A 72,089-nucleotide genomic window follows, 5' to 3' on the forward strand; every position below is an offset into this window, starting at 1 on the left:
CACTCTAATATGCACTCAAATTGCAAAAGTGAGTTGGAAATCGCCTAAAAATGACAATATACTAGCCCTAAAGAAGATCTAAGTGATGGAAAGCCAAGGTTTAAGGTTTTTTACATCAAACAAGCTGGAAAAGCAACCCAAGATATGGATTTACTGCCTTCTTCTTAAATCTCCAAGTCTTTCCTTCCTTCTCCAAGCTTCAAATCATAAAATAGCACATAATAGCTCAAGAACACTCAAAAGTTGTTTAGGGTTTCGTGAACAAAGTTTGGAGGTGATGGAGGCTGGAGTGGAGGCCATATAAGGTGTTTAAATAGGGAGAAAACCCTAAAATTTAGGGTCTCATTCAGACAGCTCTCCTCGTCGAGTTGGGGATTCTGACTCGTCGAGTAGGCTCTTCTACCCGCGACCAAGGCCATCCCTACTCGACGAGATTGGGGCCTCCAACTCGTCGAGTCCCAGTATAAAATGCATAATTCTTATTTAAAATACATATTAGGAACCGGGCGTTACATAAAGTTTATTGTCATGGGATAATTAATGCACAATGGTTATTGGGTACTGTTGAAGATAACAGAGTTGCGTCTTGGGCCCTTTTGTTTTACAACCGGATTGGGCTTGTCAATCCGTGTTCAGCTAGATTAGCCTTATTTTTATTAGAAAATTTGTTAGGGTTTTATTATAAATATATGCATGCATGTATGCGTATAGTAACGGTCGTCACTCTCATTGAATATTTGTAAACCCTAAAATCCTCTACAGTTGACGTTCTTTATCGAGCTCTTCTGAGGATTGTTTATTGAATCATTCAACCTTTCTGATTCATTAGCTTGTTCTTGATTGTTTACTTAGTCATTCATTTACCTGTTTCATAGATCTAATCGATCTTTAAATTTGTTTTAATCTCTACAATTGGTATCAGAGCAGGAGGCTGTGTAATTCATACACTTCTTTTCTGTGAAAAAGCTTCGATTAGGGTTATTCCGCATTCATTAATATTTATTGAGCCGTCATCTCTTAATTGACGTATCTCAATATTTATTACCTTTGCCCTAATTCGATATATTACAAGTCTGATCTTTGAACAGGTTATTCGATCAATTATGGACGAGTCTCAATCCAATCCCATCAACATTTCAAACAACATTGGATCAACGACAAATATTCCCATTCTCTACACACATGATTATGAAGTGAGGGCGAATCACTTTGAAGATTATGTCATAGGATCTGAGGATAATGGATACCTCATCTGGGAAGCAATTATCTCTGGACCGTTTTCTCATTCAGCAACTTCAAGGATTATTAAAACTCAAAAGGAGTATAATGATCTCCTGAAAGATGTTAAAGATGTAGCGCAAGATGAAAAGGTTAAATTTCAGTGCAATATCAAAGCGCTAAGATTGATTAGATTTGCTCTTCAATCCGATACCTTCAGGTTGGTAAGTTCATGCACAACTGCTAAAGAGATATGGGACAGGCTACGTGAATTGTACTCTACAGATGAAGACCTTGAACACTCCATTCAAACCTTACTTCTGTCTGAGTTTGGTGAATTCAAGAAAGGAACCGAAGAAACAGTCACTCAAACGTTTGATCGCTTCAATCATCTTCTTATCAAGATGATCAAGCATGACATCGAAAGAAAACTGATTGAACAGAAGGTTACTTTTTTAAATGGACTCAGGTCTGAGTGGAGATCAATTGTGTCCACAGTTAAAGCACACGAGCAATTCAAATCCTATTCTTTGGCGAAACTGGTGGGTATTCTAAAATCTCAGGAAAAGATCGTGCTGCAGGAGAAGACCGTGGTTTCAAGTCTGGGTTCATTAGCACTCCTGTCGAAAAGCAAAGCTGTGATGGAGGACGACGATCTCAACTTGGATGATTATGATCTCACATCTGAAGACTATGCTATGATGGTGTCAAACCCTAAGAGATTCATCAAGAAGAAATTCCCCACCAATAGGAACCGAAACTGGCAAGGAAGCTATAACACTGAAAAGGTCAAAGATGAACCGAAAGCTGAAGAAACAAAGAAGGAACCGAAGGCTGAAGGAGATTCTGGAGTGAGCTGCTATTATTGTGGAGGAAAGAACCACTACGCAAAAGATTGTGTCCTCAAAAAGATGGCAGAAAAGAATGAAGAAAATGATGAAGAAGCTGTGTTGATGAAAAAGCTTGATGAGTTAAGGAAGAAGAAATCTGCTGCTAACCCTTCCATGAATGCTTTAATTGTGCAGGGCTCTGTAGCTGATGATGAGTTCGGTGGCGTGGAGGTTTGGTCAACCGACTCTGAAGATGATGAAGTGAGGAAGCCTTCACATGGAAAGGCCTATGTAGCGAAAGAAGAGAGCAGTGGAGGAAAATGCTTGATGGTGTCTGACGTTTCGCAGATGAGAGGATACAACACAGATGGTGGGAATGATGACAAAGAACAACAGAATCTGTGCTTTACCGCCAAACCACTCAGCGAGCAGTTCAACGAACTTGATGAACTGATCAAGAAGGTACAATCAGTTTTTGTCTCATTTAAAGTCCCACAATGTTCATATGAAAAGGAATTAAAAAGTGTTAATTCAAGAATCTCTCATCTGGATAGTAGCTTAACTCAAACTCGGGTCACCAATTCTAACCTAACTGATCAATTAAGCAGGGTGTCTTCAAAGAGTGAGGAACGGCGGATGTGGATCGAACTGAAGGAGTCAGAGTTAATCAAAATAAAAGATGAAAACATCTATTTGCAGAGAGATAATTTAAAGCTTTTGAAACAGCGAAATGTTTTTTGTCTGATTGCCAAACGTCTTTATACTAATATTACTCAACTTCATTTAAATTGTGAAATAGGTCAAAAGATTCATCGCATGATTTTACCCTTTCTTGAGTTTAAGGAAGATGAAATCGATGCTGATGCATTCAATTGTGAGAGTATTATTTCGTCTGAGGATGTTAATCCAACATATTTATATGGACTGGACAAAATTGAATCTTTCATAAAATCCAAGGACCACAAGAATATGCTCAAAAATCTTTTGGATGAAAATGATAAACTGAAGCTTAGAACCGAAACTATACAAAAATTTGACTCACTGAATGTCAACTTGAGCTCAGAAAATAAAATTGATGTTGAAAATGCATCTGATCTTAATGAGGACAATAACATGAGTGAAATTTCTGTAGAAGACACAGTTGATTGCTCAGAATTTGTCAAAAATGAACCCGAGAACCACAAAAATCTTATCTCAGAAAATTCTGTGGAATTCGCTCGGTTGTCCCAACAAAAGTCCCCGATTCTTGTAGAGAAGGCAGTTCTATACCAAAAAGTTAGGACCACTCCGAATCAAGTATACAAAGTCACTGGTGTAACCGAACATCAGACTGCTGAACTAACAGCTATTGTGAACGAGGACAATGCTGATGGGTGTGATGAGTTCTTCTGGTCGGCTCCCATTGACAATGCTAATGAAACGGTAGGTCTGTCTGAAAGGACTTCATGGAAAAGCAAAGGCAGATACGTTCCAGAACCTTTAAATAAACCTGATTGCTTTAACGTGGCAAGTACCAGTGGAACGAAAGATGTTCCTCAAGAGAAAGAAATTCCTGCAAAAGAAGTCAAATCTCCAAGCAAAGCAACATCGGATCAGAGTGTTTCAACTAATGAACGTAAAGCTAACATCCATCATCGTCCAAAGCAGATGAGAAGTCAAAAACGGGAAAGGAATCAGAGATACAGGAAAAATCTCTCCGAAAGAAAACAGTTTTGGCGATCGCAAAATGCCTATTTCTCACATCAAGACAGGAATTTAAAACCAGCGAAAAATTCTGATGAATCGACGGAGAGCACCAATAACCGAACACAGAGTTTCGGTTCTGAGCAGAACAACAACCGAAAGCAGAGGTTCGGTTCTAAGCAGAACAACAACCAAAAGCAGATGTTCGGCTCAGCGCACAACAACAACCGAACGTATAGATTCGGTTCAGAGAATGATTTCAACCGAAAGCACAGGTTCGGTTCGGGAATTAAAAGAGGTCAAAACTCTAAAGGTGGTCCTTCCGTTAATCAAAAACAAATGAGTTACCCAGTCTCTTCTCGTTCTAACACTTCTAATTCCTCACAATCCTCTGTCTCTTCTCGTCCTCGAGTCTACTCTGCTTCTTCTCAAAAATCTCAGTCTTCAGCTGATCAAAAATGGAAAAGCAAGGTTTCAAATACTGAATCAAAATCCATTCTGAAACCATCAAATCCAAATCAAATCAGAGTTTACACCATCAAAAGAAAAGATAATACAACACTAATTAAAAGAACATATGTTGTTGACATCTCTCTTACTATTCCCGCAAACAACTCACGAGGACCCAAAAAGCTATGGGTTCCTAAATCTGCTTAATTTTTGCAGGTTATTAGTGACGAGCAGTATGACGAAGAATGGTACATTGATAGTGGCTGCTCGCGTCACATGACAGGGAGGAAGGAAGAACTCAGGGAATTCAGATCTCTTTCCAATGGTGGTAATGTCAAATTTGGGAACAATTCCTTCGGAACAATCAAAGGCTACAGGATGATTACAAACAGTGATTTCTCAATTAGGAAAGTAGCATATGTAAAGGGATTACAACACAATCTCATCAGTGTATCACAGCTTGTTGGAGGTACTGGTCTCAAAGTCTCATTCGATGATGAAGGTTCGGAGATTATTGATAAGAATACGAACAAAGTTATTCTCCAATCAGAGCGCAAAGGTGAAATGTTTCCCCTAAATCTCAAACCAATCAAAGGAAACCCAGCCATCTGTCTGTTATCCAAGGCACCATCTGACGAAAGCTGGTTGTGGCACAGAAGACTCTCTCATCTCAACTTCAAAGATATCAACAAACTCGTCACTGGAAGTCATGTGAGGGATCTCCCATTGCTCAAATATGACAAAGATCATCTGTGTGCTGCATGCGAAATGGGAAAGCAGAGTCGTCAAAGTCATCCATCTATAATAAACACCAAAGTCGTTGAACCACTGGAATTACTTCATATTGACTTATGTGGTCCATCTTCTGTAGAAAGCATTGGTGGTAGCAAGTATATTCTTGTTATTGTTGATGACTTTTCACATTTTACATGGGTGTTCTTTCTGAAGCTTAAATCTGAAGCGACTCACAAGCTAAAAGTGTTCATCAAGCAGATTGAAGTACAGCTGAAGAAGATTGTTCGCAACATCAGAAGTGACAATGGGTTGGAGTTCAAAAATAAAGAATTTGAAGAATTCCTGGAAGAAAAAGGGATTAGTCACAACTTCTCAACTCCTTATACACCTCAACAGAACGGAATTGTTGAAAGACGAAACCGATCCTTATGTGAAGCTGCCCGAACAATGCTAAGTTTTGCTTCCTTACCTTTATATTTTTGGGCTGATGCTATTTCTGCTGCTTGTTTTACACAGAACAGGTCGTATCTTAACAAACGCTTCACTCTCACTCCTTATGAGATCATCAACAACAGGAAGCCAAATGCGAAGTTTTTCCATGTGTTCGGTTCCAGGTGCTTCATTTTCAATTCCAAAGAACACCGCAACAAGTTTGATGTCAAAGCTGATGAAGGGATATTTCTGGGATATTGTCTTACTTCCAAAGCATACAGAGTGTTAAACAAGCGTTCCAAGAAGATCGAAGAAACTTACTACGTGACTTTTGATGATAGCTATGTTAAGAAGCTACAGGCCAACGAAGACACAGCTGGAGAAATCTTTCCTCAAACTGGCCAAGTCACAGCCTCGGTCGCCAATCTATTCGAGAAATTCATGGAGCTTTTTGATGAACCAGAGAAGGCCACTCTTTCTTAAGCCAGTGCAGCAGACAACAGGGTAGATAACTTGAAGCAACTTATTGACGATGCTGCAAGAAGACTGAATGAAGAAGAATCGAGTTCACAAGACCCTCCTTAACACAATGCATCAGTAGAGGGGGAGGATCCACCTGCATTCCAGTCAAGTTCACAAGTTGAGGGGGAGCTAAGGTCTTAACCTCCAACCGAGAGTGCTTCACCAACAGAGAGTGCTTCACCAACAGAGAGTGTCTCACCAACCGAAAGCGTCTCACCAAACGACAGAGCCTCTCCAACCGTAGGTTCATTAGCACCCGAAAGATCATCACATCAGGAAACCCCTATAGCTCATGATTCATAAGACATTCCTGCAAGATCACATGTCGAGGGGGAGCATGCTGATATGTCATTCGACTTCGACAGTCTGTCCGAACCAGAAGAAATGATAAATGCTGAATTGGATCCATCCTTTGATCCAAACTTCCCTCCTCTCACCAAATGGACCAGAAATCATCCTATTTCTCAAGTGGTCGGTGATATCTCAGAAACAGTTCTGACCCGATCACAGCTCAAAGCAAAACAAGCATCCTTGTACTCAAAAGTTGAATTTTGCATGTTTAACTCATTCGTTTCCAAAGTTGAACCAAAGACAGTTAAAACTGCTCTTGATCACTCTGATTGGGTTCAAGCAATGCAAGATGAACTGAATGAATTTGAATGGAACAAGGTCTGGCGTCTTATTCCAACTCCTCCTCATGCCTCGGTTGTTGGTCTCAAATGGGTCTTTAGGAACAAACTCGACAAGGAAGGGAATGTTATCAGAAACAAAGCTCGATTGGTCGTCAAAGGATACTGTCAAGAGGAAGGCATTGACTATGAAGAGACTTTCGCTCCGGTAGCTAGGCTGGAATCAGTGAGAATATTTCTTGCTTATGCTGCTCACAAAAACTTTGAGGTCTTCCAAATGGACGTCAAGTGTGCTTTTCTCAATGGAGATCTCGAAGAGACTGTGTATGTGGAGCAACCTCTTGGATTCGTGAATGAAAAGCATCCCAATCACTGTTACATATTGGATAAAGCCGTGTATGGTCTCAAACAAGCACCGAGGGCCTGGTATGAAACGCTGATTAAATTTTTAAAGATGTCCAAATTCAAACAAGGTTCGGTTGACCCAACCTTCTTTCGTAAAAAGGAAGGTAACCACCTTATGATCATCCAAATTTACGTCGATGATATCATCTTCGGCTCCACGAATCCAGGCCTAACAGCTGAATTCAGAAAGCTGATGGAGACTAAATTTGAAATGAGCTCAATGGGTCCCATTAACTTTTTCCTTGGTTTAAATATAAGACAGGGACCTGAAGGCATCTTTATCAACCAGGAAGCTTACACCAAGAATCTCTTAACAAAATTTGGCATGATGGGAGATTCAAAAGTCAAAGTCCCAATGGCATTCGGCACTAAGCTCACTCCTTCCCTGGATAAACCAGTTGTTGATCTTACACTTTATCGTCAAATGATAGGCTCTCTAATGTATCTTACTGCTAGCAGACCTGACATAATGTTTTCCGTTTGCTACTGTGCTCGATTTCAGGCAAATCCAAGGGAACCTCATATGCTTGCAGTGAAAAACATATGCCGATATCTCAAGCGAACTACCTCTTTAGGTCTGTGGTACCCTTCTAATTCAGGCTTCTTCGTTCAAGCCTACTCAGATGCAGACCTTGGTGGTTGTGGTCTCGACAGGAAAAGCACCACTGGCGGATGCCAATTCCTCGATGGGAAGTTGGTTAGCTGGCAGTCAAAGAAACAAACCTGCGTGTCACTGTCTACTGCTGAAGCCGAATACATTGCTGCTGCTTCTTGTACCTCTCAAGTGATTTGGATCCAGAGTCAACTTCGAGATTATGGACTCAATATGAAAAAGATCCCACTATATTGTGACTCTAAAAGTGCAATTAGGATCTGTCATAACCCAGTGCAGCATTCCAAGACCAAGCACATCGCACTGAGGTATCACTTCATCAAAGATCACGTGGAAGACGGAAACGTTGAAGTACACTTTGTTAGAACCACTGATCAATTGGCCGATGTCTTTACCAAAGCTCTTCCTAACCAACTTTCAATAAAATTCTACAAGGCTTGGGTATGATGGTTGGAGAGTCGGTCCCAAATCCTCAAATCTCCATCTAAGGATCAAGAACCGAACGAGACAGACCGCTCGGTTGCTCTCTGCTCTGGAGAAATAAAGGAACCGAAGCAATCAGACCGCTCGGTCTCTCTCTGCTCTGGTGAAATAAAGGAACCGAAGCAACCAGACCGCTCGGTCTCTCTCTGCTCTGGTGAAATAAAGGAACCGAAGCAACTAGACCGCTCGATCTCTCTCTGTCCTGGAAATTTAAAGGAACCAACACAAACAGCCCGCTCGGTCTCTCTATGCTCTAATGATTTACTGAACCGAAGTAGACAGACCGCTCAGTTCCTCTCGGTTCTGAATTTGTCACCGAAATACACAGATCGCTCGGTCTATCTCTGCTTCCTCAATTTTTATGTTGTACAATTTTATCTTTCTGTTTTATTTATTTTTCAGAAAATTCCAAAATTCCAAAAACATTTTATCTTTCTGTTTTTATTTATTTTTCAGAAAATTCCAAAATTACAAAAACATTTTATCTTTCTGGTCGGTGTACGTTTTGCACAGGTGAATACAAGCATCTCCTTCTGTAGTGTTTACTCAGGTATGTTTTATCTTTATCAGACTAGTTAGACGTCCCTAGAAGCATGCTGCTGTATGTTGTCGCAAGCCTCTATGACCTCGAGCAGGCCTTAATGATTCGATCAATACCTATCGTTTCTTCCCAATCAGGCTATTCTCTCAATATCGGTCTAGAGCTACCTTACTCTACTCATCTGAAACATGAGTTGCTCTGCTTTGTCCCTATTCTGTAGCAGAAGGTACGTTCGGTCTCTTAACCATCTCCTCAACTTCTTCATTTACCTTCGATTCCCCAAAGTAACCCTTGATGCTTTCGGTCTTTACCACTGAGGCTTATGGTTGCACAACATCTGTGTTTATGATCTTGGATTCGATTACCACGTTCTAAGTGAAACCCAAAATCCAATACCTGAAATGAATTGACGGTGAGTGATAAACTCAAGCTATTACTTGGAAATCTCATTTTCTTTTTGTGTGATCTTTTATGAAATCGTCTACTCCTAAGACATTTCTTCCCAAAGAGGTCCAGTTTATTTTTCTTTGAGATTTCTGTCTATCCCATTCTTGTCACGCGATAATTCCCACCTACCTGTTCAACAGATCACATCGGTCTCACAGGTATCTCTACCAACACTCAGTTCTATGTTAAGACTTGATGTTCGGTTAGAGGTCAGCCACCCTTCAGCCCATGATCAAAAGATGTCTTTCATTGTTTTTTAACAGACAACTGATCGTATTTCTCGGGAAACCACACAAGCACTTCAAGTCTCTCTTGGCTTTGAAGGAAGCGATTTTTGCCCGGAATCTTCCGCTTTCTGTCTTCTTACTAGACAACACTCACATCCCAAACACCTTAGATTTATCTCTTTATCTTTCACACTCCTATGCACGAAAATTAATTTTTTTTCCAACATTCTGATTACTGTTTGGCATATGGTTTTAAGTTTCAGATGTAACCAAACAAGGGCACAAGAATTTCAAACGGTACAAAAATGATTTGGGCGCGTGCAATTGATTCCTTTCACACCCACGTGTGCTGACGTATTCCTGGGATACACCATAACTTCCAATCGCGCTTTTTCAGGCGACGTTTTGGTTTCTTCATCATCACGGATTTCTCTCTCCTATGAACGGTATAAATAAGGGGTGATCGTGTTCTTTGGCATTTACCTCTCACGAATTCTCTCTGAAAAAGTTTCAACTGTTCATCTTCTTCCACAACTCAACAATGGCGACTTCTTCTTCAGCACAAGATCAAACTGCATCCTCCTCTTTGCTCTTAATCAAACCTAATCAAAATTTGATTATAGAGATGACCCCATTCTTATATGACTCCTACATGCTACATGTGGTGGAATGCCTCAAATATTCCCCATTGTTGTTGGCACTCACGCAGGTGGAGGCCGTTCCCATGTCCCTGCTCTCCCAAGTTTACACAACGGCCAACTACGACAAACACAAAGATCGCATATTCTTCACCATTCACGACAAGAAAACCTCTGTATCCAAAACAAGGTTTTGCTCTCTTCTAGGGCTTGCTGTCGACTCTTCCGTCATCTCACCGTACTTTATCACCACTGCGCAACTCTTTTCAATGATGTACGAAATGGGGTATACGGATGTTCTTACTACCATTGCCAAAGTCAAGAAATCCTGTCTTCCGTCTCAATGGAACGGATTGCTTACCCTTCTTATTAAGGGATTAGCGGAGAGGTGTGGTGGTTCTGACACCACGAGTAAAGGGTTTCTGACCATCCTGTATGGTCTTTACAACGGCATCAATCTAGATTATGGCTCCATAATCTGGTCTCAAGTCGTTCAAAGTCTCAACACAACTACAAGGTACTCCGAGATCTCATGCGGACGGTTCTGGACGCTTATTACAAAAGGGCCATGGATTCCCTTGAAATCCCGGTAATGAAGGATGCTCTTACAGCTTCAATTGCCACTTATCACACCAAGAAGATCATTGTCTCTGATCCAAGTAAGTCTCTCCATTATGGATTGATCCCTGAATCCATGTATCGGTGCGTCACGCCTCACAGCAACATCATGGCTGACTATAGCACCAGAACACCCTTGCCTCCAAGGGTTCTGTCCGATGAACAGCGTGCTGCTCTTGACGCCCTCGATCAACCTGCTAACCGTGGCAAGAGGGCAAGCAAAAAGGAGAAAAAGAAGAAGAAAGAAACTGAACCAAAGAAGGAGAGAAAGAGAAGATCCTCTAAATGCAAATCTGAGGCAGAGGAACCTTCTCAGTCCAAATCCAAAAAGGTCAAGAAGATGGCTAAAAGAGCCAAAGGGTCTCCTTCTTCTAACTCTGCTCCTAATGACCCATCAGACACAGAGGCTGCTGCTCCTCAAACCGAAACAACACTTGCTCAGTCTCCTCAACAACCATCTTCTCCTGCTGGTTCTCATCTAACCTCTCCACCAGCATCTCCCAAAATTCCCAAATCACCCTCTCCACCTACATCTCCCCAAATTTCCAAATCACCCACTTCTCCAAAAATTCCAACTCCACCCCAATCACCAACACAGAAGGTACCACTTTCTGTTCCTATAACCATCCCTCCAACTACAACAGAACCTACCATTCCCTTCTCTGTTACTCAACCTTCATCCTCTATCTCCACACCAATTATCACCGAAACAGTTACTATCATCTCTTCCCAACCACCAGTCATAGTCAATGTATCTGATACAGGGGCTGCTACTGTGGTTGAAACCCCGGTCATCAACCTTTCCCCATCTCCTTCTCCATCCTCCAACTCCGGTGCTACCTTGGGCGGCGATGATGAAGAGTTCGACTCTATTTATTATAGCCCCTACCGGATTCCTACAGACACTGATGCCGATACCCCTGTTACTAGTCAGCAGATTCAGGAAATTCATGACAAACTTGATAGTCTGTTGGCTGATAATAAAGCCTATGGGGGTGTTGTGCTCAAAGCCTTCATTGAGTCTGCGATCAAGACGTACACTGACGCCCTGGATCGTTCAACTGAAGCCATCGAAAACTCAGCTGCTTCATGCTCCAAAGCCACCAAGGAAGTTTCTGAGGTTGTTCACACAACTCAGATCTTTCTTGATTCTCTAAAAGCTCATGCTGATTCCAGTGCAGCCAGGTTTCAGACATCTGTTGACTCTTTCTCGGCTACCCTTCAGGGTGAAACCACCAAATTTGAGGCTCTGCGTGCTGACCTCAAAACTGAATCCACATCATTTCTCAAATATTTGGATTCACGTTTTGCTTCTCTAGCAGCCGAGAGCACCCTGAAGGAAGATCTTGTCAAGCACCAGGCAACCATCGACCTACAAAAGATCCAACTGGCCCAGGCACAACAAGAAATTTCTTTGCTAAAGACTCAGCGGGCAGTTCTTCAAAGTTGCGCTGGTGATGTCAAGAATTTGTTAACAAATGTTCTTGACACCCATGATCCCTTCCTTACCCTCACTATCAGACAGCATCTCCAGACGAAACTCCTTCCTGCTATTAACATCTTGAGTGAAATGAAGGGTGTCTCGAAGAAGCTTGTTCTTCCGTGACAAGGGGGCGAGGAAGGTGTGCCCAAGACAGAACCGAAGGTTAATGTAGCTTCGGGTTCTGGGAAACAAGTCCTTGTTGAGAGTGAATCAGATTCAAATGAAACTATCACTGAAGCTCTTCAACGCAAGAAAAGGGACAAAGAGCTTGATGAAACTCTTAAGATAGCTCGAGAGGCCGAGGCCAGGGAAAGAAAGATCAAGGAGGATGAGGATGCTATTCAAGCCAAGAAGACTCTGTTCCCAGATTGGGACAGAGACACACTCATCACTCAAGCGATTGAGTTTCCTTCCATATATTGGTTGGAACCGATTGCATCCTTCGAGTGTGAAAATACAAAATACTCGCAGTTCGACATGCCAATCACGCGAAAAGCTTTCACATTTCATTGCTTTGATGTCACTGCCGATGTCCCTCATCCGAACTTGAAGGTTGACAGAGAGCTAATAGATTTCTATCTGATGTATGGTCAACCGCAGTACTTGACATGGAGCGCTCAGAAAATTATTAAAGTCAAGGTGCTGAAACCGACACAGGCTGGGAAATTTGTGAACGTTAATTTCAAAATCAACAGAGGAACGGCCAACACAGAACATCTTATTTCTCTGGCAGATCTTCCCAGTCTGAATCTGCATGATTGGATTCTGCTATACAAGATTCTTCTCTCCAATCATAGAGAGTATGAACCGATTCTTAAACATCTTAAAAGAATGTTGGCCTCCTACATCCATGAGCTCGCCACTATGGATCAGGAAATAGCAAAGGTTATGAATAAGAAACCGACCGTCAAGCCTACTTCCAAGATAGGAGATGTTCATAAAATGAAGGTAGGGCAAATTGATTCTTCCAATCTGACGGTCATGTTCACCAGAGGTGACAAGCATAAGTTTCTGTTTGCTTTGGTAGACAAACATCTGTTTTCTACAGATTGTCTGGAGCATATTATAAACATCATTCACCGATGCAAACAGAACTCAACAGCAGACAAGAAGAACTTCACTGACATGCTTCGTTGGTATATCACCTTCAGGCATCACATTCTGGCTATAATACCGAAGATTTTTGAGACGGTAAAGAAGCCTTCTGCTGTCAAAAGAGAATGAAGATTCTGTGCCAAAGACGCAAAGGGGGAGATTGTTGAAGATAATAGAGTTGCGTCTTGGGCCCTTTTGTTTTACAACCGGATTGGGCTTGTCAATCCGTGTTCAGCTAGATTAGCCTTATTTTTATTAGAAAATCTGTTAGGGTTTTATTATAAATATATGCATGCATGTATGCGTATAGTAACGGTCGTCACTCTCATTGAATATTTGTAAACCCTAAAATCCTCTACAGTTGACGTTCTTTATCGAGCTCTTCTGAGGATTGTTTATTGAATCATTCAACCTTTCTGATTCATTAGCTTGTTCTTGATTGTTTACTTAGTCATTCATTTACCTGTTTCATAGATCTAATCGATCTTTAAGTTTGTTTTAATCTCTACAGGTACATCTTGAGTAGCCTATTATCTAAAGGTTTGTTCAAGAGGTGGAATGGGAGGATCTTGATAGCTTCCTTGGTGATTACCTTCTCCTCCTTCCATGGTTGGAGGTTTCTGGTTCAATGAAATGAGTGGGTGAAGGTAGTGATTTGGATTCTCTAGATGTTAGTGTATTTTAGGATGTGGTTGAAATGATTGATGAAGAATCTCCGGATTGTTGTTTGTTTCTATAGAAGTCTAGATTGCTTTCGTCTCTACCTCACAGATTTCTCTATCTCCAAATCAACTTGTAATGGTATACTTATGCGAAAAGATCTTGACATAAACAATTAGTACTACCGTATCCCCGACAACATCGCTAATTTGTTTGGGTGTCAAACCAACAAATAAAGGGATAAAAGTAATAACAATTAAACACAAGTCATTACTACTAAATATACTAAAGATAGAATAGAGTAAGCAAATTCAAAACACTAAGATACGAGTGTTAATGTTTGACCATGTTGTCACACAAATTCATTACCAAATGGTAAATAAAGGGGGTGTTTGTTAACATCAAATTAAACTTTATAACAGATAAATTAAAAAACTAAATTTTAGAATTTAAAACATATTTTCGGTTTCAAATCATCTTCAACCACTATGTTGTAAGATGTAATATGACCTCAATTTATGTTTAGTCTAGATTGGTAATAAAGATATTAATAAGCTCTAATATTTCCAAATTGACAAAAATATTTTACTCAAAACATGATCTTTAAGTAAAACTTCATTTAGTTGATTAAATCCAAACAAGATCTTAGATGAAATCATTATATGACTTTAAGTTCATGCAACTAATACCAATAATGCTCAATATTACTCATATGCCTGGGAGTATGAACAACCAATCTTTGATTAAATTAATTTTGATCCTACTGAAATAAATTAAGTGTTTGTCATCAACTACAAGTCATGAAACATATACGAATTTCACAATTTGACTAACAAGAGCAGTTTTGTAAAACTCATCGATTTGGTCGATTACTCGCCCGTGTATCCCTACTCGGCCCCTTATCGAGGCAAGTTACAGAATCCGAGTACTTCCCGATCGACCCTTACTGAAGCGAGTACTATTGTAAACTCGACCAACTCGGTGATTAAAATGTATAACATACTTAACTATTAATTATGTAACACACACACACACACTAAAAATGGTGAGAAAACCTCTTTTAATCGAAAGTTCAAATTCACAAAAAAACTGTCAGACTCGATTCCACACCATCGAAATGGTAAGGCTTGAGATTCCACGCCCTCAGAATGAAAATTTGATTGAAATGTTAAGGACACCATTCCACGATCATGGAGTGGGTAGTGTAAGCATTCCATGACCGTGGAATGCTCTGATAGAACTCCAAATCCAAAAAATCACGTTTTCTTCAATTTCACTCTGATACTTCTAAACTTCACGTAGAGCCTCCCTCGAACATCCTAAGCATGCCTAAATCTTAAACTGTCCCAGAAACATCCATACAAATGGTGAAGAGTAGATTGATCCTCGAAAATGTCCCGAAATGAAAAATGCATGTAAAATTATACTAAAATGCAATGTAATGTTATGAATAAACATGAGATAGACATATGAAAAGGTACAATTTATGTACCTAACAAGACTTGAGGCATAAATCGGTTTGGTGTTGTTTCTTTGTAGCTGTAATTTGATTTAAGAATGACATAAATCGGAGGTTCTTGCAGTCGTATTCACACGTAAGGTCAAAAGGGGTGTTGTGTGTGTGTATGTTTTTTTTTTCCTAATACAATTTGGAAAATAGAAGATGTGAATGAGAGGTGGAAAATGGGCTGGGATTTTTAATTTAACAATTAAATTTAGTTAAAAAGAAAAAGATAAAAGAAATTGAATAAGAACAAATAAGCCATTTTAGGTAGCTCATAAACCATTCTTTTAAGTTTTAGAAACCACAATGATCATTTGTATAATTTAGAAATCACGAGGACCATCGTATAAAAAATAGTATGGACTAAAGTTGTGACTTTTGGTAAACCATAGGGATCATTTATGTAATTTTTGTCTAAAAAATGTTATGTTTTTTAATTTAATTAAATTAAAAATAATGATGTGGCAAATGGATTGAAAAAATTATTGCAAATATGACGTGGGTTGAAAAAGATTTGAAAAAAAAAAAAAACAAAACAAAATACAAAATTCAAAAGTAAAACAAAACAAAAACAATAAATTAGATAGATTATGCTCTTACCACCCTAAGTTTAAGAAATCAAACCAAATTCATCATTTTCTCTCTCTCTCTCTCTCTCTCTATATATATATATATATATATATATATATATATATATATATATATATATATATATATATATATATATATATATATATATATATATATATGATTTTCAATAGAGGTCTTTAGGTCCAAAACAAATCAAATAATCAAATATAAGGTGCGTACTATCCAGATGAAACTAAACTAAAATCGGTTTGGTTCAATTTAAAAAAAAAAAATAAAAAAATTAAAAAATCAAATTTTAGTAGTAAAAATAAAATCTAAAGTTCTACTTTTTTAAATAAAAAATCTTAATTTTCAACTTTGAATATCAATATTGGAAGTTTCAAACATCAAACATAAAATTTTAACAAAATATTAAATGAGAAGTTTCAAACATAAATACCTGGTTTTTCAATTTTCAAATATAAATATTCAAAGTTTTAAACTGGTTGAAATGGAGCAAAAACCACTATAGAAAGCAGCTGCAACGACAATCATGGGAGGGAGATTGAGCGAAAGTGCGGTGGTTAATCACTCAGTCGGATAATACAATAGCGGGTAGTGACAACTGCTTTGTTTGAACTCCAAGTTAAAACGGAAGAGAAGAAAAAAAAAAAAAGATAAATTTGGCTCATGACTATTTGACATTTAAACTCATTGTATATAGTATTGTCAATTGTGTATTTGCGTATTCATTAATTCATATTTGTTATTGAAGTATTTTTATAATCCTTCAACTTTAACATTCAATATGACAACATTTGTTCATTTAATTCTATATTGACGTTCACTTTTTGTTCAGTGAGAACAAAAAATAAGAGAACAAAAAAATAGTGACCTATTAATACAATAAAAAAAGTAAGACTTCAAAGTAAGTTACGTTTTATTGTTTTATTGATTGTCATTTTATAAAATTAACCCATTTCGTTTCGCTTCAACGACATTATTTTTAACAACCTTAAGAGGAGCATTTACAATTAATTATAGTTTTTTTTTAGCTTACTAAATATTGCGGATGTTTCTCTTTTTCACTAATTAAAGCTTATAAATGTTTTGGTGACAACTTTTTTTAAGAGAAAATAATAAAAATAGTCATTTACACTAATTACATTACAAAAATAGTCAAAAAAAAAAAAAAAAAAACGAAGTTGCAAAAGTAACCATGAATTTCGCAGATGGAATAGTCCCATCTGTGAAATGGGCTTTCCATCTGTGAATGTACAAGCAGCTAAAGTACTTTGCTTTAGCTACTTGTACATTCGCAGGTGGTTTATTTTTTTATTTTTTTTCTCTATATATATTGAAATTGTAGGGTAAAATCGCAGATGGAATAGCTCTATCTGCGATTTATTCTGATTCCATCTGTGAAATTGCGGTTTATTTTTAATTTTAATTTTAATTTTCATTTTTTTTACTATGAAATCAATTGGTTTGACTACGAAATAATGTTGTTGAACAAGAAGTTAAAATTATAAATAAGCGTGTGGTAGATAAAACTAAAAAGAAAAAAAAAATCAAGTCAAAAAAATGAAAAAAAAAAAAAAAACATGTTTACGGGCATTATGCTGATGTTGATGATGTACGTTTAGATATAACCGAGCTACAAACCAATTGATTTCATAGTCAAACTAAAAAAATTAAGAAATAAAAAAAATAAACCGCAATTTCACAAATGGAATCAGAGTAAATCGCAGATGAGACTATTCCATCTGCGATTTTACCCAACAATTTCAATATATATAGAGAAAAAAAATAAAAATAATAATAATAAACCACCTACGAATGTACAAGCAACTAAAGCACAGTGTTTTAGCTGCTTGTACATTCACAGATGGAAAGCTCATTTCGCAGATATGACTATTCCATCTGCGAAATTCATGGTTATTTTTGCAACTTCGGTTTTTTTTGGCTATTTTTGTAATGTAATTAGTGTAAATGGCTATTTTTGTGATTTTTTTTTAATGATTATGGTAGGTTTATCAATTTAACAGCGTGTTTGGCACGTAGCTTTTAGGAGCTTCTGGCTTTTAGCTTTTAAGAAAACCTAGTAAAAAAGAAAAAGTCTCGTTCGGCGACATGAGCGTTTAGCCATTTAGATTAAAGAAAACGCTCCAAAATAAAAAGTTATCCGCTAACCGTTACCCGCTACGATCTAGTTTTGCCGAACAGATCCTAAAAGCACTGTTCAATAAGCGAATTGAAAAATAATAAAATGGTATACCGGTTCATCATCAATAATAAGTTATTTGAAATGGCACCCTATCGTGAAAAAGCAATTGTATGCTAAATATTTTGGATTGTTAAACAGACTTAAAGCGGCGATCAACATCAATAAAAAAAATTGTGAAAAAACTCTTAGCAAAAATGACTTGATCTAATGTCAAAATCCGAACCACTTGGGTTGTGGTGACTTGGTAAGGCATGTAGAAGATATGGTGGATAACTTATTGACCCATGTTCAAATCCTGGTACCACTCAGCCCTTGTGGCCATGGAGGTTCGCCTGCAGTGACTCCAGGGCATGAGACAAAGCTTTATGTTTGCAGCGGGGGATTAGTCGGTGCGCGAAAGCTGGCCCGGAAACCCTGGTTAGGGAAGTTCCCTTTCCAAAAAAAAATCCGTGTTTCTTTAAAAAATAAATAATAATAACACTTAAATAACGAAGAATGGAAAATTAAAATGTTTCCCCTAATTATGAATCAACTATATATTAGCTTAAAAGGTTTTCGTGAGACAATATGCCAACAAGACTAGCAAGTAGCAACTCGTACATAGCCTTCCAGAATTTCAAAAAATGCATAACATAATAAATTAATAATTATAACATATAAACATATCCTAGAACTTTACGATTTTATTCATGGATATTCTTCCCAAGTCCAATGAACACCCTAGTTGCGAACGATCTCAACAAAATATATTTGTCATTTCTTGTCTATTTAATCACGATTAAACCCATCCAAACCCAAATTAAATAAGGAGAAGAAACTTTTTACTTTGGATCTTGAAGACATTAAGATTAATGGCTTCCAATAACCTATCAGTACTTGAAGCACTAGACACAGCTCGTACCCAATGGTACCATGCCAAAGCCATTGTCATCGCCGGAATGGGTTTCTTCACCGATGCCTACGATCTCTTTTGTATCTCCACCGTCTCCAAGCTCTTAGGCCGTCTTTACTACCCGGAGCATACCACCGACGGAAACCCCGGAAAACTCCCTACCCACATCAACAACGCCGTGATCGGAGTAGCCCTCGTCGGAACCCTATCTGGACAACTGGTGTTTGGTTGGCTTGGTGACAAGCTTGGTCGTAAGAAGGTTTATGGTATAACCTTGATTCTCATGGTGATATGTGCGATCTGCTCCGGTTTGTCTTTCGGTTTCAGCCCCAAAGCGGTGATTGGGACCTTATGTTTCTTCCGATTCTGGCTCGGATTTGGGATCGGTGGGGACTATCCTTTATCCGCCACCATCATGTCGGAGTATGCGAACAAAAGAACCCGTGGGTCATTTATTGCCGCCGTCTTTGCGATGCAAGGAGTAGGAATTATTTTCGCCGGTTTAGTTTCCATGATCGTTTCTCATATTTTCTTAAAAGCCAACCGGGCACCATCGTACGAAGACAACCCTGTGCTTTCCACGCAGAAGAACGCCGACTACGCATGGAGGATTGTCCTCATGATCGGAGCTCTCCCGGCGCTCTTGACATACTACTGGCGTATCCAGATGCCGGAAACCGGAAGGTACACAGCCGTGATTGAAGGAAACGCGAAGCAAGCAGCAGCTGATATGGGTCGGGTCTTGGATATTGAGATCCAAGCGGAGCAAGAGAAGTTGGCTATGTTTAAGGCAAACAACGACTACCCTTTGAATTCTAGAAAGTTCATTAATCGGCATGGACGTCACTTGATCGGAACAATGACGACATGGTTCTTGTTAGACATTGCATTCTACAGTCAAAACTTGACCCAAAAAGACATTTTTCCGGTGATGGGTTTAACCAAGAAAGCCAAACAAGTCAACGCTCTGGAAGAAATGTTCGAGACTTCACGTGCCATGTTCGTGATCGCCATGTTTGGGACGTTTCCGGGCTACTGGTTCACGGTGGCATTCATCGAGAAACTCGGTAGGTTTAACATTCAGCTTATGGGATTCTTCATGATGTCCATTTTCATGTTCATAATCGGAATCAAGTACGACGCCCTCGCTACTCATGAAAACAGATGGTTGTTCGCTGGTCTCTATGGGTTGACTTTCTTCTTTGCGAATTTCGGGCCTAACAGCACGACTTTCGTTTTACCGGCGGAACTGTTTCCGACCAGGGTGAGATCAACCTGTCATGCAATGAGTGCTGCCGCCGGGAAGGCCGGAGCAATGGTGGGTGCTTTTGGGATTCAGACATACACGTTGCAGGGAGATAGACATAAGATTAAGAAAGCGATGATCATATTGGCAGTGACGAATATGCTGGGGTTTTTCTTTACGTTTTTGGTGACGGAGACTAAAGGGCGGTCGTTGGAGGAGATCTCCGGCGAAGATGGAAGCAAAGACAAGGCGGAGGCACAGATGAGTAATAGAGGAGATCGAGAAGTCCAAGAAATTTGATGGGATATATAATCCAAACGTCCTAATTTTAATGTTGTTTAGTGTCGAATATCCCTACAAAGAAATATCTGTCTAAATAATTGGTTGGCGTTTTGGCATGTAAAATAAAAACTTAAGAAATAAATAAAACAGGCAAAGAAGCATATTTTTGCTTTTGGTTTACAATATTTCGTTGCGTACCCTTTTAGGTTTGATCATATTCTACGCAATTCTTGTTCATAAATATGACTAATAAGTAATAACAGTACTACAATTTGCCTACTTCTAAGAATATCAACATATTTCTTTTCCTATTAAACGGCAGCAAGCAGCAATGGGAATGGGAATCAGATACACACAGAAAAGAAGTAAGAAGCAAGAACGCTACATACTCTTTAGTTATTATCCGATTCTCATTTCATTGGTGCTTTGTTTATTACTTGTTGGTAAGTGGGAATAATAACTAAAGAAGCAAGAAGGTTACTGTGTCAACTGTGAAATCGCAATACCCACATGCTCTCGTGAAAGGTAAAGGTTACAAGTAACAAATCTGAAGACAAACATGAATAACAATACCCACATATTTTCATGGCCAATGCAGGACAATCTAACCAAAGAAGCAATAAGCAAATCCCCGACATTCTCAAACTCTAAACCCCCTAAATTCGAAATCGTTAACAAAAAACCAAATACAAATCCACTTACTTTGATTCTTTGAAATCACAATGTTTGTTGGTGGTGGTGGACTGGTGCTGAGCGTTGACGACGTGAATTTTTGGTGGTAATGAGCAATGGCGTTGGCGATGGCAATGGCCTTTGAAGTCTAAACCGAAGACAGCACAGAGAAAGAGAATCAGAGACGATGGTCTCTTGAGTCTTGACTTCGTAGGGTTAAAATGAAGAAGAGGAAGCTACATGGTTAATTGGTTATCTTTCAGACATCATGATCAACAGGTAGAGAAACGAGAAAAGAGAAAGATGTCGTTACCTTTCTCGGGTCAAAGACTCAGCTGCTGGACTGGAGCCTTAAAGGATAATTAGCTTTTACCCAATGGGCCATTGATTTTTCAATTTCGTCCGGTATATTTTTAATGGGCCCTTGATTTTTAAAATAAATCGGGGATTGGAATATACCTAAAACCCTGTACGCATATATATTTGACCTGATAAAAAATTGGGTTATCCAAATACTAAAAAAAAAAAATATATGATACCCCATTAATCCAATTCAATTTATCCAAATCTTAACGGGTCGGACAGGTAATTCGGGTTTCAATTATTTTCAAAAGGTTAGAGTCGTGGAACTTGTAGCTTAAAGGGTGTTTGAGATTGCTTATTAACTTATTGTGGTTTGGTTTGTATAGGGATGAGCATGAGTCGGTTTTGGCTAAAACCAAACCAAACCGTAAATAGTCGGTTTTCGGTTTTAAAATTCATATAGGTTCGGTTTTTGCAAGTTTTAGTTTTTAGGTTTTCCGGGTTGGGTTTATGGGTCTTCGGCTTTAAACCATGGGTTTATGAGTTCCTGTTTTTTTCTATTTTTAAGGTTCCAACCCAGTGAAAATATGTTGCGATAAATAATATTGTATTTACTATAAATATACTAAAATAAATACTACGAATTCTAGTGTTCAAAACATCAAAGTTTAACAATATTAACATTTTGTTGAAAATAAACATAAAGTACTAAATGGATACAATCTAAAATCTGTTTTATGGATGGTTATATACATCAAAACCGAACTAAACCGTTAGTTTTCGGTTTTCGTAAAATTCAAACCTAAACCGTCGGCTACTGCTTTGGTTTCGGTTTTTCGATTTTTGTTATGGCGGTTTTTTCGATTGTCGTTCGGTTTTTTCTCATTCCTAGGTTTGGATATGAATAATTAATAAGCACTTATTGATTCAAATAAAGAGTTTTTGATATGTTATTTACTCCTTACTTATTGACTTATTTAAAAAGTTTTTGATAATTTATTTCCTAATCACACATAAACACCATTTGTCAAACACTAAAAATTAACTTATCAACTTATCTTTCGGATAAGCTAAACAAAACATTTTTAGTAAAACTCCATTTTAACACCACGGATAAGCTAATAATCACTTATACTAAAAAAATAAAAAAATAAAAATAAAAAAGCTATATTAAATAAGTAAATCCTAAACACCGATAAGTCAAAGTAATTGTGGCGTATATTCTCACTTCAAACTCCATATCCGACAAAACAAGAAAAGTACCTTTGAATATTCTTATTTTGCACCAAATTAAATATGATCGTTTTTTTATTCCAAATATATTTTAAATGTTACTATTATTTTTACAAAGTTAATTCTAGAATAATATTAATATCTTTTTGTATATAATAATCATTAAAATTACGAATCATTGGACGTTGGTTTATGACGTTTTGCCAGCAAGTATTATAATTATTTAATTAATGGATAAATTTATGCCGAAAGTGATAGATTAAACCCAACTTAATTGGATTGATGAATTTTGTTACCAATAATCCAACTTATCCTTTGAAATTTACGAGACATTAGTCATGGATATTCTTAATAATTCGAATCAACCTATAGTTATAATCGTTCTCTATCAACTAACACATTATTGTTCCTTGTTCGTGTATATATAAAGCCGAAACCTCAAACAACTCGAAATAAGTCAAGACTTTGTTTGAATCTCCAAGACATAAAAAGAAAATGGCTTCCAATTACCTAGCAGTACTAGAAGCACTGGATACAGCTCGCACTCAATGGTACCATATCAAAGCCATCGTCATCGCCGGAATGGGTTTCTTCACCGATGCCTACGATCTCTTTTGTATCTCCACCGTCTCCAAGCTCTTGGGTCGTCTTTACTTCTCCGATGGTAACTCCACAGACCCCGGAAAACTCCCAACCAACATCAACAACACCGTCACCGGAGTAGCCCTTATCGGAACCCTAGCTGGACAACTGGTATTTGGGTGGCTTGGTGATAAGCTCGGCCGGAAAAGGGTATACGGCATCACCTTGATTCTGATGGTGATTTGTGCCCTCTGCTCCGGTTTATCTTTTGGCTACAGTCCGAAAGCTGTGATTGGTACCCTTTGTTTCTTCCGGTTCTGGCTTGGATTTGGGATTGGTGGGGATTACCCTCTCTCCGCCACCATCATGTCGGAGTATGCAAACAAGAACACCCGAGGGTCGTTTATCGCCGCCGTGTTTGCCATGCAAGGAGTAGGAATTATTTTCGCCGGTCTAGTTTCCATGATCGTGTCTCATCTTTTCTTAACAGCCAACCCTGCACCTCCATTCCATGAGGATCATGTGCTTTCCACACAGAGGAACGCCGATTTCGCATGGAGAATTGTCCTCATGCTCGGAGCTCTGCCGGCTCTTTTGACATACTACTGGCGTATGAAGATGCCGGAAACCGGGAGGTATACCGCCATTATCATGGGAAATGCGAAGCAAGCCGCATCAGATATGGGTCGGGTCTTGGATATTGAAATCCAAGAGGAGCAAGAGAAATTGGTTATGTTTAAGGCAAACAACGACTACCCTATCCGGTCAAGAAAGTTCTATAAGCGTCATGGACGTCACTTGATCGGAACAATGAGCACTTGGTTCTTGTTGGACATTGCATTTTACGGTCAAAACTTGACCCAAAAAGATATTTTTCCGGTGATGGGTTTGACAAAGAAGGCCAATGACGTCAACGCTCTTGAAGAAATGTTCTTGACTTCACGTGCTATGTTCATAATCGCCATGTTTGGTACTTTTCCGGGATACTGGTTCACGGTGGCGTTCATTGAGAAAATAGGCCGGTTCTACATCCAGCTGATGGGCTTCTTTTTGATGTCGGTTTTCATGTTCATAATGGCATTAAAATACGATTACCTCGCGACTAAAGAAAACAGATGGGTGTTCGCCGGTCTCTATGGGCTGACCTTCTTCTTTGCGAATTTTGGACCTAACAGCACAACCTTCGTTTTACCGGCGGAGTTGTTTCCGACCAGGGTGAGGTCAACCTGCCATGCAATGAGCGCTGCCGCCGGGAAGGCCGGCGCAATGGTGAGTGCGTTTGGGATCCAGACTTACACTTTGAAAGGGGAAAAGTCTAAAATCAAGAAAGCGATGATCATATTGGCAGTGACGAATATGTTGGGGGTTTTCTGTACTTTTTTGGTGACGGAGACGAAAGGGCGGTCGTTGGAGGAGATTTCAGGTGAAGATGGAAGCAAAGATAAGGCAGAAGAGAAGATGAGTAATAGAGGACGTCGTCAAGGCCAGGAGACTTGAGGATATATATACTTATATAGGATATAATTATAAATGCTGCTTGATTATTTGGCAACAATTATACATAACGATCTTAAGAAGAAAAATGGCATGTGAAATAAGGATAAATAAATAAAAGTATAAAACAAGCCAAAAGATAAAATATTTTCTTATTTTGGATCGGATTTGACACCAAATTATGATTTACGAATTCCAATTTCCATGTTCATTTTCCCTACTTTCCATACGATTTAAGAAATGAGTTAGGCTTTTTAGATTTTGAGCATCTCAAATAAGGATGCAAGTTTTACCCGCGGATTTAGGTACCCCTGAATATCCGACCCGAACGGGGTCCGTATTCCCCGTCTTGAAGATTAATGGGGCGGTGGTGGGGATTATTTTTCATACCCGAAACGGGTACGGGTCAGAGAGACAGGTATGACACTATCTGTCCAGTTTAATACCTGATTTTATATATATATATATATATATATATATATATATATATATATATATATATATATATATATATATATATATATATATAGGAGTAGGATCAAATGAGAACACTAAAAAGGTTGAGAACGCGAGAACAAAGTATATTCATTTGCGATTCCACATATTCATTTGTGGAGAAATGATAAATTTTTACGCATTTAATTTCAATTGAAAAGAAAAAACATATTCATGTTGTTTGTGCGTAAAAATTATCATTTCTCCACAAATGAATACATGGAATCACGAATGAATATACTTGTTCTCGCGTTCTCAACATTTTAGGTGTTCTTATTTGATCATTTCCCTATATATATATATATATATATATATATATATATATATATATATATATATATATATATATATATATATATATATATATATATATATATATATATATATATATATATATATATATATATATAGCATATTTTCCTATATATACCTTAATAAACATTTAGCATGTGTTCCTAAATTTTAAGAGGTATCATCCTTAAAACACAACAATTTTTTATGCATAAAACCTTATTTGGTCTTGAAAAAGTCAAGGAACATAATCAACTGTTTGATTTAGCTCTTTGACTTGGTCGCCATTTCCTATCCCGTGCAACAAACTCCCCACTATGTTGCCATTTCCTCTACCCTATAGTGTTATAGCTCCGCCTCTCTCCTTTGTACTTTCGCATTCACCACGAACTAGGTAGCACAACCTTCAATATGACCAACTGTTTCTTCTCCTACCCCTCAACTCCCTCTCTCTGACTCCATCTCCACACCATTCAGCGCAACCCACCACCGCTACCATGACCACCACTAAGCGCCACCGGAACCAAGTCAGCGACACCCACTCTAGTGCTGCCATGCCACTCCGGCATCGTACTTTGCGTCACTCTAAGTGGTTGGGGTTGAAATATCAACAACGATGCCATGTTCGGTAGTACAAGGTAAGAGCCCTAATCAATTTATGTTTTCTAGCCCTAAGTTGATATTTATTTTTTAAGTTTTTTCTCAATTTTTGGATTCTTGCACAAGTGTCGACATTTCTCATTGGAGAAGCAACACGAGAACCCGATTCTTCTTTTCTGTATCTGTGGTCGTTAAATCATAGAGAAAGAAACCATATTCTCATTGCAGTTCCATCGCTTTTACTCTCGATCCACTTAAAAAGTTAATCTTCTTCCATCTATGTGGTATATGTTTCTGATTTCACTTTGTGTTTTTTTTAGAGTTGAAAGTGTGATTGGTGGAGAAATGAGCAGAATCATCCCAACCAGGTTCAAAGTACCTTCCAATTCACCAGGTTTGTCTTTTTTTTTTTCTCTTAATAATCCTACTTCTAATTTTTTATATGTATCATTATTGAAGTCTACAATTTGGCTCCTTCATCCTCACCATCATAACCACACTATAACAGCTTTATCTATGTGTGTGTGTGTGTGTGTTTTCTTTTTTCCCTAAACTATTGAATCAGGAACATATGCTTACATTGAGCATCAACTCTCTATCTCTTTCTGGTCACTCAAACACCTTACCACCATCGACAAACGTCCTATCTCTGGTAAACTCTATATTCACATCAAAAGCATGGATTTTTGAAATTCGGGTTTAGGTTATGATTATGTTTATTGTGTGTATTTTTTTCAATTTCTAATATCTACATCAATTTTAAAGTATTACAACTGAATTGTGATAGCATAATTGGGAGGATATTCAAATAAAATTGCATTACAATCCACCTGTCATTGGATCTGTTTTCGGGTACTCGCCTAACAAAACACTAAGATGACTACTTTTATTTCATGTTCTCTTTTATCTCAAAAGAATATCAAGTCGATGTTTATGTCTTATTATATATTTACTTGTGCTCTTTTAGACACAGAAATGTAAGATAATACAAAATTATCTATAAATTTGTTTGATATATGGCTAATATAAAGATGTCAGGGCTCTTTATTTGGCACTAAGACAATAGCTGTCAGGGTTCTTTATTGGGCACTAAGACAATAGCCGTCAGGATTCTTTATTTGGTACTAAGACCATAGCTGCCAAGGTTCTTTATTTGGCGTTAAGACAATAGCTGCCATGGTTCTTTATTTGGCACTAAGACCATAGCTATCATCGTCTATCTAACAGTACTAAATCCATAGCTACCAGCGTTTATCTATACGGTACTAATTCCATAACTACCAAGGTTCATCTTTCGTCTCATCCTCAAACTCATCCTTCATCACTCACCAACTATTTCGTCTACCCATGTTCTACCCAACATATTTGTATATATAAAATACATATACAACTTAACTTATTTAAAACCTATATAAAACATCCATTCCACTCTCATCTCAAATAAATAATAATATATAAACATATAGCACATATTTCATAACAAATACTTCATATTTTAGTTTTAGAAGAAAGTAACTACACATTCACACAAAACATATACTTAATACATTCAAACAATACTTGTATTAAAACCGTGTTATAAAAGAGACTATACACTCACTTGATCAGAAGATGATTGGACAGCACTACGGCTGTAAAAGTAGTATTCTTCGGTAGATCTGGAAGATCTTCACACAAACCGGTTTCTCACAGGCAGAGCTTTGGCTCGGGAATTTCACTTCTCGGGATCTTCGGGCTTCGGGACTCACTTCGGTTCTCGGGATGATATCGGGGCTTCGGGGGGTTAAAATAGGGCTTAAAGAGAGTATCAGGAGTGGGAGAGATGAGAAGGAGCAACCAAAATCGGCTGACCCTCGATTTCTATTTATAGGGTGAATTTTCTGGGTTCACCTCGTGAGTTTCTCATATTCACCTCGTGAGATACATATGCTTACCTCGTGAGCTCGATACATCATTGCGTTCGTCATGGCCACTTGCCCTGGAATACTTCCATCATCTGTTCACCTCGTGAGCCACTAATGCTCACCTCGTGAGCTAGGCTCACCTCGTGAACTACATATGTTCACCTCTTGAGTTCTGACACAGCCGTGGGGTTCACGCCCTAAACTTCATAAATTCATAACTTTTGCATACAAGTTCTGTTTTCGATGTTCTTTATATCCAAGCGTAGGTGAGGTTATGCTCTACAACTCTCTTTTAGACCCCGTTGGCTAATTTTGACTTTATTTTTAATATATTATAAATATATTATTTTTAGTAAGCCGGGACAGGAAAACCCCGTTCAAAATTCATAACTCCTGCATCTGAACTCCGTTTTTGTCTGTCTTTTTCCGTTATGTTACTATTAAAAAGATCTTTGATTCTCGTTTAGGTTGTGTCGGCTAAAAAACGCCCGATCTAATATTCAAATTTCGGGTTGCATACTGTTAATGCTGAAACTTCGAAAAATCATAACTTCCTCATACAAAATCAGATTTGGATGTTCTTTTTATGTATGCTCTCGGTTTAACGTATTCTACGACTTTCATTTAGATCGCTAAGGCCAAATATGGCTCTAACATAAATTCACTATTTACGTCGCGTTGTGTCGTGTCGGTTCTGTCGCGAAATTTCGACAGGTCATAACTTCTTCATTATAACTCGGATTTCAACGTTCTTTATATGTACGGAATCCTTGTGACATATACTACAACTTAGTTAAGATTATTAATTCTAAATAATCTTCTATCAAAAAGTCATTTTTAACGCTTAACGTCTCTAAATTGACTTGCCCGGATTTACGGGCGTTACATCTACACAGAAAGTTTATGGTGGCGTTACAAATCTTTGTAGGTATCTTTACCAAATATGTATTGTATTCATGTATCTATGTGTGGTTCTGTTATTTATAATTATATTTTGTTACTACAGTACTTAAGGTATTGGTGAACAGAGAAAATGGGACTTGGGTGCACGTAACCGTTAGATTATAAAGAGAACTAAAGGTTAGTAATTAGTATCTGAATTTTGACATATATTTGAACTGCAATATATTGGTGCAATCCTTTCTACTTGGTCGTACTCTTGAAAGAAAAGGTAAGTAACTAGAGGAATATGCAAGAAATAGCAACATTTTCTTATGTTTAAAAAAGTCTACACAACTATAGCATTGTACTCTTCAAAATTTATATTATTAGGACAATATACTTTGTATTTGGATGACATTCTTATAATAACTTGTTAGAATTTAAAGTAGAATGGTGTAATAGGAAGAAATGAAAGCAGGATGTCATAATAAACAAATTAATGAAAGTATGTTGCTTTTTGTTCCATTTAGCCCGTTTTTTTTTCTTAATTTATAGAATACGATATGATATCATATATTTTTCAAAGTATAATGTCCTAATGATGCTACTATTGGTTAAAATTTTCAAAATATAATGTCCTAAGTCATAGAAATCAATATTTTTTTATTTACTTTTAAATTTTGAACTTACGTGATCATATGTTTATGTGGTTGTTAGCTTATTAAGCATTTTATAAACAACTAATTAAGTTGATGACATGATCACCTTTTTTTTAACGAAGCTTAGTTAAATCTAATTGTAATTTGGCATTTTACTAAATGATCGGTGTTGTGGAAAACTTTCGTCTCTCCTATTATATATCCAAGATGTTAAAGTACAAAGTATTGATTAAACACATCGAGAAGTTGTTGTTTTGGTAATATTTGTTGTATCGTTGATGCAGCCATGCATGACGTGAATTAGTCATCCTATTAGCAACTTAAGATTTTGTTGACACCAACGATTCAAAGCTTTTGGCATGAAGGAGGAAGAAACCTACCTTCAATTCAAGGTATGTTACTATGACCAATATAATCTCTCATATAAAACTTATAATTCTCAGCAATTTTTGTGTATAGTGCTCTCGATATTGATGATATAGACCAAACCCACCTAGTTTCGAAACATAAACCTAATATGATTATCATAGTATTTCAAAATAATAGACTGTTTCAAGTTTCAACTATTGATGTTTATATTTTTCTTGAATTCAACATTTCAAACATAACCGCTACCATTTCCAACAAGTAATGTTGATACATTTCTTGAAGTTGATATATTTCGTGAAACTGATGTTTTATTCCCAGACTATAGGTCAAGCGTCTAAAGATAAGCAGACCCAAAATCAGCAGGTGTTACTTTTCCAAAATCAGAACGTGAACTCCATTTCACCTTTTTTTGGAAAGAAGTATGTTGCAATTACAGTTATTAAAAGGTTTTAACTATATTTCCTAAATTGTAAAAAAAAAGGAAAATTACAATCTATTCTATAACACCAAAAAGAAGCCTCTAACATGAAGAAAATCCTTAAAGACGCAAAATCGAACGACATGTCCATGGAAAATGTGTGATGAAAAAAACATTTGCTGATTAGATGAGGTTACAACAAGAGTAAATTATATTTTCGAGATATTTTTTCATGGTAAACTGATTTTGTAAATTTTTTGAGGAATTTGTGATTTTATAATAATGTCTTTCTTTGTAAAAAATGGTTTATAAAGCTAAATAAGTTTGATGAAAATTCTTGTGAAACTTATAATACCTACTTTATCTATGTTTTGTAACATTGTATCACTAACATTAATCTTTCTTACCCATGCGAAGCATGGGTAACCTTAGTAGTTGAAAATGAAAAGAACAGATTATGTTTCATAAGACTTGTAATTATTATTATTATTATTATTATTATTATTATTATTATTATTAATAATTAAGAGATGTGCATATATATATATATATATATATATATATATATATATATATATATATATATTGAAAAACAAACACAAAAAAACTTATGTTTCCCATTCTTTATATATATATATATATATATATATATATATATATATATATATATATATATATATATATATATATATATTAAAGTTGGACCACCCTTAGGAACAGTGAAATAGAAAGTGCAATATTGTTTACACAAGCAAATAGCATTACCCTTAGATTATGTTCATGATATAGTTAACGAAGTTCTTTTCTATAGATTTCCAATATCCTAGGGGAAGTGTTCAACAACAACTCATAATTATAACTATCTAGAACATTGAAACAACAGAAGCTGCAAAAACATGGTAATATCAGTAAAGGTAAAGTAAGAACTAGCATCAGCTTATACCACACCACATTTAATAGAAAAGGGAAAAATAATTCTAAGTATAGGGCAAGTGAGTATTACATGGCCACAACGAATTTTTCTTCTGCTCTGTACATGCAAAGTCGGGTAATTACCAGTGCTATCTAGCAAACTAGTGAAGGCCCTTGGATCCTTCCACACACATGGAACCGGACTACAATCATATCTTCCACTCCCATCCCCTTTCGGATACTTACATATACTCACACATTCTACGGACATTGCAAAAATCCCAAATAATTATGATTCACTTAGGCAAACCTTAATTAAAATTCAAAGGCACAAAACCTATAAGAAAATATATATATATATATATATATATATATATATATATATATATATATATATATATATATATATATATATAGGTTCAGGTTCATTTGAGACCATTCTAATTTTGTGAGACAGTGAGACCAAATCTAAAAATAATTTTAAAATGCAAAATAAATGCAAAAATCCAAAAATTCTTTTTTTAAATATTATTTTCGGAACTTGAATTAACTAAAAAAAATATAAAATTTTTTTTATAAAAATAAAAAAAAATCCCGTTTTTTTTTTTTTTTGAAAAATACATGAAATATTCTAAATAGAATATTACACTGACATATTCTAAAAAATAGTTTTAAAATGCAAAATAAATGGAAAAATCTAAAAAAAGAATTTTTAAATATTATTTTCAGAATTTGAATTAACTAAAAAAATAAAAAAAAATTCTATTTTTTTTTAAAATACGTGAAATATTCTAAATAGAATATTACACTGTACATATTCTAAAAATAATTTTAAAATGCAAAATAAATGGAAAAATCAAAAAATTCTTTTTTTAAATATTATTTTCGGAACTTGAATTAACTAAAAAAAATTAAAAAAAAAATAAAAAATAAAAAAAAATGCATCTCACGGTCTCACAAAATTAGGCCGTCTCACATGAACCTAATATATATATATATATATATATATATATATATATATATATATATATATATATATATATATATATATATATATATATATAAGTACCTAAATATTTTGGAGTAAAAGCCATATCTAATGAGAAGCATCGGAACCTAATAGCAGCCTTGTTGAATCAAGCTAGGCATAATGGCAGAGAAGAATTAGAACATCAAACCACTCGAAATTCACTTAATTAAATTGATTTAATCGATGGTATAAATATGAAGTAGCGGAATTATTGTTCCTTGGTTATCTTTTTTAATTTTCGTGTTCTTTGTTGTAAAGCAATTTCCGCTTCTGATTTGTATGATTGAAAGATTACTGCAGCTGAATAAGGGAGGGTAGGGGATTGTAGGTAAAATATTCATGCCTAATTTAAATCATTATTGTTTTTTTTTTGTCCTTGTGTTCTGCTAAGAGTTCATATTACAACTGATTATTGAACAACAAATGTTCAACACTTCAACTTCACGTATTCATAACACCGCACTTGATTGTTATAGATATTGACTCGAGGCGAGTCTGTTAAAACCTTTGTTCAGCTATCATAAATGAAATTTGAGGTAAAATAACTTATGTTATTATTGACTTTATCTTCAATGTTCAACCATTCTTTTCCCATTTTTAAACTACCATACAACCATTTTTGTCTTAATTTTATTTTTTAGCACTAGGAGTAATGATTAAGTATTTCATAAATTGGTAAAATAGTGATGCATGTGTACCTTTAATGAGAAAAACTAAGTCTATTTATTGGAGTTTTTATATGACAAAAAAGTTGATAGTTTATTGTTTGCGGGTTCAAAGAGAATTAATGTAAGTATGTTGTTATTCTTTGACCATTCAATCCTTGTTATTAGGGAAGATACAACAAAAAAGGAAACATATTTTCGCCTACCCTATACATGTGTTGAAGCTATTGAAATTTTCGGATCAACTACAATAGTGTTGTTGATAAACTGGTTGGTGGCGTAGTTACAGAAATGACACTATGTCTATTGCTAATTCATAAGTACATTTTCATTTATTACATTTATAAATATATAATAAACAGAGAATATACACATTATCAAAACTCTTAAATCAGAGGTACAAATAAAGGAATAGGAAATACATAATCTTCAAAAGAAAATGGTGAAGTACAAATAATATGAAGAGTCACATGACAAACTGCTTAATCAATTTCAAATCTTTCTAAAAAGTCTTTCTTTTTGTTATTTTTTGTATCATGCTTTATACTTGACTTTTTTTGTTTAATATTTCTGTCGGAATACAAAACCAAGAGCTCATCGAGATGTGGAATATGCTTTACCTTCTTTATGATGCCAAAGGATGAAGGGAACCGATGCGAACGACTGCAATCTTCTGGCAAGTAATTTGGGGCTCCTGTTCAGTTGACATCATAATCTTTTTGTTTTCTTTTAAATCTGAATATTGTGCATAAAGAAGCAACAAAATCAGATGAAAGAACGAGGTCAAACATTAAAGAGAACAATTATTTTTACAACACAACTTATGTAAGTTTTATTCTGGTCTGTGGTGAGTAAATTTCTTTTAGATGATGCTATGGAATGTTATTAAATAGTAATGTACTTTGCTGCTAGAATAACATTCGGTGAAACATATCAGATCAACATTACCATGAGATGAAAAGATACTGATTTTTCATCTTCTATGTTAACAAATCCATACCCCACAAAGCGGGGTTCCTCATCTGGTTGAAAATTAATGTTAGACACGTGTGAAAGAGAAGAAAAAAATCTATTACTTGATCCCACATTGGCTTTGGTAGATAAATCAAGTGAACGGAAACAAGTATATAAGGGGAAGAGGAGTACAGGACTTGATGCTTTTAATTGTATCTTAAAAGGGAGCTCATTATATATTAAAGAGACCCTTAAGTCAATTGAATATATGTTTTCTATTGGTCTTTGAGTTGGAAAATAATTTTTAAAGTTTGTCTAACAAACTAGCTGAGCTAGTGCCAATTAAGTTAGTATTTAGCCATAAGTACGGGGAATTCATCATACCCGATAAGTTCCCCATACACGGTGAGGATTTTTTCACTCGAACCCATTAAGGCAGGGATGGCTATGCAGATTGGAATTTGGGTATGGGGATGGGTATTTGTGACATCCCCAATTACACGGCCAGAAAAAACTGATTTCTTTATGCTTTGTTTTTAAAATCAGAGTAATCATTTATAGAAAACGGTTGTGGAATTTGTTCCCAAAACAAAATATGATAAGAATTTATCAAATCATTTCTTTAAAGAAATGTATTTTCATTAAATAAAAAAATCTCGAGATGTCATGTTCCGATACAGATACATAAGCATAAACAGAACATACATTCATTTAAACTAGTGATTTACATCTCCTTTAATCCCTCAGTGCAAAGCAGCTTCGTATCGATACCTGTGATACAAAGAAAACTGAGTGGGTCAGGCTTGCGAGCCTAGTGAGCATATAGGGTTTTCATCCCATAATGTTATATCATATATATTTATATATACAAAACATTCAAACTTTTACAATTTCACCATATAAAGGCAACTCTTATCCCACCCCATCGATCCTCACAACGACACGATCTAAACTCTCGTATCTAAAATTTTCCTCTTTACCTGATCCCTACTCACGTTTCTAAAACTATCCTCTTCACCCGATCCATACTCACGGATCTAAAACTAACATCCTGGTCTGATCCATACTCTCGGATCAATAATTGTAGCCAATCCATACTCCAGGAATAGGGACAATTAACTATACCTTAATCCTGATCTGATCCATACTCCCAGATCAATAACTGTGCCCAATCCATACTCAGACTAGGGACAATTAACTATACCTTAATCTTGATCTGATCCATACTCCCGGATCAATAAATGTTCCCAATCCATACTCCCGGACTAGGGATAATTAACTTAGTCTTAATCCATACTCCCGGAATAATAACAAGTTTGATCTCTTTACCTGATCAATAATCTCGGATCTAAAACTAACCTCTTGGTCTAATCCATACTCACGGATCTAAAACTAGCCTCTTGATATGATCCCTACTCACGGATCTAAACTAATCTGTTAATATGATCCATACTCACGGATCTCATCTACTCATGTCCTACCCAACATATTTGTTGTTGCAAAATACATATATAGTTTGACTCATTTAAAACTATATAAAACATCTATTCCACACTTATCTTAAATAAACAACAATATATAAACACATAACACATATTTCATAGCAAATACTGATGGATTTTGGTCATAAGACATCCTATGTGCTCATACAAACCCTAATGCTTGGATCTAGGTTTCTCTATTGTACATGCTTTGAATCCAAGACTATAAACCCTAATTCTAGCATTCAAGTAATCATATTAATATGTAATTAGGTTTAAGATCATACCTTGATTGTTATATAGCAATAACAATCACAACTCCACCTTGGATTGACTTTGGAATGCTTAGAGTCACAAGTGTCACTCCTCTAATGGCTCACAAACACCATAAGCAAATGGAGAAGGTATAAAGAGAGAGGTGAGAGGTTAGAATTCGTATCTAGGACCTCTTGGGAAGGGATATGTAGCACCTGGTTTTCGGTAGGTGAATTTTATTTGAGTATTGCCCTATTTTAGCCATGGACTCGGCGAGTCACTAGGTCCGAATCGCCGAGTAGGGACGAGACGCAGGACACGTATAAGTTGGCGACTCGGCGAGTCACCGCTGTTGGATGAAACCCTAAGTTTCAGGGGTTTGCACCCTATTTAAACCCCATATCTGCCCCTTGCCAGCCCCCATTCGCCCCCAGAGCTCCCAACCCTCGTCCTAAGCTTGTTCTTGTGAATTTGAGGCTCTTGTGTGCATTCTTGAAGGTTTTGAGGCAAGAAGGGGAAGGAGATCAAGAGGAAGGAGAGCCATCCAAGCATCATTGTGTTTTTCAGCTGTTTCATTGAGGTATATCTCGTTTTCCCCCTGTTTCTATGCTTAAGATTTCATTTAAGACACTCTTGAGCAATTCCTCAAGCTTGTTTGTGCTTAATGTTTCGTAATAAGTGGATGGGCCTTTAGATCTAGGCAAGATTGAGCTCCAGGAGCTCAGATCTGTTAGCTTTATGGCCCCATGTGGCTTGTTCATCCTAGATCTACCCTTTTGAGGCATTTTGAACCCTAAAATCCATGTTAGTGAGTATCCACACGTAAAGTTGGAAACTTTACGTGTGGTTGGTGTCTTAGAAGTCCAGATCTATGAATGGCATGAACTGAAATCGAGTAAATCGGTGTATTTGGTGGATGCATGGCGACGACTCGGCGAGTCGTATAGGTGACTCGGCGAGTCTGGTCGCGAGTCACCGAATTGGTCCCTTCATGATGTATCGAGTTGAGCCGTGAGTCACAGGGGGTGACTCGGTGAGTTGGGAGCTGAACTCACCCATGATAGGACTCGGCGAGTCAATGCCCTGACTCGGCGAGTCCAAGGCAATCTTCATAGATCAAGAACAGACTCGGCGAGTTGTTCATACAACTCGGCGAGTCTTAGCATAAAGTGTTCTTCGGATGAAGATGAACTCGACGAGTTGTTCATACAACTCGGCGAGTAGGATGAAGAGGTTGAACGTCAGTCTAGAAGATGAACTCGTCGAGTCATAGCCTAACTCGACGAGTAGAAACAGGGACTCCGGACAATCGTCTGATAGGGACTCGATGAGTTGGAGAGCCAACTCGGCGAGTCGGGTCAACTGAAAGTTGACTCTAACATTGACTTAGAGCTAGATCGGGGGTAAAATGGTCATTTTACCTAAAGGACAGTTAGCAGTGTTTGATTGAGTATGTTGTGGGAATTGCAGCCGGAGGACTCCCGGAGCAGCAGCAGTCAGTTAGTTCCCGATCAGTTCAGCAGCTACTTTGAGGTGAGTTACCTTCCAGTAGTGGTGGGCCTAAGGCCACAATGCCGGCCCACCAGTAGAGGACGTATGATAGATGATTGTCTTTGTGATATCATCTAGGTTTGCTATTACCTGTTATGTTATATGCTCTCATGATACGTTATATGCAATAGTAGTAGAGTTCGGTTGTTAGGACCGCAGGGTAGTCAGACACCCCAGAAACATCTGACCGTATGTGATGGTATGTTTGTATGTTGGCCTGTTATGTTATGCGATAGAGGTAGCGGGAGGGGACCAGTCCCCGAGGATCGGTTGTTAGGACCGATGGGTAGTCAGCACCCCAGAATGGCTTGACATGGGTAGTCAGCACCCCAGAATGGCTTGACACGGGTAGGACGGCACCCCAGAATGGCCGTATGGGTAGGTCGGCACCCCAGAATGGCCGTACCGGGTAGTCAGGCACCCCACAATAGCCTGGCAGTATTTATGTTATGTGTTTGCATGGTATGTGGTACGTTGGGGGAACCCATTAAGCTTTGTGCTTACGTTTACAGTTTTGTTTTCAGGTACTTCTGCACCGAAGGGGAAGGAGCCGGCGCGGTAGCGGCACGTCATGCACACATTTTGTCTTCCGCATTTACGAGAATCACTAGGATTGTACTCTGATATTTTGATGGGATGTATGGTTTGACCTTTTAAAACATGGTTGCGATGTGTTATGGTGTGATCAACAATGTTTTTATTTATTAATGTTTTCTAAAGTAATATTTTAAAATGAAATTTTCGGACGTAAAAATTGGGTCGTTACAAGTTGGTATCAAAGCCCTGGTTTGAGGGATTCGGACACGCATTCGGGGGTGTCTGAACTCAAATCGAGGGATTGAAAGATTTTTCGAAAGAAAATGTTCTCTAAAACTTGGAAAAGAGTCATAAGAAAGAGCGAAGTGTGTGACGTGCGCGACCGGCCGAGCTCAAGTAAGTATTCCCCATAGTACCTATACAAGTTTATGTTATGTTTATCAGCTTACGTAGAACTGCATGCTAGAATAGGGCTAAGGATCTAGGAGTGATGCCTTATGTGCCTGCTTATGTGTTACAGCTTTATGAATATTGCATGCTAGAATTGAGTAGACAGCAGTAGGATAGCCTGTTTAGGTTATGCCTGATAGTATGAGCTTAGCATCCTATGTTAAGTGTCGTTTCTTGTTATAAGGATAGTTTGGCTTGAGTCTGTTTCCCCTTATCCGAATGCTGCTTGCTTCGTGCTTGGTGGGGTTCTGAGTAATGGGAGTTAGCCACTAGGTAAACACGTCACACCACATGTAATCAGGGTTGAATAATCCCAAAGTATTGGAACTGGCCCTATTACGCAGCTCTTGTTTGAGTCCAACCATTGTAGGGACGGATCTTTTACTTGAAGGATTATCTAATCCTCGTCCCATGTGATGGTGTTTAGGTGGTGGCTAACTGGCACTATGAGGAGACCTACAGCAGCTGAGGACCAGTCGTGTTGAACTTGAGTTTTCCCTAGGGCAAGCCTAGGATGAGAATAACAGAGAGTAGCAGTAGTAAAGGGGATCTGGTGGAGTCGAGGAATTCCTCGGAGAAGGCACGGATAGATGTGGAAGGTAGTATGGGCCCGTACTACTGAAAGCAGAGGATCCGTACCCGAGCCGAGGAAGGCCAAGACGAGACCAAGGAACCTGTAAGTAGTTGAGATCCCTCAGAAAGTAGCAGTATCACTAATGATTATTATGATGATTTGCAGAATGGTGGTACTTCGACCGAGACCGACAGATGGCGGGTCAGGAGAGGGGTCAGGTTCGGGATCAGGCACCGAGCCGATTGATGAGAGGCTACGTGAGTTCATCACGTCGGAGATCACCAGGGGCATCCTTGAGTCGACCCCCATCCTCTTTGGGTCGATCAAGGAAGGGATCATGGAGTTGATGGAGGATCGCCTACGGGCATTCAGGAGCGATTTGGCCTCTAGCCAGTCAGGATCTCGCACACTGTCCTTCAAGGACTTCAGGGGCAGTGGCGCGCCGGATTTCCATGGGGTGAAGGACCCCATTGTCGCCAGGCGGTGGATTGCAGATATTGAGTCTGCCCAGTTGACTAGCTTCTGCCCCGAGGGGTCGAAGGTGAGGTACGCAGCAGGGTGTTTACGGGACCGAGCCCGGGATTGGTGGGAGTCAGTGGGTGACTCGTTGGGAGCCTCGGCTATCGAGGCAATGACCTGGTCGGACATTGTGACTAGGTTCATAGCAGAGTTTGCACCGGCGGTCGAGCTTCAGTAGCTGGCCAGGGAGTTTCTAGACATGAGGCAGACGACAGAGACCGTGGCAGAGATCACCGCCAAGTTTCGGGAGAGGGCTTTATTGGTGCCCCAGTATGCCGGTGACGAGGACATGAGGAGGACTCGTTACCATGATATGCTACGAGCTGACATCCGGGAGCATGTTAGCTTTTCGGCTTGCCCCACCCTGGACTCCATGATTGCCAGGGCTAGGGAGAGAGAGATAGATTTGGAGCACATCCGGAAGCGAAAACTTGAGGACGGTCAGGCAGCAGGGGCTTCGGGGAAGAAGCCCAAGGGATCAGATGGGAGGCCGAAAGGCCAGTCGGGACCGAGCCGCTGCAGGAGGTGCGGCAGGCCGCACGAGGGGGCGTGCAGGATGGGATCGTCAGGCTGCTACAAGTGCGGCAAGTTTGGGCATATCAGCAGGGATTGCACTGCTCCTGCGACAGTTATTCAGACATCGGAGTTGCTGTGTTTCCATTGCAACCAGAGGGGCCACAAGAAGGCCAATTGCCCCATGTTGACAGTTTCAGTGCCAGTGAAGGCGCCAGCTCCAGCGACCCTGCGGATCACGGATGGCCGTCAGGGCAAGGCAGAGGCTCCGGTGGTGAGGAGCCGGGCATTCCAGCTGACTACAGAGGAGGCACGCGTCGCGCCCGATGTGGTGACGGGTACGATTCTTTCCTTCTATCGTTTGTTTTATGTTGTTATGATATTGATATGTGCTCCGTGTGTATACATGTGTATTAGGATCATTCCATGTGAACGGTATCCCGGTTCAGGTATTGTTCGACTCGGGTGCATCCCGATCGTTCGTTTCTCTTGCTCTTAGCAAGAGGTTTCATGAGGCTTCGGGCGAGTTAGATTACCCGTTAGAGGTAGAGATTGCTGACGATCGATCGGTGCGAGCATCGATGGTGTTTCGAGATTGTGTTCTGCGGCTGTTTGAGGAGCGTTACCTGGTAGACTTGGTTCCCATCCCATTGCGTGGAAGCAAGGTGATTATTGGTATGGATTGGTTGAGCCCTAATGGGGCAGTGATAGATTGCGCGCAGCAGCTAGTGCGAGTCAAGACCCCAAGCGGGGGAGAGTTAGTGATTCATGGCGAGCGGCCGCAGTGTGGACCCACTGTATGTTCTGCAGCGAGGGCTAGGCGCTATCTTCAGCAGGGATGCGCGGGATATGTCCTGTATGTGATGGATACCCGGGAGGCGGGTAAGGCGACCGTGAGCGAGGTCCCGGTGGTTCGAGATTTTGCAGATGTTTTCCCGGAGGAACTACCTGGGATACCTCCGGAGCGACAGGTGGAGTTCAGGATTGACCTTATTCCCGGTGCGGCTCCGATAGCCAAAGCACCGTATCAGTTGGCTCCTCCCGAGATGCAGGAGTTGTCTACGCAGCTGCAGGAGCTGTTGGACAAGGGATTTATTCGTCCGAGCAGTTCACCCTGGGGAGCCCCGATTCTGTTTGTGAGGAAGAAGGACGGGTCGCATCGGATGTGTATAGATTATCGGGAGCTGAACAAGGTAACGGTGAAGAACCGATACCCGCTTCCGAGGATTGATGACCTATTTGACCAGCTTCAGGGAGCATCTTGGTTCTCCAAGATTGACTTGCGTTCGGGTTATCATCAGATGAGGGTCAGGGAGGAGGATAGGCAGAAGACTGCGTTTCGGACGCGCTATGGTCATTACGAGTTTGTGGTGATGCCGTTTGGGCTCACCAATGCTCCTGCCGCGTTCATGGACCTCATGAACCGCGTGTGTAGACCGATGCTGGATCGGTCTGTGATAGTCTTTATCGATGATATCTTGGTCTATTCCAAGACTCGGGAGGAACACAAGGAGCATCTGAGGGAGGTATTGGAGACCCTGAGGAGGGAGAGCTTGTATGCCAAGTTCTCCAAGTGTGAGTTTTGGTTGCGCGAGATGCAATTCCTTGGGCACCTAGTCAACCAGAACGGGATTCTGGTTGATCCGGCCAAGGTCGAGGCCGTGATGAGATGGGAGGTCCCGAAGTCTCCATCTGAGATTCGGAGCTTCCTGGGATTGGCAGGCTACTATCGGAGGTTTATCCAAGATTTCTCCAAGATAGTCGTACCCCTGACGCGACTGACGAAGAAAGTCGTGGTCTTTCGGTGGGGACCCGAGCAGCAGGCTGCGTTTGAGATGCTGAGACAGAAATTGTGTGAGGCGCCGATCCTAGCCCTGCCTGAGGGCGTTGAGGATTTTGTGGTTTACTGCGATGCGTCCATTTCAGGGTTGGGCGCAGTTCTGATGCAGAGAGGGCATGTCATTGCCTACGCTTCACGGCAGCTCAAGCCGCACGAGGCAAATTACCCGACGCACGATTTGGAGTTGGGGGCGGTGGTCTTTGCCCTCAAGATTTGGCGACATTACCTCTACGGGGTTCGGTGTACCATCTACACGGACCACAAGAGTTTGAGGTACCTCATGGACCAGCCGAATCTGAACATGAGGCAGCGTCGATGGTTGGACGTGGTGAAGGATTATGATTGCAAGATCCTTTACCACCCGGGGAAGGCCAATGTGGTGGCCGATGCGCTTAGCCGCAAAACGGTGCCGATCAGGGACGCTTGTTTGAGGATGACCGTGGTGACCCCCCTGTTGGAGCAGATTCGGTAGGCTCAACAGGAGGCTATCAAGGAGGAGCATCTGAAGAGCGAGCGTGTGGTGGGTCAGGTTTCCTCCTTTGATTATGATGGCCGAGGACTTTTGACACTGCACCGTAGGGTGTGGGTGCCGTATCACGGTGGCATGCGTCAGATTTTGATGGAGGAGGCGCACAAGTCCCGATTTTCTATTCATCCCGGGGCGACGAAGATGTATAGGGATCTTCGTCCGGATTACTGGTGGCCTTGCATGAAGCGGGATGTGGCATGGTACGTCGAGCGGTGTTTGACCTGCAGGAAGGTCAAGGCCGAACATCAGAGACCGCATGGCAAGATGCAGCCGTTGGACATTCCACTGTGGAAATGGGAAGATATCACGATGGATTTTATCACAAAGCTTCCCAGGACCGCACGTGGAGTGGATTCGATTTGGGTCATTGTGGATAGATTGACCAAGAGTGCTCACTTTATTCCAATTCAGGAGAGCATATCGGGCGAAAAATTGGCCGACATCTATATCAGGGAGATTGTGGCACGGCATGGGGTGCCAGTATCGGTGATCTCGGACAGGGATGTGCGTTTTACTTCCAGATTTTGGAAGAAATTCCATGATGAGTTGGGCACTCGTCTGCATTTTAGCACCGCCTTTCACCCGCAGACAGATGGTCAGAGTGAGCGGACCATCCAGACTTTGGAGGACATGTTGCGGGCGTGTGTGTTGGATTTCGGTGGTAGCTGGGATACCTATCTTCCCTTGGCTGAGTTCTCCTACAATAACAGCTATCACGCGAGCATTGACCGACCACCGTTCGAGATGTTGTATGGGCGGAAGTGCAGAACCCCGATATGTTCGGGGGAGGTTGGCCAGAGAGTCATGGGAAGCACCGAGGTGGTGCTAGAGACGACCGAGAGGATCCAGCAGGTTCGAAGCAGACTTCAGACTGCACAGAGTCGGCAGAAAAGCTACGCCGATAGACGTCGATCCGACTTGGAGTTCCAAGTCGGGGATATGGTCCTCCTGAAAGTGTCGCCTTGGAAAGGAGTCATTCGATTCAGGAAGCGGGGCAAGTTGGGCCCAAGGTTCATCGGGCCGTTCAGGGTTGCAGCCCGGGTGGGCAAGGTGGCGTATAGGCTGGACCTGCCAGCCGAGCTCAGTCAGATCCACAGCACCTTTCATGTTTCGCAGCTGCGGAAGTGCCTGGTGGACGATTCAGCAGTAGTACCATTGGAGGATATTCAGGTTGACGACAGCTTGAATTACATTGAGCGCCCAGTCGCAATACTTGACAGAAAGACAAAGACGTTGAGAAACAAGAGGGTAGAACTAGTAAAGGTGCAATGGCAGCACCGCAAGGGTTCGGAATGGACTTGGGAACCGATGGACGAGATGATGGAGCATTACCCCGAGCTGTTTTAGGACCGGGCAGCAGACTTTGAGGACGAAGTCTAAAATAAGTGGGGGAGATTTGTAGCGCCTGGTTTCCGGTATGTGAATTTTATTTGAGTATTGCCCTATTTTAGCCTTGGACTCGGCGAGTCACTAGGTCCGACTCGCCAAGTAGGGACGAGACGCAGGACACGTTTAAGTTGGCGACTCGGCGAGTCCATATCCTGGACTCGGCGAGTCACCGCTGTTGGATGAAACCCTAAGTTTCAGGGGTTTGCACCCTATTTAAACCCCATATCTGCCCCTTGCCAGCCCCCATTCGCCCCCAGAGCTCCCAACCCTCGTCCTAAGCTTGTTCTTGTGAATTTGAGGCTCTTGTGTGCATTCTTGAAGGTTTTGAGGCAAGAAGGGGAAGGAGATCAAGAGATAGGAGAGCCATCCAAGCATCATTGTGTTTTTCAGCTGTTTCATTGAGGTATATCTCATTTTCCCCCTGTTTCTATGCTTAAGATTTCATTTAAGACACTCTTGAGCAATTCCTCAAGCTTGTTTGTGCTTAATGTTTCGTAATAAGTGGATGGGCCTTTAGATCTAGGCAAGATTGAGCTCCAGGAGCTCAGATCTGTTAGCTTTATGGCCCCATGTGGCTTGTTCATCCTAGATCTACCCTTTTGAGGCATTTTGAACCCTAAAATCCATGTTAGTGAGTATCCACACGTAAAGTTGGAAACTTTACGTGTGATTGGTGTCCTAGAAGTCCAGATCTATGAATGGCATGAACTGAAATCGAGTAAATCGGTGTATTTGGTGGATGCATGGCGACGACTCGGCGAGTCGTATAGGTGACTCGGCGAGTCTGGTCGCGAGTCACCGAATTGGTCCTTTCATGATGTATCGAGTTGAGCCGTGAGTCACAGGGGGTGACTCGGTGAGTTGGGAGCTGAACTCACCCATGATAGGACTCGGCGAGTCAATGCCCTGACTCGGCGAGTCCAAGGCAATCTTCATAGATCAAGAACAGACTCGGCGAGTTGTTCATACAACTCGGCGAGTCTTAGCATAAAGTGTTCTTCGGATGAAGATGAACTCGATGAGTTGTTCATACAACTCGGCGAGTAGGATGAAGAGGTTGAACGTCAGTCTAGAAGATGAACTCGTCGAGTCATAGTTTAACTCGACGAGTAGAAACAGGGACTCCGGATAATCGTCTGATAGGGACTCGACGAGTTGGAGAGCCAACTCGGCGAGTCGGGTCAACTGAAAGTTGACTCTAACATTGACTTAGAGCTAGACCGGGGGTAAAATGGTCATTTTACCTAAAGGACAGTTAGCAGTGTTTGATTGAGTATGTTGTGGGAATTGCAGCCGGAGGACTCCCGGAGCAGCAGCAGTCAGTTAGTTCCCGATCAGTTCAGCAGCTACTTTGAGGTGAGTTACCTTCCAGTAGTGGTGGGCCTAAGGCCACAATGCCGGCCCACCAGTAGGGGACGTATGATAGATGATTGTCTTTGTGATATCATCTAGGTTTGCTATTACCTGTTATGTTATATGCTCTCATGATACGTTATATGCAATAGTAGTAGAGTTCGGTTGTTAGGACCGCAGGGTAGTTAGACACCCCAGAAACATCTGACCGTATGTGATGGTATGTTTGTATGTTGGCCTGTTATGTTATGCGATAGAGGTAGCGAGAGGGGACCAGTCCCCGAGGATCGGTTGTGAGGACCGATGGGTAGTCAGCACCCCAGAATGGCTTGACATGGGTAGTCAGCACCCCAGAATGGCTTGACACGGGTAGGACGGCACCCCAGAATGGCCGTATGGGTAGGTCGGCACCCCAGAATGGCCGTACCGGGTAGTCAGGCACCCCAGAATAGCCTGGCAGTATTTATGTTATGTGTTTGCATGGTATGTGGTACGTTGGGGGAACCCACTAAGCTTTGTGCTTACGTTTACAGTTTTGTTTTCAGGTACCTCTGCACCGAAGGGGAAGGAGCCGGCGCAGTAGCGGCACGTCATGCACACACCCTGTCTTCCGCATTTACGAGAATCATTGGGATTATACTCTGATATTTTGATGGGATGTATTGTATGGTTTGACCTTTTAAAACATGGTTGCGATGTGTTATGGTGTGATCAACAATGTTTTTATTTATTAATGTTTTCTAAAGTAATATTTTAAAATGAAATTTTCGGACGTAAAAATTGGGTCGTTACAGGATACACGAATTCATGACCCTAGGGGTGTTTATATAGGTGTAAAGATAGGGTTTCAGTCATTATCCTTATCTAGTTGATTATCCATTAAGCAACCAATAAGATAATCCTTGAATCCTTATCATACTCGAATTCTAAGGCTTTCCAACCTTAAATTCGTCCACCATATAAATAAGATAATCCTTACCTTATTTTGTAACTATCACATAATTACAAATCAGCCCCTCTAGTTTAATTAATTACATTTGATCACAAAACTAATTCTTAATTAATTATTAACCAATATTAATAAACAAATATGATTTCTCCTTTAATATATTATTCTTATAACATATTAATAAATCATATTATCCTCTCTCTCTTTATTCATTTCTCCAATCAAGTTGCTTTGGTGAAGGCAACCCAAAAGGACCATGCACCATCGGGTCAAGTACATACCAAAATAGTTATGGACTTAGACACTAATCCAACAGTCTCCCACTTGGATAAGTCTAACAACTATTCTGCGTATGACTTCAGATCCTGATCTGCAATCGTAGCTTTCCAAAGCCGCTGTCAACTCTGATCATATCAGATACGCGTGTCCTTAGATAAGGGATCATATATTCCTCCATTCTAGATATCGTATGAGATATGATTTCAAATCATTCTCTTTGTACTATATCTCGATTTCCGATTTATGACGACAGACTAATTGAACAAATCAAATTAGCCCTAGCCCGGCCGAGCATTTACGTATGTCATCACTAAACCATCAAGGGGCCCAAAGATATCGCTTCTATCCTACCTTGGATAAAAGGAACGGATAAACTTTGATACAATGCTTGCTTGCACTCACTAACCAAATCACACACAACAATATGTTTTATAACACCAAGTTACTAGTGCGTTTACATATTATCAATGTGCAATCGATTAGCAAGATACAACTCACACATCTCGGTTTCAAGAATATAAGATGTTATCGTCTCACTAATCACTCGAGATAGTGATCCAAGTGAGCGTGGGTTTAATCCAATGCTCAAATCATATTCATAAGCACTAATGAACGTTGCAGCAAACATTTGCTTATGTCTAATACTCTTTTAGACAATCCACACACCAATTCTCGACAATCTTCATTCATATCTACTTCCAACATATGAACGACTGTGGCCCGTTTGAATAATTCGATTATTCTTAATAAACTCAATTATTCTGGAAGTCAAAACATGCAAAGTGAAACACAAGAATAATACTAATCCCATATGGCCTCAAACCTTTGAGTATAAACAAAACACGTTTTATTTATCACCATATCGATTACTCATTATTTGTCGTTTCGGGTAATCAACTTTTTACTTGAATTATTACACTTGTCCCATGCTCTTAGCATGCACACAATGTTTACCTATGGTTCTTACTTTTGTGAAATAGACAAAATGAACACATTTCTAATCATTCTCATTTTACAACTCCAAATCCATTTTCTTAAGTGTAAGAATATCAAATTCTTGTTACTTATAGAATATACTAGATTCTAACACTTTATGCAACGATCCTTTTGTAATGTCACTGCACCAAAGTCTCAAAGACTATTGCCAATGATATTACAAAGTCCTCTATCGAAGATTGTTACAAGACAATTCCTTAGATATGATGTCTCTCACTCAAAGTACATTCCTTTGAACATCCTTTTGCATGAAGGTTTCTAATCTAGTCATAGATTTTCAATATTTACTTCCCAATATGGACACGCTTCCATATTTTCCAACTAGAATCTTATCTATTCGTAATGATGTCGATATTGTCCATCCAATATGGAAACATTTCCATAATTTCCAATACTATACTTCCAACTACTCACAAGCGACCAATTCTCGTCGAACTTCGAATCGTCCTTTGATAGTTGTTTAATTATTTTAGTCAGAACAAATTCTAGTCCCTTTTCCCTCTAAATGCGCTAGACATTTGGAAAATTTTAGAATGGTCAAACATTAAAGCATTTGCAATCGATCCTATACTCGAAGCGTATGGGACACGACTCACAATGTTTTATTTTCTATGTTCTCAAAATTCGAATTGTGAAGAGGAATGCCGTAATCATAATCGAAACTTTAAGAACAGACTATGTACCTTTGACTAAATTTATCAACATTTCACAACCTAATCCTTTAGATTTGAAATGAAGCATAATATTCTCTCCCTTAATTATAGCAAAACAACCTTTCAACTCTTACAACTTTGCAAAGTATGACTCTTGTTTTCTATAATTAATATTGCCAACTATGCAATACTTGCCTTAATAATCATACAATCATAACATTTATGCTCCCACTATCATGATGATTATTATAAAACATAACACTTATGCTCCCACTAGCTTCGACATGTATTCATAAACATCTTAACTTTCAGAAAAACAATACTTATTGAATTTCTTAAGTTCATGTTTCTAATACTTAGTGCTTTGATAATCTTTTATCAAGACTTCTTGAACTTATACACTTTTGCCTTAGATAGTTCATATGTGTGTCTTAACAATTAAGACTAATCGCCAAACCTCACAATTCAAATTATGGAAAGGGATGTCGTAACCATGATCGAATTCGAGAATGCAATTTTACAATCACTATCTTTAAAATCTTTCTTAGTGAAAGCATTTTCTCATAATCATTTTCATGAAGGAGGAAATCTTATGACACTTAGATTTAAACGGTGTATGTGTTCCTATCCATGTGAATTTGTTAAAAAACCAAAGTTTACGACAAATTCAAACTCATATGGATCGAACTTTCTTAATCTTGATTTCTTGCCTTATGGTAGCACAGCTGCCCACCACGTCTTCCAAGTAGTTAAGTAGCTCACCTTTTCCTATCAATGTACTTTCCATTGATCAAGGTCCTTGCCTTTTATGCATTCAAATGAGAACTCATAGGACTCACATGCATAATTAACTCGATTGGATTGGCACAGAAACAAAATAATGTCTTCACGATAGGTTGTAAACCTCAACTCGTGTGCTAGTGATGATCGATAAGGCTTATTTGATTTGTTCTTGAAACTTTTCAAGAATATTAAGACTCCCACTGACTCCTTGACATATACGATTCTCTTATCAAAACATTTTTTGATAAACAAATATTCAAGAGTTAGTGTAGCTTATATCAAAACAAAACACTTCATAATTTTGGTCTTACTTGGTCTTTGTCTTATCCAAGACATCACAACTTTCCACAATTGATGAATGTTATAAACCTTCTTAATACTATTCACTTAATGTCACAATCTTGACTTTAAGATTTGTTTTGGAACGAAGTATGATTGTCTTCTTGATTTGACCATTTCATCAATCTTTGATTCCTCTTCTTGGACATACAATTGTACCAAGACTCACTTAGAGGATCAATTGAGATATGGTTCTTAATCATTAAGACCTATCATAAAGCATAAAAGCTACTCTCCCTTCTTCTTAGAATGGAGAAACTCTTATCTTTCTGCCTACTTGATTCTTCTTATTCGTTTTGCTATTGATCTAAACCCTTTAATCGATTCAAAATTACACTTAATCTTGTAAGTATAATCATATTTACTAAGCCTTTAGTAAATCATGACGAATATCTTTGTTACTCTTATGGTGAACTTGATCAACACACAACTTTGTGTACTCGATCTCCTAGTCCTTCACTTGACACTTTGTCAATGAGTTAGTCTAATTTCCAAATACGTAATTTCTCATTCATCGTGCATCCACGTTGCATGATTCCAAGTTTCTGTCCAATTGAAACTTGGGCGATGAGAAACTCTCCTTATTTGGTAAATTCTCGACATTTCCATAAATAACATAACTAAGAATCATATCCATTCGTTGTAGAAATATGCAAACATCAATTTTCATAACGATTTCATTGCAAGGAAGTAAACAAATAAATAAGTCAAACAAAATTTATTTTATTTATAAAAGCAGCGGAAAAACATTTGTCCTTACAATGCAAAATCTATTGAAAACTATGTAAAAAGAAAATTTCTAACAACTCTATCATAACTATCTAATCACAAGAGATGGATCTTGCTCTCTTATCAAGCTTCCTTTCTTTTCACCGATCCTTCAAAACATTCAAATGCAATCTTATCACATCATGTATTAAGAATCAATGAATAGGAACTTAATGGAGTTAGATAGTGGATTCTTACCTAAAGCGTAGTCATACTTTTGACTCTCCCATCTCTTAGATCTCTTAGGTAAGTAGGGCAACTTCGTCTCTAATGCCCCTTCTCTTGGAAATAAAAGCAAATTGACTCCTTTGGAACAACACATGGAACTACTTCAGACATCGTCTTTCTCTTATGATCAAACTTTTTGATCATTGCATGTCTTTCATTGCCATTGTCTATATCCATAAAGGTCTTGAAGGTAGATTCACCAATCAACTTTGCTTTTCTATTGCGCCAAACCATTGTTGATTCAGCAGCAATAAGCATGTAGGTGAAATCTATAAGTGTCACGTCGTGGTTCATCATATAGTACTCTCTTACGAACTCACTATACGAGTTAGGAAGTGACTGAAGAACCCAATCAACAGCCATCTCTTCACCGACAACGGATCCCATCATTCTTAACCTATCAATGTGTGACTTCATCCCTAAGACGTGTGCACACACCGACTTGCCCTCTTTATGTTTACTTGCCAAAAGGGCTTGAGTGATATTGAACTTTTCAATTTTACAATCTTGTGGGTTTGGGAGAATAATTGGAGGAGGAGGAGGAAGTGAAGCATGATTTCTTGTTCCTCGATCGAATCGTGGAATATCATCTTCATGTGGAATACTCGTTCCACGGGATTTGAGAAGACCATAGTTGTCGAACTTTGACATCGGGAGAAAAACGAATTCAAGTTAGTTGATTGATTGAGTCCTTGGTAAATCACCCAAATGAAATTCCAAGGCTAGGACCCAACACAATATCCTATAACTCGGGAGAGGGATGCCGTAACCCAAATTATAGAACATTTGAAGGTAAGTGAATGACGATTCACTAATTTCCACCATGAAAAACGAAAAAGAAATTTAAGTTTTAAACCTATGAAAACTCCTAGATCCTTTGAGATTCATTGAACATTTCAATGGCATGTTTAAATCTCGATATGCCCCTCTTGTTTGTGACTGGGATGCCGAGGATCACAAAGCGGGTGTGAATAACCATGCAAACTACATGGTGCCCTCACATGTTACAATCACCTATTCGATGTGCCGGTAAACCACACACGCTCCACCGAACTATGACAAACATTGAGTCACCCTTTGCTACCTTTGCTTAGAACCATTTAGTGTGCCGGTAAACCACACACGCTCCACTAACGTCTTCGCAAGGGCACAAAGTGTAATTTCATGGAATTGCATCAATTCACTTTTGCCTAAGTAACTAAGATTGGGAATTTGAAAAACATTTAGTTACTTGGTATTTCATTATACTTATAATGGAAGGTTTCGTCCTATCCTACCCGTTCGGCTAACGACCCTCCACTAGTCAAGAGTGCGGTGGGTAAGAGTGGATACCCATTCAATCGCCATTTTATAGGCAATTTCCTTAAACACCCCTTATAGACCAGCTTCGTGAATGAGGCCTACTAACGGTAAGACTGACTTTTACTCATACATATATATATATAATGTTAGACTTTTAATGTTATATATAGTATAGAGTGTATTTTATACTTTTAAAATACTATATGGTTAACTTTAACAATTACACTTTTAATTCAATTAAAAGGTTAACCTAAACTTTTATGGATTTATTAAACCTCTTTTAATTATACTCCTTAATTAATTAATAAAACCATAAGGGTGTGATTTGAACTTTTCAAAACATTACTAGAGTTTTAGAATTTAACATTTCTAATTAAACCTTTAATCAAATTTTAAATTCCAAAACTTGAGGGCAAGTTTTGAAACCTTTTTCAAAACATTAGGGTTTTAACTATTTAAATTTCAAAACTTCAAAACTTTTGGGTTCAAATTTAAACTATAAAACCTAAAGGGTAAAATATGAAACTTTTCATAACAACAAGGATCAAATAACAAATAATTTTAAATTAACATTTAATCACATAATTATCCATATTTGATTTATTTAATGATTTCTTGCAAAACAATTTATCAATTTACTCAAAATAATTAATCAATTATCTTATAAGGAAACAATTATCTTGTTAATTGATAATTATCTTTAATTAGATCAAGAATATAGTCATATATATCATAAAATCGGATTTATATTGATCTAACATGATAAGGTAACTATCCATATGCAAAAACAGCAAGAAATCCCGAGATAAGCATTATCTGACGAGTTGACTCGTCGAGTCAGGCATGGACTCGTCGAGTCTGCATGGACTCGGCGAGTCCAGCCTCCACAATCCAAAAAATCGAATTTTTTAGTTATACAATGCATCAATACAATTGAAACCAAGCTAGGCTCTGATACCACTGATGGGTTTTGGTCATAAGACATCCTATGTGCTCATACAAACCCTAATGCTTGGATCTAGGTTTCTCTATTGTACATGCTTTGAATCCAAGACTATAAACCCTAATTCTAGCATTCAAGTAATCCTATTAATATGTAATTAGGTTTAAGATCATACCTTGATTGTTGTATAGAAATAACAATCACAACTCCACCTTGGATTGACTTTGGAATGCTTAGAGTCACAAGTGTCACTCCTCTAATGGCTCACAAACACCATAAGCAAATGGAGAAGGTATAAAGAGAGAGGTGAGAGGTTAGAATTCGTATCTAGGACCTCTTGGGAAGGGATACACGAATTCATGACCCTATGGGTGTTTATATAGGTGTAGAGATAGGGTTTCAGTCATTATCCTTATCTAGTTGATTATCCATTAAGCAACCAATAAGATAATCCTTGAATCCTTATCATACTCGAATTCTAAGGCTTTCCAACCTTAAATTCGTCCACCATATAAATAAGATAATCCTTACCTTATTTTGTAACTATCACATAATTACAAATCAGCCCCTCTAGTTTAATTAATTACATTTGATCACAAAACTAATTCTTAATTAATTATTGACCAATATTAATTAAACAAATATGATTTCTCCTTTAATATATTATTCTTATAACATATTAATAAATCATATTATCCTCTCTCTCTTTATTCATTTCTCCAATCAAGTTGCTTTGGTGAAGGCAACCCAAAAGGACCATGCACCATCGGGTCAAGTACATACCAAAATAGTTATGGACTTAGACACTAATCCAACAAATACTTCATATTTATGTGTTAGAAGAGAGTGACTACACACTCAACCAAAACATATACTTAATAATTCACATAATACTTGTATTAATATCGTGTTTATAAAAGGGACTATACACTCACACATATAAACAACAATATATACACATAGCACGTATTTTATAAAATACTTCATATCTATGTGTAACATGAAAGTGACTATACACTCACTTGATCAGAAGATGATCGGACAGCACTACGGCTTGTAAAAGTAGTATTCTTCGGTAGATCTGGAAGATCTTCACACACCGGGCTTCTTGCAGGCAGAACTTCCGCTCGGAAACTCTTTTCTTCTAGGATCTTCGGGCTTCGGGACTTGCTTCGGATCTCGGGATGATACCGGGGCTTCGGGAGGTTAAAATAGGGCTTAGAGAGAGTATCAGGAGTGGGAGAGATGAGAAGGAGCAACCAAAATCGGCTGACCCTCGATTTCTATTTATAGGGTGAATTTTCTGGGTTCACCTCGTGAGTTTCTAATATTCACCTCGTGAGCTAGGCTCACCTCGGAGCTACATATGCTCACCTCGTGATCTCGATACGTCATTGCGTTCGTCATGGCCACTTGCCCTGGAAGACGTCCATCATCTGTTCACCTCGTGAGCCACTAATGCTCACCTCGTGAGCTCTGACAGTTTTGGGGTTTCGCGCCCCGAACTTCAGAAATTCATAACTTTCGTATACGAACTCCGTTTTCGACGTTCTTTATATTCACGCGTAGGTAAAAATAAGATCTACAACTTTCATTTGGACTTCGTCGGCTAATTTTGAATTTAATTTTAATATATTATTAAGATATTATTTTTAGTAGGCCAGGACAGGAAAACTCCGTTCGAAATTCATAACTCCTTCATCTGAACTCCGTTTTCGTCTGTCTTTTTATCGTTGGACTACTATTGATGAGATATTCAATTCTCATTTAGAAAGTTTTGGATAAATATCGCTCGATCTCATATTCGAACTTCAGGCTGTACAGTGCTAAGCCGAAACTTTGAAAAATCATAACTTCCTCATACGAAGTCAGATATGGACGTTCTTTTTATGTATGCTCTCAGTTTAACGTATTCTACGGCTTTCATTTAGATTGCTAAGGCCAAATATCTCTCTAACGTAAATTCACTATTTACGTTGCGTTGTGTTGTGTCGGTTTTGTCGTGAAACTTCGACAGGTCATAACTTCTTCGTTATAACTCGGATTTCAACGTTCTTTATATGTAAGGAATCCTTGTAATATATACTACAAATTAGTTAAGATTATTCATTCTAAATAATCTTCTATCAAAAAGTCATTTCTAACACTTAACGTCTCTAAATTGACTAGCCCGGATCTACGGACGTTACAGTATTATAGTCCTAGCCAATATCTTTTTCCGTTTGCATCTTTAATCTCAAAAGAACCAGACAAGATACATATATTTAATTGTATTTATGTTTTTTTCTTTGTAGTGCAGGGTAGTAGTTAAAAAAATATTTATTAAATATTATCTTTATTTACTAAAACATAGTCAAAAATAAAAAGTTTGGCATAATTTTTTTCAATACCAAAAAACATAATAAAAAATAAGTGGAGGAGAGTTGGAAATTCTCAGATAGCGCATCAGTCATTGAGGGTTCTGTTAGCAGCCAGGGTTCGATAGTGCATCCAACGGGTATGTGGGTTATTTAGCGTAAGTGGTAGGCATGCAGATCAGGGAACAAACCACAGATTTCTGAAAGGATGGACGATCGGCATGAGGCTTGGGATTAGGCTGGGGTTAGAGCCCACGGAATGGTTCCGGAGTTCGGAACCCCAAGTGGGTGAAAACAGTCTGCATGCGAAGGATCACTAGAAGGGGTGGTCTAGGGAGATGCTCAACAGTTCAGAGCGGTCCGGATAGACTAAAGGCCGGTGGGGTGTACTAGTCAGGCCGAAGGCTCGGAGAACGGTCCAGACAGGTTGAAGGCTCGGAGAGGTGGTCTAAACATGTTGAAGGTTCTCAGAGTGATCCAGATAGACTGAAGGCCTGGTGAGGTGGTCCCGTCATGCTGAAGACTCTGTATGCGTTGTAGATCTATGTGTGGGTATTGAACATGTTGCTATGCTATAGCAAATGATAGGTAGTCCCCTAGTTTTGAACATGCTGATGGAATATGATGAAGACATTATATGTGGGGTAGGGCTGAAGTGATCATGCTCTATGAAGTAGGCCAAGATAATTGGTGCGGACCGACTGAAATTCCTAGGCACAGAGGCGCAAGAGGAGTGGTAGGGTTTAGGCGGTAGGCCAACAAACCCTGAGAGTTTCAGCTCGGTGTTTGAATTGATTCGACATGTTGGTATTCCAATCTAGGGTATTCCATCCTGATGATGACCGGACTGTAGCATCATGTTCCTGGTATGTATCTCATTAAAGTATTCTTTACATTTTTTAATGGAATCGATGAGTTGAAGGCCCAAAGTCGAGTAGAAGTGACTTGGACCCGGAGGATAAGTGGTGGACTCGTCGAGTCGGCAGCAAGACTCGACGAGTAGACCCTGTCTAGAAAAAAAAAATCTTAATCCAAGGGTTTGCACCCTATTTAAGCATCTTATTCCAACCTATATAGTTTCTTTCTCTCTCTCCAAATCAACACAACTACAATTCACAGTAGAGCTCCTTGTTCCTGTATCTATATATGCATAAACCAAGATCGAGATTATTTTCCTTGTTCAAAAAATTGTTTGGGGAATTCTTTTTTTTTTTTTAACATTCAATTCTTAAATACCCAAATTGAATAGATCTAATCCAAAGGATATGAACTGGTTATGCAAAAATTTGTCCATAAAATCATCCGGATTCAAAAAATCAAGATATTTTCCAATAAAAAAATCGATCATCAGATAAATCCGATAATTTTCAACCGAAAATTATCCGGCTCAAATATATTTGAAATGCAATATTAGAAAATATGATTCAATTTGGATTCTAAAAATTACGTTTATGATAAATCATACTTTCATGCATCTCTATGGATCCGCTAATCAGAAAATATGGTCCAACTGATAGAAGATTTCTTCCTTTTTATCGTTTTCTTGACAGTTTTATTTTATAGAAGCTATGAGAGAGCTTAATTATCGTAGCTTTTTAATTATTTTCATCTAGTTTTGGATTTTTTGACGCAACTCATTTGGCTAAGTCTAAAGTTCTTAAGATTTACCATGTTTAAAAAAGCCATGTGGCAGATTCTTCTTCGTTGATCTCCTCAATTTGATTGCCTTTTTACCTTCTTAAGAACGAATTAACTTCAAAATATGATCGTTGATTTGTACTTTTGTTTTCTGTGTCCTTAATCTTGATTTGTTCAATCATTGTTGCTATCACTCTTATTTAGCATAATACATCGTTGATTCGTTTTAGGCTTTATGTATCACTAATCTTTGAAATACCCCTCATATAAGCTAAACTTTTTAATCATTTTTCCAAATATTCAAACATCACTTGCATATAAAAGGTACCAACATTTCAACTTAAAACATTACAGTTAAGTTTTAATTATAAGAAGGTCCACAATCATTTATCAAAACAATAGAACTTAATTTTTTTTTGGAACGGCAAATACCAAGAGAAAACTCTTCCATTTTTTATAATGGAATCTCGGGTTTGAGCTCTTTTAGAGGGCAAACTCTCACCCCTTTTTAATGGGATTACAAAGAAAAATTCTCCATAAGAAGCCACCAATGGGAGTCGAACTCCCCACCTTCCCTTCAATGGTTATAAACCCTACACCTCTTTCCTAGCTGGTTGGGTTTCAATGGTGTGAAACCACTATATAGACATTACATTCTAAATATTATTGCATTAATATATCCTACTTGGTGATCATCTATCATGAATAGATGTCGGACATACATAGATTAAGCGTAGGAAGCCTACTAAATATTACCAACTAGGTGTGAGACCCGTGTAATACACGGGTTGATTAAAAAAATATCAAATTGTAATCGTTTCTGGTTGGATTTGTTTACAACATAACAAAACTTAAAGAAATAAATTAATAAGATGTTAAATATAATATATTATAACAACATCTATTATATTTCAGTGAGATATTTATTCTCTATATATTCAAAAAAATAAAATAGGATAAAATTACTTAAAAGCATTAGGTTTCTTCTATATCACATTCCAAATTAAATTAAATGAAATAAAATGACAATATAGTAACATAATAGATTTTTGTATAGAAATCATCGTTGTTGAGAGAAGAAATAAGAATATGAGGGAGATGTAGAGACTATATTTACTAAAAATACATGCTAATTTTGTTCCTAATTTAATGACGTTAAAATATGATTGAATTGCTCAATTAGGGATTTTAAGTTTAGAAAGTGTATTATTAAAATTAATATCCATTTAATATTATATATGAACTTTAATAAAATATAAAAAACCATAAAATGACACGTGGATAAAATTTAATTTAAACTTACAAAAAAATATCATGTGGCAAAATGCATGAGAAGATGACAAGTGATAAAAATTATTTTCATTTATTAGAGTAGATTATCAACATTTTTATGACTAAATATCACTTGGACAATGTGAGCTGCCAAAAATATTTCTAAGTATCATCATAAAGTTTCAAGAAACCAACATGTAGGGAAAAGACTTTGAATTGTATAGTATCGCTCACAATAACACCATAAATTATCAAAATAAACATGCAATGTTTTATGCTTCTAAATCCCAACTCATGCCAACTCAAGTCTAATATTCACATTTGCTATCGTTGCAAATGTATGTTCGAAGATGAGTTCTTGGTTTGTCTCATTAATCTTCTTTTAACAACAATCATTGAGATCCTACAGAGAAGATGAATGAAGGGGAAGGGAAGGATGGTTTGGTAATGGAGCGGATTTTGGCCTTGATCCGATCCAAACCCTTAAGAATTATATGGGTTTAGAGTATCGTTTTTTATTCGTTTACCCGTTAAAGACACTTACCCTCTAACCCTTTTATTAAAGGGTCAAGCATGGATCATCATCGATTTGATCCGTTTATAACTCGTCACGTATAAATTTTAGAGTTATATGTTTATATTTTATAGACTTACAGTATTCTACCAATAATCATAATGTCATTTCATTATATTTCATAAAGCAATCACCGATTTCATTTATTATTTAATAAATTCATTTACCAACCTGAAGAAAGATTGCAATTGGTATGCTCTATCACTACAATATGCAGTCAAAAATCAATCAAAAGTTACTATAATAGTGATTTTAATTCCAATCGAAAGTCACTGAGTATGTAGTGTGTTTTCTAAATCAATATTTGTTTTATTAATGAAATATTATTTTAAGAATTAAGTAAAATATGTGTGATTATTCAAAAAACTTACAAGTTACCGAATGAGCTTGGATATATGTTGATTTGATGGATAAGGATATGAATTTGATTATGCAAAACAATGAGAGTTATGGAACATGTTTTGATCAAATTTTAAATTTATTAAAAGGATTTGGATGAGTTCCAATCAAAATTTAAATTTATCAAAAAGGTTTGGATGAATGTTGATTCACTCTTAGTAGCCCTATTGCCAATTCTAAATGGTGCATATTGGTGGAACCTTTTGTTTATTAATTAACTAGGTTATAACCCGTGGGCACCACGGATGAAAATTTTTAAAAATATTTTATCGATAATTAAGATGATGCTTAGGAATAACTTAATTAAAAATGTTAATATTGTATATATTGTTTTTATTTTAAAAAAAATATATTATTATTATTATTATTATTATTATTATTATTATTATTATTTACCAAAATACCCACCGAACCTCCCTAAGCCCCCTTTCCCTCCTTTGGCTGTAATAGAAATAAAAACCAAAAATTATCCCTACATAGATATATCGGTCGGTAGAACATGTCCTAAGTATCGATTTGTGAAAGGGATTAAAAGTTTGTCCATTTCAATCGCTTAAGGCAGATACGAATATACAACCATTGAAGAAATGTGAAGTGAAGAGAAATTACATTGATTGATAAAAGATGTCAAACTCAAACACTGAAGAAACAAAAAATTGGGGTTGAAAATTAACTTTCCAAATAAAACAAAATACATATTCTAAAAACTAATGATGCATTTGAATGATTATATCTATATATTACAAATCAAGAAAAAAAATTATATATATGAGATTGACATGAGGGTCAAAAGTACATAATAGGGCAATCAAATGAAGTGTGCGTTTGGAAAGCCATGTGAGGGGATTAAGACCATGTAACCAAAGTACAATAACACCTTCAAACACTGTAAAGGTGAATATTACCGGTGCAAACAACAAAAAATTAAAAGTTTGACTTTGAGCACGACAATTCACCATTATTTACGTTCTTTATTTGAACGATACATCTATATTAAAAAAGAAAAAGACCAACCAATGGCCAGACCAAAGTATAGATACAAAGAGGTTAAAACTACAACAATTTACGACACCAAAATAACCTTATAAAAATGAAATGGGCAACATTGAATTAGAAGGAGCAAACCAACCTTGTCAAAGTACTTTCCAGACTAATCAATATCCGGATCGTTTAGAGAGAGAATTTTTTTTAGGATTTTTTTTCTAACAATTTCTCAAATAAAGATACAAAGTTGTTCGGTTTCTTACACAGAAGACCAACTATCGCATATCATATCAACAAAAATTTGCTAGAAATTTATCAAAAACCTCGATAAATACCTGCAATTTCATAGTTTTTTTAACATCACCATCAAACTTCCTTACAAACTCATCAATTTCAAGTTGAAGATCTTTTTGTTTAGGTTTTCATTCAGCATCCTCGCATTCATTATACCCTCTAAATTACATTCATATTTTTCAATCCATTTCTTCACATTCTCCAAATATTTTAACTTAAATTCATTTCCTTCAAACTATCAATAAAATTATTACCGTGTTATTTTTTCTAATTTTCGACCGACAACCAGTAAAAACATTCATTTACGATAAAGAAGCATAACAAATTAAGTACTACAATATTTAGTTAAATAGACAAATCACCAAATTGGTGTAAGTACATTATGCTTTCTGCATTTTTAAATTGTACACAAGTGACTTTCATGATGCATGATTAATTGTACGCAATAGTAAGAGAAAACATTTTTTCTTTTCTTTGTCAAAACCCCAAATTATCTTTCTTTCTTTGGATACCAAAAACCTTTAAGGGATTAGAAATCTGTTGAACTTTTTCCCAAAAAACAAATAGAAAAGGTTCATTAAAGTACTGATATTTAGGTCAAATATGAAAAAGAGAATGAAAAAACTTACCAAATAAACATACACGACAGAGGACTCCAGAAAGATAGAAATAATTAGGCAATGGATGTATAACTTTTTTACCCTGCATAGTGAAACCCATAAAAACATAATTGTAGAAAAAACATTTAAAAAAATCTCAATTGGGGCATACCAACATTGAAGGAAAATCTACGTGCATAAGAAATGCATCAAACCCTAAAAAACAAAACCGACTGAAAACATAATAAATAAAAAACTAAAGATAAGAGAGGAAGAACAAATTACCTTGAAATCATCGATGGACAGAAGAATCCATTCTGATAATCGAAGAACCCATCCACATCTTGTTACAAGAATCAAAATGAATTACATGGAATATTCATCTTCGTATAGTGTGAGAATCGTGGCATAAAAAACATAGTCTGTCGAATTGCTTGTGATAATAAGGTGTGATACGCGTATAAGAGTGATAACAGAAAGATTGTCTTCCAGATTTTTTAAGATAAAAATCCATCCATGAGTTGAAAGTGATTGCGTAAAAGAAGGAAACTGAATATAGAGAAATCAGTGATTGAATAATTGATTACCAAATCAATCAATTCATTTAACATTTAATAGGATAAAATTGGATATCTTAAAACTTGACATTTGAGCGGGAAAATTATGAAATACTTTAACCAGAAAATGTCAATTGGCAATTAGATGCATAAAAAAATACACATGGCATGTAGGGAAGGTTTTTATTAAGTACTAGGTTATAACCCGTAGGAACCACAGTTATAAAATAAATTAAATTTTTGTAAAAAAAATTATAATTACGAATCAATTATTATAAATAAATTATTAGTAAATATATATATTTTCTAATTATATAAAATTATAATCGTTGTTTTAAATAAATATGTGAAATATATTTTGAATATATATATATATATATATATATATATATATATATATATATATATATATATATATATATATATATATATATATATATATATATATATATCATACAATATTTATTTGTGAACTAATGAAAAAACAATAACAATGATATATAATAAAATATATATAAGGGCAAATATAGTTGTTTATATTGTTTTTATTTCAAATGTAAATTATATATAAGATTAATGTTTGAATTACATTCAAACTATGGTAAGAAAATAATGAGTTTTATGCAGGGATTTATAAAATTGAAGAGATTATCTAAAGGTGACGTGATTGTTGTATGTGATTGTTAGCCCTAATAATTATAATAATAATAATAATAATAATAAATTAGGTAATAAAGATTACAATTTAAACTTGTGATGACGGTTACATTTGTATAAAAAGAAAGAAGCAATTAATGATATTTTAAATTTTTAATTAATAAGGAAATAGTAAAAAGTGACAAGTGGCAATTTCTTTTTTGAGACAAAATCAAAGAGTGACAAATGACAATTTAATTAATAAGAAGTTTTAAATGATTGACACATAGTAAAACATGGTAAAATAGTTATTCTTTTATTAGATAGGTAGAATTGAATATTAAAAATATAGACAAAAATAAAGGTATTTTTATTATTTTAGACATATCTAATGATTAACAAAGAATCATGACAATAACTAGTATAAGGATCAATAGTGTAAAATTTACTCTTAAAAATGACCAAAATAAAAAAGACAAAACTAACACCAATTGTATAAACTTTATTGACTAAAATAATTTACTCTTAAAAAACACCAAATGAAGAATAAATTGATATTTTATTAGGTTTTAGTGGATTAGACAAATTGTTGTTAAATTTAAAGACCAAATCTATAATAAAATTATACCAACAAAATACTTTTTGCAAATTGGAAACTTTTAGACTCAAATTAAAATTAAAAAAAAAAAAAAAAAAAAAAAAAAAAAAAAAAAGGTTGAAAACCAAAGGACATACATTTTTTGCAATTTTATCAAATATAAATATAAATATATCTCATATTATCACAAAATTTGATGGATTATAAGGCTCCAACAACCTTCAAATCTTTTCAAAAACAATTTAAACCAAAAACGCCTTCTTAAATGTCTTGGAAGTAATTCTCCACTTCCAAAGTCGAAAGTGAACCAATATCATAAATTGGATCCTTGAAATTTTCAAAAAACGATAAGCTAACATAGTTATCAAATTCAATAGAGTCAAGTGACCGGAAATCACCACCCATCATATTAAATAGAGCTCCATCACCAAATTGAGTTAGCTCCGGTGATTGGAAATCGAAAAGATTATTCAAGAATGGCACATCATCTCCAAAAGGATCCAACCCTTTCTTGTCAACTACTAAATTAGTATTCGGGTCAAGCTTAATAACCGGGTCAAACCAGTTTGTTGACTGACACTCTTCAGCTTCTTTGACCGGTTCAAGTGCTTCTTTGGAGTGACTGTTACTATTGTCATTATTGGTGCTACTAAACCGGAGAACGGAAGTTGGAGAGAGAAGGTTGTGCGACTCTTCGCTTGAATCATACCCGGACGTCGACGGAATATTGACCGGCGGTGGGTTTTCCTCAATCGGTGGATTGCTAAAGTTTGTCAAAGCATCAGGACCACGGAGTTTAATAGCGGCGTTGTCGTACACCCTCGCAGCCTCCTCCGCCGTTTCATAAGTCCCCAGCCACAACCGGACACGTCTCGCCGGATCCCTAATCTCCGCCGCCCACTTACCCCAAGGTCTTTGTCTCACCCCTCTGAACTTCCTCCCATTGTTCACCGGAGTTTTAGTCGTCTTCATTGGCTTCTGTTTAGCTTGAAGACCTGACTCCCTATTTCCAGTCGTCTTCTTGGACTTCTCAACCCCCACCGTAGCTCTGCACGTCGTTTGTATGTTAATCTCATTGACATACTTCTTTACGCGCCGCCGTACGAAACCTCCGTCTTCTTCTTCACTGGAAGAATCAGTTGCATAAAGATCTGTCATTGATATCCGTACAAGTCTTTCAGGTGGTTTGTTTTCATGAACGGAAAACTTAGTTGTCATCTCCGGAATCGCCATTGTTATAACTTTTTTATGCTCTGTTTGTTTTATCGGACATAACATGTAGTAGTCATCCATGTCTATGGATTTCAGTTGAATCCAAAAAGAGGGGGGAATTGGTATAACTTGAACAGAAACGATGATCGTTTGAAATTGAAAAAGAATTGAGAAGGAAGAAGACCCAATAGTTGAAAGTTGGTAACAAACACGAGAAATTGCACATTTATAGGAGACATCTGAGCACAAGAACAGCTTTTGGATATTTATTAAATAATTAAAGAAAAAAAAAGATATTCAACAAAAAGGAAGATACTGATAGTCTATAGTATATATTAGTTGTTTTATACCGAATGTAAATTAGTTGTCTTATTTTAATTTTTGATTTTGTAAATAAACATGTTCACATTAGACGTTTAAAGAACTAAATAATTAAATGCTATTAAAGTTGCTTTTTGTTTCCAACTATACAACGCCAAATTTAATAGAAGATTTATTCTATCTTATAAATAGATATTTTATACATTTAAATATTAAATAGTTAAATACATATAAGATATCTATTTATAAGATACAATTTTATTTAACAATAAAAACAAATAAATATGCAAATTTGTTAAAGAAAATCTTTTCAACATTGAAACAATATATACCTTTTTCAATTAGCTGAAAATACAAGATATTACATTTTGCTATCCGGCATCCATATCATAGTAGTGAAAACATATATCATATAGTTCGAAATTGATGTTAGAAGAGTTAACATTTTTAACGGAATAAACGTAAAAATAATGTAAAAAACTAAATTTGATTTTTATATAAAATAGAAATTCAACATAGACAATATTACACGATTGGTCATCGTGGTTTACTAAAACTCCAACGTTTTCATCTCATAGAATTAGAATCGCCTTCATCTCCTCGAACCATCGACGATGTCATCTCACATAGCCACCTTTGTCTTCATCTTCTCTAATTCTCAAATCTCCATTTGTGCCACCTCTGCATTCACATCCTCTTTCTCTTTATAAAACCATCATTTTCAGATGTAAGTATAAAGGACCAATCCAACCATATTTTGAGTCGGAAGAAAAAACGACTCTACGAAAAAGAGATATGAAATGAATTATAAATATATATAAATGGTAAGTAGAGGTTCATTTGAGACGAGGAGTTTTTTGTGAGACATGGGGACAACATATTAGCCTTTGATCAAAATTGATCCTATGGCTCATAAAAAACGTGATTAAGACTTATTAATGTACCTGATTTGTTAATTAAGGGCAGCTTAGTCATTGTTAGGTTAAACAGATCATCAACATACCTGTTACAAAAATTAGCTTCATATTCACGTAATCAAGATCTTTATCTCCTTCGATCTTCAAATCCTACACCAGATCATCGTTATGTCGGATAGATATTCATTGATCGATCAATTATCCTTCATATCAAAATCATCACATTCAGAAAATCAAGATCTTCATCGCCTTGAATAGGTATGTATTTATACCAGATCAACGTGATTTTGAGATTGACATTCATTGATTTATCAATTATCATCTCCTATCAAAATCTCAGTTATTAAATTCATGATTTTAGTGATTTGCTAGTTCATCTTCTTTATTCTTTATCTGATGATTGTTTGAGTTGGATTCGTTCAATTGTAATTGCAAATATGAGTCAATATCTTCATGATTTTCTTAATCAGTTTTGTTCAATCGCAAATTGCAAACCACAGAAGGATAAGTAAGGATTGATTTTCTTCAATTCATCATTAAGAATGAACAATTTCTCCATTATAGAACAATTTCAACAACTCATCATTAGTAGCAATTGATGTACCATCTATTTGAGGACAAAAGAATTAGAGAAGTATTATTTGATACGCTAATTGTTTGATGAAATGCCTAAGAGAATAATCATAACTTAAGTTCTTATGCATTTAAATTCTAGACATGCTCCTAATTAATTGCTATCTGGTAGTAATTTATGGCACCAAAGTGTGAACTTTACATATATAGGTTGAAGATAATCACAATAGAACAAAATCGTTACATCAAGTCAAGTGATTATGCACATTTACTAACTTTGAAATGGAATTGGATACTTATCAAAAGTTTTTTTTCCTTTGGTTTGCCTCTAAATGATTAAATCATATTCTTGTTGATATAAATGTTATTCTTTTTCCATCATATTTAGACAATTACATAAAATGGTGCATATATGAAAGATTAGTGTAATCATTGTAGGGAAATCTTAGATCATGTTGATGCTTGAAGCTTGAAGACTGAAGCTTGAAACATGTTTCCTCGTTGTTTTTACTATTTTGATTATCTGAGTGAAAGGTTTAGATTAGTTACTATCCTCCTTGTCAGTAGCATGTAAAGTAAATGATGAATTTGGACCAGTTTAGCATGAAGCAGAAGTGGTACTTGGTCTCATTTCATCATATTTTTTATTACATTACATAATACATGGTATATTCTTTTGATTAGAATAACTGAAAAACATTACTTATACGTCCTTACATATTCAGAAAATTAAGTTTAGAATATAATTTTGTAAATATTTATACAATAATAAATATTAATGGAATACTTTTTTGTAGGTCAAACTAATGATGCTGCTGACGAATCGCACCCAAGCAATGAACTCATTTCAACAAATGATTATTTAGTTTGGATTCTAGATATTCTACATGTACAAATATATAATGTTATAGTCCACTTTGATTTTTATTTGTTGAACTACTCAATTAGTTCCATATTTCGTTTAGAATATGATATATGATATAGTCTATTATTATATGTTCTATATTGATGATACCGATATCTTATTGAAGTTTATAATTCTTTTTTTAATAATTTATAAGTGTAATATTCTAATACACATTTATAAATGATGATGTAATTGAATGTGTTTTGTTACTATGACTAATATTCTAGATCTAATTATTGTTATGTGTTTATTATACATTGATATTTTTGGTTGATATAATCAAGTAGTGTTATATTTTAAAAAGCTCATTACGAACTTCTGAAAAATAACAACATATAACATTAGTCTAATAGAATGTTCTACACATACTACAAAATATTTTCATGTACTAAATTAACTTATTTATTTCAAAACCTATAACATAATTCTATTAGAATATTCTACATATACATTTATAAAAACAAATAACATATAACATTATTCTATTTGAATATTCTACATATAGATATTATTTTTATTTAATAAATGAAATTATTTAACAAGAAACTTATTAAAAAATTTCAATTAGATTATTAACATCATACATCATGCACTAGATTCAAATACGATGACCTTGATATTGTGAGGCCGCGAGACCATGAGACCATTTTTTTTCTAGTGAAATATTCTAATATTTTAGTGTTCATAAAAATATAATATATGTAATATTCTAATTTTCTAAAACATATAACATTATTCCAAAAGAATTACTATACATGGACATACAATATTCAACATATACATAGTAAATAAATCTTATTAACAATACATATATCTATAAATTCCATTTTTTTTGTAAAAATATCATTACATATAAATCTATAAAAACCAACAAAATTTAACACTATTTTAATAGAATGTTCTAAATGTCAATTTTTTTGAGACCGTAAGACCATAAGACCACTTTTCTCTAGTGAAATATTCTAATATTTCAGTGTTCATAAAAATATAATATATGTAATATTCTAATATTCTAAAACATAGAACATTATTCAAATAGAATTATACATGAACATACAACCTATAAAATTATTCTATTAGAATATTTCTTATATACACAGTAAGTAAGTTTTATTAACATCACATATATCTATAAATTCTAAAATATTATTGTAATAATGTCATTACATATAAATCTATATAAAAACAACATTTATCATTATTCTAATAGAATATTATAAATGTACAGAAAACCTATAACATTACTCTATTAGAATATTGTACATTAACTATAACAAAAAATGAACATTTGATCATAAAAGCATGATATTTCAGATTGATCAAAGCATAACTATTTTTTAACCATGACTATTGTTCTGTGAAACATTCACTGGCCATTGAAACAACCATACCTATTGTTCAAAACTAAAAAAAAAAAAAAAAAAAAAAAAAAAAAAAAAAGTATTCAAACGAACAAAACACAACCATGTCATTCATAACCAAAGACTTTCAAATATTCCAAAAAAATTATTCACGTCCTTCCACTATGTTTCTTGCATCGATCCATTCTCTCATCATTTTTAATGACCAATCTTATCAACCATTCCCTATTCCTTTGCTTCGTCAGTCACTTTCTTATGGAATTGGAATCTGATTGGTCAAAGCATAACTATTTTATATGCTTCTTATTCTGCAGAAAACCTTCTTCACCCAAGTCAATGTTTCACATTTCCACTTACTGTTCCAGAATAAATTTCCATCTGTCGCATTAAGAATACATCAGAATAAATTTCATTCGCTTTCATTGTGTATCAAACACTAATCATAGCTACAGTAAATAATTTCAAAAATGTTTAACCGAAACTATAATAAAGAAGTTCATTTCTAGCCCAGGCTATAGTGAATCTGGATTAAACACTAACCATAGCTACAATATAAATTTCAAAAAAATAATTTCTACATTAGAATAAATTGTTTAACAACTTCCTAAAGCCTATTACAATAGATGATTTAGAATCTACATTATGTAGAATCTAAATCTGAATCAAATATTATCGAACTAAAACATAAAGAGATGAATTCAATTATATCAGGATAGAATAACAAATTCTCAAAATATATTTTAGTATTGACTTATCAAAGTAATCATTAACATCTAGCTAGTCAATAAAATAACATCTTAAATCAAATTTATGAAGTAACACCTAACTTTACAACTCAGAATACCTAGAATATTGAGTTACCAACGACTATTTTACTAATATTTTTACTGGATCATCTAACTTATCAAACAAAGTAACATCTTATTCAAATTAAGAAGTATCATATTACTTATCAAACTAGAATACTTAGAATATCAAATCATCAAAAAATATGTCACTAAATATTTACTAGATAATCCAATTACTCAAACAAAATAACATCTAAAATCAATTTAGGAAGCAAGTTATGTTTGCATCTACAACATTCTATCATTTTCATTCACAATTTTCTTGCAGAAAATATGAAATCATTACAGAGTGCATTATGTCGAACACCTAGCGGGCGATCACTAAATTTACCAAACACCTAACTGACACTAGAAGTATGAAACTAATAAGATAAACCAAACAAACTAACAAATTATAATTCAAATTCCAAGAATATCTCTACAGGCGTTGTGAATAACTTCATTTATGCATAAATAACATAGCTTGGATTGTAGATTTATTAACATTGAAATTGTTAACAGCCAAAGCCGAGTCAATGGAATCTTTTATTACCTGATGAGAAGAATCCTTCCTCAACTAAGAATCATGAGAAGAAGTAGCATTTGAAGTTTTTTTTATGAAAACTTAGATCTGGAGCCTTTGATTGAGAATCAACTACTTCTGACGAATCATCACACAAACCAGAGCTAGAATTAGAATCAATTTTAGCAGAACGAGTCACGATTGATGCTCGATTAGAAGAAAAAAAAAAAAAAAAAAAAAAAAAAAAAAAAAAAAAAAAAAACCTTCAAATTGGTGTACCGAAGCTTGAAATCTTTTTCATTATTTCAATTTCTAGGGTTTTTGATACCTTCCAATCGAACAAGAAGCTAGGGTTTTATCGACTGATTTTTCAAGATTATCTAATCTAATTACACCTTTTGATAAGAATATAAAATGAAATTTTTTCCTGGAAGATGCTGGGAATAAGATTGAGAGAAATTTTGGATTGAGAAATTTTGGGCGAGAACAATGAAAAAACTTCTGAACGTGAATTGATCAGATATCATCCATTGGAGTACACAATTCCTATTTTACCCCTCCGTGTCATCGAATTAATCATGAACTTTGATAAATTTTCAAAATTGCCACCGCCTCTTATCAGATTGTATGTTTTGATCTCAGCCTTAGATTATTTTTGATCAAGGGACATAAATAGGTCCCCATGTCTCACAAAATAATGTGGTCTCATATGAACTTAACCATATATATATATATATATATATATATATATATATATATATATATATATATATATATATATATATATATATATATATATATATATATATATATATATATATATAATATTAAATTGCAATAAAACGTTTTTTTCTTTCTTATTTTAAAGTTGTACATTAAAAAATATTTTTTATTTACCTTTTAATTTAATTTTTAATTTTTTTAAATCAACCCGTATAATACATGGTCGTATAATACACGGTCTCACACCTAGTCTATAATATACAATGAACTCGATGCATGAAGTATGATTTAAATCCCTCAATTTTGTATAATCTATCATTTTCAACCCCTCTATTTTATAAAATAATATTTTTACCCATTTATTTTTTAAAATATCAATTTCACCATCTCCACCTTTAACTTTGTAAAATACCACTTTCACCGTCCTTTATTTTCTATGCTTTTGTATCTATCCATGTAGTCCTCTAATTTGTAAAATGCATTTTCCGCCCCTTTTTTTAAAATATTACTTTTATCCATTTAACTTTGAACTTTGTAAAATGTTAATTTTATCACCTCCATTTTCTAAATTATCGTGTTTATCCTCTGTAGTGTATGTAATATGATTTTCTTTATTTTTTTTGTATGTAGGTGTTTGAATAAATTAAAGGTGATCAACTTTTGGACGTAGTAAAAGTCGAGTTTGTAAACGTTTCGAGTTAAAAAAAATTATGTTTTCATGCTTATTTTAATATACGTTTCCTACATACTCTTTTCGTTCCAAATTGATAGTTCACTTTTGATTTTTGAAGTTTTTTTTCTTCAACATTGACCTTAATATTATTATTTGTGCTATATATATTACTTGATAAAACTTATAAAAATGAAAAAAACAATTAATATACAATTCATTAATCTATTTTGCATCAATTACTATCCATCAAAAACAAAAATATTTAAGATCAGAGTTAAACAAAAAAAAACTTCAAAAATCAAAAGTTGACTATCAATTTGGGACGGAAGTAGTATGAGTCAAGTCATGTATAATATGCTTTTTATTAATAGAATTTTCATTTGTTCAACTTGAACTTTGTCAAATGTAACTCTTACAACTTTCATTTTCTAAACTTTTGTATTTATTCCTCGTAGTATATAATCTGATTTTCTATTATCTTATATGTATGATAATGCAAAAAGGTGTGATATTTTATATTGTTTTAATCAATTCTCACATCTAATATGTGACAAAATCACGTAAAACCTCGTGGGAAATCACGCACTCAATTACTAGTTTAAAAACCTTTGAAGATCTAAAATTGCAAAGCATATTCTATAAAACTCAAATAATAAATTCTTGGTGGGTCGGGTTTTAAAAAAAATCAATAAATAGATATTTTTTATATGGCAAATAAATTGGTTAAGTTATTACAATATTTTTGAAAAAACAAAAAATAAGAATCTTTGTTATTTTATCAGTTTAACCATACAATTTTAATTTGTGCTAAATACTCGCTCACTTTTCAAAAAACAAAACATCTATCGCAGTCGTTATATTAAATGTCAGTCAAACATGTAATGGCAGTAATCCCCTTTTTTTTGTAAAAAAAAAACCACCCTTATTATCAAAAATAAAAATAAAATATCATGGCTACCATTATCCGTTTTTGTTTTGTTTAACTTCTTTAGGGCTTATTTAAAAAAAAAAAGCTAATATATCAAAAATTATATATTTCTTTCATATATATATATATATATATATATATATATATATATATATATATATATATATATATATATATATATATATATATATATATATATATATATAGGTTCAATTGAGAAAAAAAAAAAAGATTGAAAATGGAGGAATCATTCTCAACCACTCATCTCTATGGTACCAGCGGAAATGAAAAATGAATAGATATGTTTTTTCCAACAAAACATGTTTCCTTAAACTATGTTAAACATTACCTTAATATATAAAAACATAGTTTTTACGTTTTTTTTTTTAATTTTTAAGAAATTATTTTTATCAAAATATGATTTTAAATATACCATAATTCATGAATTTTTATTCTTTACAAATAGACATCCATATTGATATAGTTTTAAGATAAAATAAAAAAATTATTTTTTTTTATATTTTCAGCTATCGTTATTCATAAGTGAATAAAAATGAATCAGGTTTTTACTACAGTACATTCGTTATTTACTTATGAATAAAACTATGATTAATTTTTTTTACAATTTAAGTATCATTCATATATGAATATAGCATATACTAAACATAGTATATTCATATTTAAATATTAGACGATTCATTCATTTGTGAATATTAAATAGTATATTCACTTGTGAATATTATATGGTATATTCACTTATGAATATTAGATAATATTTTCATATCTGAATATTACATAGTATTACATGATATATCACATGTGAATATTACATAGTATATTCACTTGTGAATATTATAAGGTACATTCACTTATAAATATTAAATAATATTTTCATATTTGAATATTACATAGTATTACATGGTATATCACATGTGAATATTACATAGTATATTCACTTGTGAATATTAAATGATATATTCACTTATGAATATTACACAATATATTCACATATGAATATTATAATGTGTTTTCACAAATATATATAATTTTTATATGTTATTCACATATGAATAACATACAAACTTGTATATT

General features: G+C 36.1%; 2 protein-coding genes and 1 pseudogene across 2 annotated transcripts; 2 read left to right on the top strand and 1 right to left on the bottom strand.

The window, feature by feature from the left end:
- The first annotated feature begins 18,858 nt into the window (after positions 1-18,858).
- LOC145009361 (low affinity inorganic phosphate transporter 4 pseudogene) lies at positions 18,859-20,448 on the top strand (annotated as a pseudogene).
- A 2,673-nt stretch (positions 20,449-23,121) lies between these two features.
- On the top strand, positions 23,122-24,767 carry LOC145009342 (low affinity inorganic phosphate transporter 4-like). Its single transcript, XM_078968049.1, has one exon. The coding sequence runs from the start codon at positions 23,134-23,136 to the stop codon at positions 24,715-24,717; it is 1,584 nt and encodes a 527-aa protein (XP_078824175.1). The 5' UTR covers positions 23,122-23,133; the 3' UTR covers positions 24,718-24,767.
- A 37,374-nt stretch (positions 24,768-62,141) lies between these two features.
- On the bottom strand, positions 62,142-63,472 carry LOC145011458 (ethylene-responsive transcription factor CRF4-like). Its single transcript, XM_078970183.1, has one exon. It carries the CDS (start codon positions 63,323-63,325, stop codon positions 62,294-62,296), a length of 1,032 nt encoding a protein of 343 aa, XP_078826309.1. The 5' UTR covers positions 63,326-63,472; the 3' UTR covers positions 62,142-62,293.
- Between the last annotated feature and the right edge of the window lie 8,617 nt (positions 63,473-72,089).

The sequence above is a fragment of the Lactuca saligna genome, chromosome 8, assembly GCF_052625555.1.
Source record: "Lactuca saligna cultivar CGN05327 chromosome 8, ASM5262555v1, whole genome shotgun sequence".
In the NCBI taxonomy this organism is placed as follows: Eukaryota; Viridiplantae; Streptophyta; class Magnoliopsida; order Asterales; family Asteraceae; genus Lactuca; species Lactuca saligna.

Bases quoted from the DNA above. Each gene is read 5' to 3' on its own strand.
- LOC145009342 (XM_078968049.1), top strand. From the start codon at position 23,134: ATGGCTTCCAATTACCTAGCAGTACTAGAAGCACTGGATACAGCTCGC.
- LOC145011458 (XM_078970183.1), bottom strand. From the start codon at position 63,325: ATGGATGACTACTACATGTTATGTCCGATAAAACAAACAGAGCATAAA.